This window comes from Sorex fumeus, unplaced genomic scaffold (genome assembly GCF_029834395.1).
Source record: "Sorex fumeus unplaced genomic scaffold, SorFum_2.1 ptg000236l, whole genome shotgun sequence".
NCBI classification, from domain to species: domain Eukaryota; kingdom Metazoa; phylum Chordata; class Mammalia; order Eulipotyphla; family Soricidae; genus Sorex; species Sorex fumeus.
Genome location: NW_026606293.1, coordinates 272841 through 344929, shown reverse-complemented (window position 1 = coordinate 344929; position 72089 = coordinate 272841). Strand labels below are relative to the sequence as shown.

General features: G+C 43.0%; 3 pseudogenes; 2 read left to right on the top strand and 1 right to left on the bottom strand.

Moving 5' to 3' along the window:
- LOC130018089 (RNA-binding motif protein, X-linked 2-like) overlaps positions 1-21651 on the bottom strand; it is a 24000-nt pseudogene extending 2349 nt beyond the window's left edge.
- A 10120-nt stretch (positions 21652-31771) lies between these two features.
- On the top strand, positions 31772-32760 carry LOC130018087 (glucose-dependent insulinotropic receptor-like; annotated as a pseudogene).
- Positions 32761-33623: 863 nt separating this feature from the next.
- Positions 33624-68559, top strand: LOC130018088 (RNA-binding motif protein, X-linked 2-like; annotated as a pseudogene).
- Positions 68560-72089: the final 3530 nt, after the last annotated feature.

The window sequence follows — 72089 nt, the reverse complement described above, 5'->3', positions numbered from 1 at the left end:
TGTAAATGTAGGGAAAAATTCTCATTGAAATCAAACCTCACTAACCATGAGAGGATTTACACAAGAGACCCTATGCATGTAGGAAAACTTTCCTTTTAAATCATACCTCACATTGGGCTGGAGCGATAGCACAGTGGGTAGGGTGTTTGCCTTGCACGTGCCGACCCGGGTTCAATTCACAGCATTCCATATGGTCTCCTGAGCAGCGTCAGGTGTAATTCCTGAGTGCAGAGCCAGGAGTATCCCCTGTGTATCGCCAGGTTTGACTCAAGTAGCAAAAAAAAAATCATACCTCACTGAATAGGAATGAAATTCATGGAGAGAAAACCTGTGAATGGAAAGTAAACAGGAAAACTTTCTCTATAATCGTATCTCATTAAACAATATAGAATTCATACATGTGAGAAACCCTGTGAATTGCAAAGAATGTAAGAAAACCTTTTCGATAAAATTGTACCTCACTCAACATAATTCATGCAGGAGAGAAACCCTATGAATGCAAAATGTGGATGAAAACATTTTACAACAATAAGGTCACCTGATACACACCATATCTTACAAAGGAGAAAAACCCTTAGAGCATGAAATGTAGGCAAAGATTATCCATGAAATGAAACCTCATTGAACTTGAGAAGATTCACAAAGGAGAGAAATCCTGTGAATGCAAGAATACTTTCTACACAGGGGGAAAGCCAGCCCACACTGCCTTCTCACTGAGTGGACCCCGTTGTTTCAGGATTGAGCCGTACTGAGAAATTAACTTGCTGAAAATCCAAGTATGCAAGTATTTGTTACTGATATCTTGACTTGGGACGGGCTCCCTCACCTTACCTCCCCGTACTTCTGCAAGCTCTGGCAGTCATACCCAGGAATCACCCACAGTACCGTGTAGACTCATCTATCATTCTTGCTCCAGAGATTCAAAATCGTGACAGAGATCAACCAGCTGCCAAAACTCCTATCACTCATGCATGACTGAGACCTCAGGGGCCAGCCATGGCCCGTTCAAACTGAGCACTAGCAGCCGCTCACTCCCCAACAGCAAAATCGCAGTCATGAATCTCGAGAGACTCCACTCTCTCAGAACAGAGACTTACCCAGAAATTATCTGACTGAAATTTGAGGTGTGCAGGTCTTTGTGACAAAAATCTATAGGCTTTCTCAGTGTGGAGAAAAGCTACTTTGTAAATCAGTGTTTAAATAAACTTCCAAACTTAAAGGAATGATGGAACTTTCAGACCCATGGAATCCTGAATTCAGAGCCCAGATATCAACCCTCAGAGTCAGAGTCTGTGAGTCTATGACAAAATGGTTAATTCTCAAGGATTGACAGAGTATTCAAGTAAGGTGTGTGCATTGCATGCAGGCAACCATGATTTGGTCCCCAGCAAAGCATATTTTCTCCCAAACCTGTCAGGAGTGATTCCTGAGTACAAAGCCAGAAGTAAGCCCTGAGCAGAGCAAGATATGGCCTAAAACACAAAACAATAAAAGGAAATTCTGTGACACAACAAAACTACTCCTGAAAAAAAACCCTTCTGGGCATTTTTATGACATGAAAAATACTCATCTAGAGACATTTACACGCCTATTTGATCATAGCAGATTCATCATAGGTGAAACATAGGAATTCACCTAAACGCCCATCCACATATGACTGATTAAAGAAGAAAGAGCTTACTGACTCTAGAATACTATTCTGCCATTTTAAAAGATGAAATGTCATTCTGGACAAACTGGAATAGACAATGAGTCTGGAAGTGAAAGAAAATCATCACTATTTACTCATTTGGAGTATGAATTACAAAAGAAAGTACACCCCAAGAAATAACAAAATAGGCTTGCTCTTTAAAACCGTGTACTCACATAACATGCACATCACTTGGATCTATGTTCTTTATTTGCCTTTTTCTACTCTGGGAAATCCAGTGTTCTCTACCGAACACACATTTCTTCCTTTCTCTACTGTTACATCTTTTCAAGTTTTAATTCAAACCAATTTGCTTCAGGGCTGGGACAATAGTACAATGAGTAGAGCATTTGCCTTGCACAGGGCCAATCCACATTCTATCCCCAGCATCCCAGGTGGTCCCCCGAGTACAGCTACGTGTAATTACTGAGGGTAGAACTAACAGCACGGTTTGGGACTGGACCTGTCAGTAGCTAGACAGTTACACCCTCCAACTGCCGTGTAACCTCAACAACGGCCAGGATCCAGAGATTATCACAACAAGCTCCAGGGAGAGCACAAGGTAGAGTCTCCTACCCTGTGTCTGACTATCCTCGCCAGGGCCCAACAGCTGAAGACCTCCAGGCCCCAGCCAAGGCCTTACTGGGGCCACTCTCCACACCCTTGGATAAGCCTCAGACATAACAGAACTGGCAGAGAAACCCAGGTGTGTGGGACCCGGGGCTGAGATCTCCAAGCCTGCACGGTTTGGGACTGGACCTGTCAGTAGCTAGACAGTTACACCCTCCAACTGCCGTGTAACCCCAACAACGGCCAGGATCCAGAGATTATCACAACAAGCTCCTGGGAGAGCACAAGGCAGAGTCTCCTACCCTGTGTCTGACTATCCTCGCCAGGGCCCAACAGCTGAAGACCTCCAGGCCCCAGCCAAGGCCTTACTGGGGCCACTCTCCACACTTGGATAAGCCTCAGACATAACAGAACTGGCAGAGAAACCCAGGTGTGTGGGACCCGGGGCTGAGATCTCCAAGCCTGCACGGTTTGGGACTGGACCTGTCAGTAACTAGACAGTTACACCCTCCAACTGCCGTGTAACCCCAACAATGGCCAGGATCCAGAGATTATCACAACAAGCTCCTGGGAGAGCACAAGGCAGAGTCTCCTACCCTGTGTCTGACTATCCTCGCCAGGGCCCAACAGCTGAAGACCTCCAGGCCCCAGCCAAGGCCTTACTGGGGCCACTCTCCACACACTTGGATAAGCCTCAGACATAACAGAACTGGCAGAGAAACCCAGGTGTGTGGGACCCGGGGCTGAGATCTCCAAGCCTGCACGGTTTGGGACTGCACCTGTCAGTAGCTAGACAGTTACACCCTCCAACTGCCGTGTAACCCCAACAACGGCCAGGATCCAGAGATTATCACAACAAGCTCCTGGGAGAGCACAAGGCAGAGTCTCCTACCCTGTGTCTGACTATCCTCGCCAGGGCCCAACAGCTGAAGACCTCCAGGCCCCAGCCAAGGCCTTACTGGGGCCACTCTCCACACACTTGGATAAGCCTCAGACATAACAGAACTGGCAGAGAAACCCAGGTGTGTGGGACCCGGGGCTGAGATCTCCAAGCCTGCACGGTTTGGGACTGGACCTGTCAGTAGCTAGACAGTTACACCCTCCAACTGCTGTGTAACCCCAACAACGGCCAGGATCCAGAGATTATCACAACAAGCTACCGGGAGAGCACAAGGCAGAGTCTCCTACCCTGTGTCTGACTATCCTCACCAGGGCCCAACAGCTGAAGACCTCCAGGCCCCAGCCAAGGCCTTACTGGGGCCGCTCTCCACACACTTGGATAAGCCTCAGACATAACAGAACTGGCAGAGAAACCCAGGTGTGTGGGACCCAGGGCTGAGATCTCCAAGCCTGCACGGTTTGAGACTGGACCTGTCAGTAGCTAGACAGTTACACCCTCCAACTGCCGTGTAATCCCAACAACGGCCAGGATCCAGAGATTATCACAACAAGCTCCCGGGAGCACGCGGCCGCATTTGCGGCTGCGCGACTATTTATTTACTTTTCTCTAAAGTTTTCAGGGTACCTTAAATATCCAACCCGCATGGCAGAGCCTGGCAAGCTATCCGTGGTGTATGCCAAATAGACCAAATTGATATGCCAAACCCAGTAATAAATGGATCTCATTTCCCTAACCCTGAATATGCAGAGTCGAGAAGGATATGGAAGGAGAGGCTGATAAAACACCAAGGCAGACATAGGCTGCCAAAACGCAGAAAAACAAAAATGATTGTCTGTACTTTTAATGCTCGTACGCTGGCATCTGCTGCATCCATTGAAGACCTTATGGTACAAGCGCGAAAGATTAAGTACGACATCATTGGTCTGACCGAAACGAGAAGACATCAATCCCATCATGCTGTTTTCGACACTGGAGAAGAACTGTTCCTTGGAACATGTGATAAAAGAGGCGTCGGTGGTGTCGGTATCCTTGTCAACACAAACTTAGTCACGAGCATTGATTCATTCGAATGCCTAAAAACCCGAATCGGACGATTACACTTGAATAAATGTGGCTCACTACCGGCAGTTTCTATCTTTGTTGTCTATGCACCAACATCCAGTTATGGTGAAAGAGAAACTGAGAAATTCTACATGGAGCTGGAGAAGTTCTATAAAGAAGATCACACCTTCTACAAGATCATTGTCGGTGATTTTAATGCCAAGATAGGACCAAGAAAATCAGTCGATGAACTCCACATCGGAACCCATGGCCTGGAATGGAACGAACAGGGTGACAGACTGTCTGAGTTCATCATGTCAACCAAAACCTTCCATGGTAACTCACAATTCCAAAAGGCTGAATCTAAACGTTGGACATGGGAGTCTCCCGATGGACGGTTCCACAATGAAATAGACCACATCATATTCAATCGGCAGTTTTGCCTAACCGATGTTACTGTTGTTCCAAAATTCCAAACGGGATCAGACCACCGTCTTCTTCGTGCAAAATTCTACCTCACAGAACGAGGAGAAAAGAATGCAAGGTTTAAGAAGAGGACTCCCAGAACAACCACCAACTGGGAGCTCTTTGGCTCTATTGCGGCAACATGGGAAGATGCCGTCATTGACAACATTGATGAGGAATACGATCGAATGATTCAGCACCTCCATGATTGTGCAAGGACTGCCAAGAGAGAGATAACCACAAAAAACCGTCTTTCTTCGAACACTCTTGAACTTATTCGCCAACGTGGCTTGGCACATGCCTCAGGCAACCACAAGCGAACATCCGAACTGGCAAAACAGTGCAGAGAAGCCATCAAGGATGACCTCAAAAACAGGAGAGCAGCAGTACTGGTAGATGCGGCAGAAGCTGGGAAAAACATTCGTAATGCCCGCCTGTCCTTCACCAACTACAAAACCAAGATGACTGCCCTCCGACATCATGATGGATCTATCATATCTTCCAGAAGGGCAATGGAGAAGATTATTCATGACTTCTACTCAGATCTCTTTAATAGCCACATCCACCTGCCCAAATACCACATACCACATGATGGATATGTCGTTCCCAATGTTCTCCCTTCCGAAATCCAACATGCCATCTCGTCGGTAAAGAAACAAAGAGCACCTGGCCCAGACAAGATCAGACCTGAACACCTGAAGAACTTACCATCAGTACTCATCAATACATTGGCTCGACTCTTCACACGCTACCTGTCTGAATGCAAGGTTCCATCCCAATGGAAAACCAGCAGGACTGTACTACTATACAAGAAAGGAGACATCCACGACATTGGCAACTATCGCCCAATCTGCCTATTGTCTGTCATCTACAAACTATTCACTCGAGTCATCCTGAATAGGATTAGCAGAACACTAGATGAAGGACAACCATGTGAACAAGCTGGATTCCGAAAAGGATTCAGTACCATCGACCATATCCACACAATAACCAAGCTCATTGAGGTATCTCGGGAGTTCAAGATGCCGCTCTGTCTAATGTTCATTGATTTAAAGAAGGCCTTTGATTCTGTTGAGACGGAAGCAGTCATGGAAGCCCTAGCCAATCAGGGCGTACAAACTCAATACATCAGGATCCTTCGTGAGCTCTATTGCGGATTCACTACCAAGATCTCACCATTCTACAAAGAAGTAATCATCCATATCAAGAGAGGGGTTCAGCAGGGTGATACCATTTCACCAAAACTCTTCAGTGCCACCCTCGAGAACATCATGCGACGACTGGAATGGGAAAACATGGGAGTGAAGATCGATGGTCGGCAACTACACCACCTCCGCTTTGCTGATGACATCGTTCTAATAACACCAAACATCAGCCAAGCGGCACAAATGCTGAACGACTTTGACCGTGAATGTGGAAAGGTCGGACTACAGCTGAATCTTACGAAGACAATGTTTATGAGAAACAGCCTTTTTCCTGACGCTTCATTCGCTCTCAACGGAACCACCATCTCCGAATGCAACAGTTATATATACCTAGGTCGATATATCAACATGATGAATGACCTGGCACCTGAGTTGCGCAGGAGGAAGAGAGTGGCTTGGAATGCCTTCAAGAGCATTGAAGAAATAACTAAAAGGACAAAGAACCTCCAGCTACGAGCACATCTCTTTGATTCCACTATTCTTCCTGCATTAACATATGCCTCAGAGACCTGGACCCTACGAAAACAGGATGAGAACGCTATTCGGGTCTCTCAAAGAGGAATTGAAAGAACTATGCTTGGAATATCACGATTCACTCAAATGAGAGATAGAATCTGGAGTTCTGATCTTCATCAACGCTCAAGAATCAGGGACGCTGTCTCATTTGTCAAGACATCAAAAAGCAGATGGGCTGGACACGTAATGAGGTTTACAGACAACCGCTGGACTAGAGCCATTACTGATTGGATTCCACGGGACATCAAAAGATCACGTGGACGCCCACCTATAAGATGGTCAGACTTCTTCGTCAAGACCCTAAATGATCGGTTTGAGGCTCTGCATGTTCCTAGAATGAACAGATACCATTGGGCTACGCTAGCACGCAACCGGGATGAATGGAGACGTTACTTGCACCCGCTCGAATAAATCGATGAATAACGGGGATTAAGTGATAAGTGATAAGTGATAAGAACTAACAGCAACCCCTGAGGTTCACCAGGTCTGACCCCCGAAAAACACAATTATTTTAACTCTCCTGCTTCACCAAAAAAAAGTAAAAAGGAAAGAAAATAACAAATTTGCTAGACTGAATGAATACAATGGTGACTCTCAGAGAGAAGGAGTTGGCAGAGGAAGGCACCAGCATGGTCTTTTTGGTGGTGGGATAGCACCCAAAGCTTGGTGGTGGATGTTGTCACAATTATACACGTATAAAGGTATGAAGCTAACAGCAGAATATTCACAATACTTCAAAAAATTTAAGGCAATTTTGAAGAAGTACATTTCTGTACGAGGTGAATTTTGTTGTGTCAATTTCTCGATAAAAATAAATGGCAAGGAACATATGTGGAAATGTATCAACCAACAAAATGGTTCAGGAAAAGACACATCTCAAAATAAACAGAACAGACTAACAGCTTCATTACTGTATCTATATCACGCTACTTAAGCCGAATTAAGCCATACATCTCTATTGGTTTTATCTGCCAAATGGAAAGTCATCCATCACAGACGAAAATACAAAAACTTAATATTTTCCTATTTCTTACATATTTCTCATCCTTCTTAGGGGGGTTATAGGTTCCTGGATCTATATATGAACCAATTTACCACATGTAATCTGATTAGTACCAAATATATTCCCAAGGACAACAAATTGCGCTCAAAAATTAAGAACATGAGGCAACGGAGAGATAAAAAAGCAGGTTAGGCGTGTGAATTGCACATAGCTTACCTGTGTTCAATCCCTGTGGCATCCAATATGGTCTTCCAAGCACTGCCAATAGTAATATCTGAGTGCAGAACCAGGAGAAATCCAGAAGCATCGCCAGGTGTTACCTGCCCACCCCCTCGAAAAGAAGGACATCAGACTTTAGAGAGTATATCTCTCTCGAGGATTGATGTAAAAGGGAATAAAATAGTTGAGCTTCAAAAGATTTTATATATCAAAAGTGAAAAATAATTGGTTTTGTTTTGTAAGTACTGCTTCCTATAATAGTTCAAATCTGGGACCAGAGAGACAGATCAGTAGACTGGGTGTTTCTCTTCCAGTCAGCTGTCCTTTGTTCTGTACCCAGAACCTCATATATCCTGAGCCCTGCCAGGATTGACCCCTGAGCACAGAGTTAGGAGTAAGTCATGAGTACCTCTTGGTGGGACCCAACATACACACACACACACACACACACATACACAAACAAGAACACACCATTTCATGTCCAATTCTACCAAGCAACTTAATAGGCTGCAGTCTCAGTGATGCCTGTAGACTCTGGAAGTGGCGGGTCCTCAATACCGGGAGTGCCAGGATTTGATACCTATGAAATTTATTGCTGCTTCTACTCCTACTCTTATGACCACGCCATTCAGAACGCTCCTTGTGCCTGCCAACGTGGGTATCTGACCTTGATCTCTGTCCCTATCCCTGTTCTTTTCTTCCCTTTCCTCCCTGCTACTTAAGGACCTGTGTTTCTTTTTCGGCTTCTCCTTCTTTGGCTCCCTGTCTCGGGCTTTTGTTCCATAGTGGTAGGCTGTCCTGACCTCAGGAGAGCTGTGGTACTGTTTCAGCCCCTACCTGGACTCTGACTTCTGAACCTTTTCAGAGTTCTTGCTGTTGAACGTTTTACAGTTGGGGGAACTGTTTTCTTTTATAACTTGCTTCTTGGTGATGAAGAAGAGACTGGTGCATCTGGCTGTACTTCCCGCTTTTCTTCATTTTCTGTTTTTCCTTTTTGTCTGGAGATTTAAAAAAAATGGATGGGAGCAACAAATAGGAAATGAAAAAATATACAACTCTCCCCAAAAGTTCCTATTTTCTAAATACACCGGATCAAATGCAGAACCAAGAGTAAGCCAAAGAACCATCAGGTATGACTCCCACCCCCCAAAAAATAACTCGAAGTTGGGGTGGTGGTGCTTGAAGGACCAAATAGTATGCAAGAGTTCAAACCCAGATTGGCTGTGTATAAATTAAACACACTACCTACTCACTGTCCTATTATCATCCAGTTTAATAATTTGAATTTTAATAGTATACTAATATTCATGGCAAGACAGCAAAAAGAGCAAAGTTTATAAGATGAAGAATCAAAGTATCGCAGTTGTCATCCTCCAGTTTAAAAATCATGGGCTTTGAAAATGTCTTAGAAGATTTTCTAGAAAGTGTGTATGCCCATCAGGATATTCCTTAAATTTATTTTTCTCTAGAGACGTCGGATGAAATAAAAAGAGTATCAGGGTGGAGCAATAATGAAGAAGGTAGGGTGCTTGCCTTGCATACTGTGGAACTGGGTTCGATTTCCAGCATCCCATATGGTCCCCGGAGCTCCACCAGGTGAAATTCCAGAGTGTACAGCTAGGAGTAACCCCTGTGTATCGTCGGGTAGGGGACAAAAAGAAAAAAAATGAGCATCTGTATTTGTATCTTGATATAAACTTAAGTTTACTAAGTTACTATTTAAGAGTTTTGGTATATGAACATTTTCTTTCAATTAGAAAATAAACTTACCTTTATATGGTTAAATAAACAGCTTTATTCATAAAAAGTTCTTGAGCCACTGGCCGCACGTGGGCACGTCGCAGTCGATCTCGTTGCCCAGGTCCAGGCAGTAAATGTTGCCGTCGCACTTGAGGGCCTCGTGGAGGCAGGTGTAGACCTTGGTGAAGTGCGACAGGCACTAGAACTGGTTGTAGGCACAGGGCTAGAAGGCGGCGGTGGTGGGCAGCTCGGCAGTGGCCCGGGCGCATACCTCCTCATCTGAGCTGTCCCCCTATTCATCCATGTTGTTGCACAGAGTCTCCTGCCCTCGCGCCTGTCCTCGCCGGGGCCCCTTGGAGGAGAGTGGGTTGAGTTTCCCTCCCCGCCCCGACCAGGGCTTTGGCAGCCGAAGACCTCCAGAACCAGCCACCACCATGCTGAGACCACTCTCCACACACATGGAGGTACTGGCAGAGGAACAAAGGCATGTGGGTCCTGGGGCTGAGATCTCCAAGCCTGCTTGGATCGGGGCTGAGCATCCTCCACCCAGATCCTCTACCTTCCAGTAGGCAGGGGTCACACCCACCAACTGGCCCCCTGACGCCGTGTAATCCCATCAAAGGCCAAGACTCAGAGACTATAAAACCCAGCTCCCGGAAGCGTGGCAACAAGATATCTTATTATCTCATTCCTACTTTGGACAAACTGGCAGGCTACTGAATGTAACCTGCCCACACGGCAGAGTCTGGCAAACTCCCCGTGGTATACCCAATATGCCAAATACCAGTAACAATAATGGGTCTCATTCTCCTAACCCTGAAAGAGCCTTAATATGGCACTTTAAAAAAAATCTCAGGGCTAGGACGAAGGAGACATTACTGGGGCCTGCCCGAGGCAATCGACGAACAACAGGATGGTCGTGATCGTGATTCATAAAAAAAAAGACCACCTGGAATCATTTTTGGTCATAACACTTTACCTTTTTTGTGTGTTTTTGTGGGTTTGTCATCTTCAAAGTCCTCAACTGAACAGTTTAAAGGTGTGTGATCCCCACAGCCCTTCTCCTGAAGCAATCTGGTCACATCATCCAATTCATCTGAGTCCGTAGGAACCCTATACTTAGACACATGATCCACTTGAATAGTTCGTCCTTTGATCTAATACAGAAAGCCAACACATCATCAAAGACAGCCCTCCTTCTTAACTAATTGATCCACACCAGCTTCCTGATAATTCTATCTCTGGGGAAATCTCCAACACTGTTTGCCCAACTGGTGTGTCCGAGCACTTTTTCCCAGACAGCAATTTTCTCTGCTCTCAGGGAAACCGCATGGGGCCTGAGGGGTACTGAGCCCCTGAGGCAAGTGCACTAGCATCATCGGTCAGTATACCCCTGAATGACATACAAATAGTTTGGTGTTCTATTTATTTCATGACATAAAAAAACTCTGGGAAATTTTGTGACTAGTTCACACTGATACTTTGCTGTGAAACACAAACTGTGGGAAAACAACAAAATAGTAATTACTCATTCAAACAAAACATTTCATTTTTCAAACATAGACTTAAAATTCTTTTTTGATGGTGGGGGGAGTTGAGCCACTAATAAATGTGCTCAGAAGGTTATATAGGGTGTTCAGATCATAATCCTGGTCATCCAGTGGTAAGGTATGAGCCCTACCCACTGTAGGATAACTTCACTCTCCAATACATGCTTAATTCTATAGGCATTAGGCACTCAGCATTCCCAAAATCTAGTTTTTATTGTTCCAATATAAGGTCTTACCTTTAAGTCTAATCAACCTCTTATCATCTATGCTATTTCCCATTTAAAAATTTTTTTGAAGGGCTGGAGAAATAGGACAGTGGATAGGGCATTTTCCTTGCATGTGGCCGACATGGGTTCGATTCCCTGTATCCCATATGGTCCCCCCAGCAAGGCCAGGAGTAATTCCTAAGTGGAGAAGCAGGAGTCACTATGCATTCCCAGGTGTGACCCAAAATACAAATTAAATAAATAAATAAATAAAGGCATTTTTGAGGATCCAGAGTGATAGCACAGAGGGTAAGGAATTTACTTTGCATGTAGCCGACACAGGTTCGAGCCCCAGCATCCCATATGGTTCCCCCAGCAAGGCCAGAAGTAATTACTGAGTGCAGAGCCAGGAGTAACCCTGAGCATCGCTGCGTATGCACCAAAGATGGAAAAAATGTTTTGAAAACCATTCCTTCCTTCACTGACTTTGAATATAGGATCCATAAAATGAAAACCTATAACCCCATTCCATGCTGTCCTCGTAACTACTTATTACTGGTGCAATCAGTGACAAATTCTCTAAGAGTCACTCTCCTGGGCTGGAGAAATACAGTGGTGAGGAGGGAAAGGTAAGAAACAAACGAATCACTTGGGTGGGTGGGGGAATAGCTAATACTGAGGAAGAAAAAAGTGCTGACTGGGGCAGAGGCCCATGTAATTGTTTCCTAGAACAATTTCCCCACACCCCTGAAACGTTTATTCTCTCATCCTGGTGGCCCCTGGGCCTGTCTGAATCAGGAATAATCAAACCAAACCATTACATCAGAAACATTCAGCCTGCTTCATACTTCATACTTCATACTTCATGCTTCATACTTTTACTCACCTTGATGCCATTAAAATTGTCAACAGCCAGAATTGTGCTCCACTGATCTTCACAGCAAAGGAAGCAGAATCCCTTGGATTTCCCAGTCTTCTTATCGCATGCCAGATTTATGTTAACAATCTCACCATATCTATTTAGCAAAAAAAGACCCTATTTGAAGTAAAATATTCAGAATGGATGACAAATAACACTTAAATATTGACTATAAAGACAAAGGTAGAACCAGATGACAAATGAAGGTTAACTATAACAAGTTATAGGGAGGGAGCTAAAGCAGGACAGTGGATAGAGCTGTTTCCTTGCATGTAGTCAACCGGGTTCAATCCCTAGGACCCCATATGGTTCCTTGAGCCCCACCAGGAGTGATCGCTGAGCAACACTGGTGTAGCACCCCTAAATAAGACAAAAATGTTAATAGAATAGGAAATGTCCCATTTAAAAAATGAGTAAAGAGAAGAAAAGTGCCTGCCACAGAGGCAGGCTGGGGATTGAGGCATGGAGGGTGATGGGAGGGGAAACTGGGGGAAACTGGTGCTGGGAAATGTACACTGATGGAGAGATGGGTGTTGATACACTGAGCGAAACTTAATCTTGAACAGCTTTGTAAGGGTCTATCTCACAGTTGTTCAATTAAAAAGGTAAAAGGTTTACACATAGTGATAATAATTAAGATTCAAAATTCATGCCTCCCACCTAAAGTAACATACCAAATCACTCCCAGGAAGGATTCCAGAGCACAGAACCAGGAGTAATTCCTGACTAAAGCTCCGTGTCACGGAGACAACAGTGTAGCTGGTAAGGTGCTAGCCTTGCACAAGGCCAACCCAGAGTCAATCCCCGGCATCTCATACATTCTCGCAAGCAACACCAAGAATGATTCCTGAGCCCAAAGCCATGAGTATTGGAGGTGAGGCATAAAAACAAAAAAATTAATAATTTTAATAGAGTCAGAAAAAGAAAATAGCAAGCAGAAAACTCAGTGGTGAGTTCAGTATATGCTTTGCAGTTCGGACACCTAGGCTCAATTCCTGGTATCAAATGCTCCCTCAGGTACTTCCAGAAGTAATCCCCAGCACCAAGCTGGGAAAAGTTCACAGGCATAACTGGATAGGGCCAAATAATAAAAAGAACAAATAAAAATTGATGAATACATTATAAACATATTCATAAACACAGATTTCTGCCCAAATCTAGCATCTTTAACAGAAAGTACTAAAAACAACTCAAGTGTTGCCAAGAAAATTTACTTCCTTAATTGATAAAACAATTGCACAGCAGGTAGGGTGTCTGCTTTGCATAAAGCTGACCCGGTTTCGATTCCTCCATCCCTCTTGGAGAGCCCCGCAAGCTACCAAGAATATCCTACCCGCATGGCAGAGCGTGGCAAGCTCCTCGTGGTGTATTTGATATGGCAAAATTAGTCACAGCAAGTCCCACAATGGAAACCTTACTGGTGTCCACTGGGGTAAATCCATGAACAATGGGAGGACAGTGTTACAGTGTAGTGTTATCTGCCAATGCAATTAGGAGAAAACATATAAATCAAAAATAAGAGGTGAAACCGTATTTGTTAGAAGATTATAGAGTATCGTTTCTGATTGTAGTATAGAAAACCCAAAATACTCTTAATTAAGAGTCCAAAATGTACTTAAAATCACAATGCCTAGTCAAATTTTTTCTTACAAATAGGATATAGCTACAAATAAACCACTTTCTTAAATTCAAACAGTGATCGATTAGAAATATATAATGGAGGAGGAACCACATTTACAATTAGAAAGAAAAATAAAATTAAGAAAAACTTCAGGGGCCAGATGAATAGTACAGTAGGGAAAGTACTTGCCTTGCAAGCGTCAGACACGAATTCGGTCTACAGTACCCCGAATGATCCCTTAAGCACCGCCAGAAAAAATTTCTGAGCACCACAGGCTGTGGCCAAAAACAAACAAACAAACAAACAAACAAACAAAAGCAAAATCAGAGAACAAAAACCGCATGTGTTCCTCCAAGGCTACCAGGAGTAATCACGGAGTACAGAGTCAGGAGTAAACTCTGAGCACAGCTGGGAGTTCCCAGCCTCAAAAAAAATAGAGAAATAAAATCAAAGGGAAGACTACAAAAGGTACAACATGAAGGAAGTTTGAGGGTAATGGAACTGATCTTCAATCTAATTGAGGCGATGAATACAAAATTCTATGCACTAAAACTTATAGGGACTAGGAAAGTGGCTCAGCATTACAGCACATGTGAGACCCCGTTATCAATACTTAAAACAAACTTTTAAAAAATGAACACCCTAAAAATGTGTTTTACCCAGTGGTGCTCAGGGTTACTCCTAGCTCTGTGCTCAGGGATCATTCTAGGCACTCTATGGGACCATATGTGGTGCTGGGGATTAAAACAGGACCACCCACATGCAAGACAAGTCCCTTAACCGTGAAAGTTCTGGCAAAATGAAAAATAAAAAAGAGTAAGAGATTTTTATAATTTACATGACAGATCAAGGACCACAAGGCAATTTTTCTCCTAAAATAAAGAGATTATCAGCAAGCTGGGGAAACGGCTAAAAGGGCTGGTAAAACTGCATTGCATGCTGGAGACCCAGGGTTGATCACCAGCACCACATGGTCCTCTGAGCACCAGTGAGAACGACCCCGAGCAATGGACTGGGAGTAGGCCCTAAGCACCACTGGGTATGGCCCAGAAACAAAAAAGGGCTTTTTGAGACAGGAGGTGAAACTGAATAAAACAGAAAGGTTCAATAATAGTTCTATATCACAGTTGATTTCCTGATGGCATTATTCCTTTGGAAAAACAAACTGAAGAATTTTGGTACTGGGCTGGAGGGCAGGACAAAGGCACTTGCCTTGTGACTGGGGTTCAATCCCCAGCATCCTATGTGCTGCCCCAAGCACCGCCATGAGTAATTCCTGAGTGCACAGCCAGGAGTAATCCCTGAGCATCGCCAGGTATGGTCTAAACACACAAATCATGTCTTGCAAAGGACTCTCTGATAATTTAGTAAAATCAGAAAACGTGAAACGGGTAAAATAGTAATAACAATTAGGTACTATGCTAATATACAGGAACTTGGCTAAGGGGATACAGTGGCATTCCTTACATTTTATAATTTTTCTGTATTGGTTTTGAAATAAAAGTATAAAATACAAGAACATGAAATATAAGCAGTATTTCAAGATAAAGATTAAAGAAACAGAGAAACTGGTTAAATATATATATACATATATATGCATATATATATATATATATATATATATATATATATAAAGGCCTCTCTCGACCTCAAATTGAAAACCTTTCAACATGAAAGAATAATGGCACAGTCCTAGCACACATCAAATTGGAGAAGGACATGCAGGAGAGTTCAGTTGCAAATTCTGGCTGTGTTCAAGAAACCATATAAAGGGCCCAAATTGGAACCACTATTGTAGCTAAAAATGGTATGCAAGGCAGGGACCATAATCTATGTATTCTGTCCAGCCTAATATATCACATTTTAAAAATCAATAAATACATGATAAAACCGGCAAAGCCGGGCAAGCTACCTGTGACATATTCGATATGCCAAACACAGTAACAAATGTCACAATAGAGACGTTCCTGAGCGGACTCGAGCAAATCGATGGACAATGGTAGGACAGTGATAGTGACAGTGACAAGATAAAATGATATAACAAAACTAATATCCATAATCTATCAAGGAGGCTTGTAAAATCACTAAGGAAATAAGGAACACACCACTAGAAAAAATAGGCAAAATACATAACATACTAAAAGGAATGGAATAATGACCTGTTGATCTATGAAAAAGATGTTTAATGTTTAATGTCACTGATGGTGACCTTAAAAGCAAAGTAAAAGAATAAGCAAGTATGTAGCAAAACTGAAAACATGAGATCTAGGGGCCTGAACAATACCACAGCAGGTGGGGCGTTTGCCTTGCACGCAGATGACCCGGGTTCAATCCCGGCATCCCTGATGATCCCCGGGAAACCACCAGGAGAAATTCCTGAGTGCAAAGCCAGGAGTAACCCCTGAGCATTGCTGGGTGTGACCCCCCCCCAAAAAAAACCCCATGATATCTAAGCTGTAACCACTGAAACTTTGAAATGTTCTTGCCAAGTTGACAGGTGGAAATGCGGTTGGGGTTTGGGAGTTGTTGTGGGGAGGGAATATGAGAACACTGTTAGTATGATTATTGTGGAAATACATGTCTAAAACTCAATTGCAAATGAATTTGGAAAACACAAGTCTTTAATAAAATAAATTTAAGAAAGTCAATGGCAAATACATTTTTAAATAACAAATCTGCTGATTAGAATAAAGAAAAAAGGGACATTGTATTGAGGCAAAATCTGGAAGACCTTTATGGCGAGCAATCTGACAATAATATAAATACATCTTAAAGTAACATTTAAAAGTTAGCAAAGAGGGACTGGAGAGAGAGGACAGCAGGCAGGGTGCTTGCCTTGCACAAAACCATCCATCTTTGATCACCCCATATGGTCCCTTGAGTTCTTCAGAAATGATACTTAAACAGAGGCTAGAGCAGCCTCAAAACTAAAAAAAAAAAAACATTTGAATCAGTAAAGAGAAAACTTGCAACATAAATCCAATAATTGCACAAAGAAGAGCTGCATACTAAAATGTATATTATGGTTTACATTACAATAGCAAACTACTAGAAACATTGCCAACAATTAAAAGACAATTAAGAAATCTACCAATGGTTTTCCTGCTTCCCTACCCACTGTACTCTCTGGTTCTCCTTCCTACATTCTTTTCTATACCATTTCTTCACAAGTTGTAAGTACTAATGTAATTCTCTGCTAATAAAAAACAAAACTCTGTAGTGAATTTGCCAATGGTTGTTTGTTGTCCTTAGCTTTCAGTCTCCAGATAAAACACTTTTCCAAAATTTCAAAGACAGTTCCATAACCCTCCAAAGTCCCTCACTCTAACCCCACAGTCAACCACTCTGTTTGAACCCAATCCTAGACAACTGATCTAAATCAAAAATAGCTTTCAAAGTCATTATTAACAATGGCAAAAGTTCTTCATGAAGAACACTGTGGAATGAGAATTAGAATACACATACTAGCTGACCATCACTCAATAATAACAAGACAAACACATCTAGATCAGGTCTTGAACCACCCGTCCATGGACCAGTCTGCAGGCCAGTGATATTCAAGGATGCAGCCCTAGATGCGAGACTACACCAGGAACAGATACCATGATTATATGGACATAATAATGGGATGTACCTACTGTGAATTTCCCCAACACCAAGAAACTAGGAGGAAGACACCTCTACCCCTGCCAGAGCTCTCAGCCTGAGTGGGGTGCCCGAAACCTATACCCATGGCTCACTTCTCACAAACATTACTAAGTTTCTTTCCCATGGCCCTCCAACCTCTATAGTACGCATCCCCTGACCAGAACCTACTGTCCACTAAGTTGTCCAGCCACAGGAGATCTGGTCGGCTCAGTAACCTCACACTTCTCTGGAAACAAAGAAAGAAAACTACTACTTAAATGTTTTGCTTTTTCTCCTAAATTGTGTACACTTTGCCCTAAGTGAATAGTGTCACACAGTAGTGTCACACAGGTGCAGGCAGCGAGGAGCTGTTATCCCGAGTTTGTAAGGGGTCAAAACAGTAACTCTGTAGGGGAACTGCAGCTCTCTGGGAGTCTTTTAATCTGCTCTACTGCAGGTGCAGGTTTAAAAAGTCTCAATGAAAGATCAATGAAACAGCCATAGAGAAAATACAGGGGGTACAGCCCTTCCCTTACATGCAACTGAATGATTTCAATCACCAGCACCACACACCATGGGGGGTCCTCCAACCTCTAAGGAGAATGATTTCTGGGGCTGAGTGATAGCACGGTAGGTAGGGCATTTGCCTTGCATGTGGCCAACCCGTTTCAATTCCCAGCATCCCAGATGGTCCCCCGAGCACTGCCAGGAGTAATTCCTGAGTGTATGAGCCACTCTGCATCGCCAGGTGTGACACACACACACACACAAAAGAAGAGTGATTCATAAATGAGTCAGGAGTAAATCCTGACAGAGTCCCCGCAACGCAAAAAGGAGAACAAAAGCAATAGAAACAGAGCAGAAGCCCCAAAACAAGTTGCTGGAATTTCCACACTGGGAGAGCTCTAGATCTATATCCTAAATAGAGCTAAAGCAAAAACTTGAAATGAGCTCTTCCTATGCAGACATGCCAGGCAGCCTACAATTTGTAAGGAAACAAATTTTATCATTGTGGAAGAAAATGACACCAATAATCCAGAAAGGAGAATATGAAAGCGGACTTACTGGGAGAAAACACAGATAACATTCCCTTCAGTCAGTTCATAAGTCTGCCTAGAAGAGAAAAATCACACTTCACTTCAAACATTGACTGAGCATGCACTATGCACCAGATCTAGGCCTAGCCTTTATGTTACCAAAAAAGAAGATCTGAACTCACAATCTGATAGAATACAGTATACCAGTATTATAGAAAAAGTTTTTAAGTTTAAACATGGAAAGGTCAAGAAAACCAGTAATGTGGGGAATATTGTCTGTCATGGAGGCAGGGGGAGGGTGGAAAAGGGGCAGTATACCAGGGATATTGGTGGTTGGTCATGTGCAGTGGTGAAGGGATGGGTTTTTGATCATTGTGTGATTGTAACCCATACATGAAAGCTTGTAACTATCTCACAGTGATTCAATAAAATCAAAATACAACAACAGCAACAACAACAACAACAACAACAACAACAAGAAAACCAGTAATGGACTTAACTAAATTTTCCTCAAACCCCCGAATTTTTTTTGTTTTTAAAATGTTTTGTTTCAAATATCTTGCCTCATCCAGCTATGCTAAAGGATCACCCTAGAGGTATTCAGGGAACCATAACTGGCAAGTGGTAAAGTGGTATGCAACTAAGTTTAGTCAAGTTCAAGGCCTTACCCAAATAGTCTTGTTGGCCTTCAGAACCAAAACTTTGTAGACAAAGGAGTTAGTTTCCAACACGACAAATATATCTTAAAATATATTGTCAGCAGTTAAATAGAGAGTATAGCAAATGCTCGCCTTACATGTAGCCACCCCAACCTTGATCCCCAGCACCCAATATGGTTCCCCCAAGCCCAGAGTGATCTCTGAATGTAGAGCCAGTAGTAACTCCTGAGCAAAGCAGGTGTGGCCCCCAAACCAAAATATGTGTATAGATATGATTGTATATGCATATATATGTGTGTATACATATATGTGTACGCATACATATATATGTGTGTGTTTATATACAAATAAATAAAGTTGACCAGAGTCATACTAGAGCAGGTAGAGTTTGTCTTGGATGCAGCTCTCCCAGGTTCAATTCCCTACACGACATATGGTCCCCAAGCCAGAAGGAAGCCCTGAGCTCAGAACCAGCAGTAAGCCTGAGCACCACTGTGGCCCAAAAATACAAAAAAAAATTGTTGAAGTCATGTGCTCTTTATCCAGCATAGCTACATTTAAAAATCAAATGTTTTCAAGGGGGCCTTACAAACAGAGCCCAGGGACCATTCCGTGGATATTGGGTGAGAAAACTCACTGGAGGGGCCCAAGGATGTGGTGCTGCACTGACACTGCAAATTGGAGAACCTCCAGTGCCACCTGGCATTGCTCTGGGCCACCAAGACCACCTATTGATATTGTGAGCAGGGCTTTTAGTGCTGGGTGTCATCAGACCTAGTTAAATAACTATGCCCCTAACCCACTATCTCCTTGACCCCCCGAAAATCACTTTAAATATGCAAATATTAACCATTCCTCATGCATACTAAGGAGTATAAAGAAAACTTTTAGGATTTCATGAATGTAAATACTCATTCAAACATGTCCTACCTCTATAAATGTGTTTCGTAGTATGACTCATGAGATTGTTCAAAGCAGCCAGGAATGTATCCCAGGCAAAGCAAGGAGAGGAGGGGGAAAGTGAAGAGGGGCAGGGGGGAAGGAGAAGAATAGAGTTAGGGGTAGGGGAGGAAAAAGGAAAGAGGGGGAAGAGGTAGAAGAGAGATGGGCAAAGGGGGGAAGGTAAAAAGGGAAGAGGAAGGTAAGGAAAAAGAAAAGAGGGAGGGCATGGGAAAGAGGTGGGAGGGGTGGAGGAAGGGAAAAGAGGAGGAAGGGGGAGGGATACGGGGAGAGGGAAGAAGTGGGGGGAAGAGAAGCATGGGAAAGGCAAGGGGAATAATGAAAATCAGGGAAGGGGAGGGGAAAAGGAGGAGGGGAGAGAAGGGGAAGAGGTGAGGGAAAGGGGATGAAGGGGAGAAGGGGAAGGGAAGAAGGAACAAGTGAGAGGATTATAAGAGGATTAGAAGGGTAAGAGGAGGACAGGGACTGGAGCGATAGCACAGCTGGTAGGGCTTTTGCCTTGCACGTGATGAACCTGGGTTCGATTCCCAGCATCCTATATGGTCCTAGGAGTAATTCCCAAGTGCATAAGCCAGGAGTAACTGGTGTGCAATGGCGGGTGTGACCCAAAAAGTAAAAATATTAAAAATAAATAAAACTGTAAAACATTAAAATATAGAGGAGGTCAGGGGATGAGGAGAACAGGGAGAGTTGGAAGAAGAGGGGGAGAACACGGGGAAGGGGAAGGAGAGGGTAAGGGGAGGGGGAGAGGAGAACAAGGAGAGGTGAAAAGGACAGGGGAAAGGGAAGTGGACACGAAGAGGAGGCGGAGAAGAGGGGAGAGAGGATGACAAAACAAATGGGAAGGGGAAAGAGAAAGAGGGAATGGGGGGGGAACCGAGGGAAAAAATGAAAACCTGGAAAAAGAACAGAAATAAGGGGTGCCTGAGAAATAGTACCGTGGGTATGGCGCTTGCCCTGCCCGTGGCCAATGTTGGGGGTCCCATCTCTAGCATACCATATATTCCCTGGACACCGCCAGTTGTGATCCTGGTGCACTGAGCCAGGAGAAACCCAGGAGCACCACCTGGAGTGGCCCCCAAAATAAGAAGCATAAATACATGCCGGCAGGGCTGGAGCGCTTATGTAGTGGGTAGGGCATTTGTCTTGTATGAGGCTGACCCAGGTTCGATCCCTGACACCATCCCTGGACCATCCCATAGGTTCTGTGAGGACCACCAGAAGGAACTGCTGAATGCAGAGCCTGGAGTGACGCCTGACCATCGCTGGGTGTCACCTAAACGGGGGGGGGGGGGGGGGGGGGAGAGAGCCAGGGAGAGGAGACAATAACGGGAGAAGAGAGGCGGAAGGCTGAAACCCTCCCTGGAAAGCCAGGCGGCGGGGAACCCCAGGCGCACCGCGGCAGAACTCACCCGAGAAGATCCAGGCGCTGTCCTTGTACTCGGGGTGCCAGGACACCTTCTCCGCCACCCCCAGCTGGACCTCTCGCTCGTTGAGCTCGTTGATTAACTTCACTTTCGTCAACGGGCTGAGGAAGTTGCCGCAGAGTAAAGAAATGGCCCGGCGACCGAGAGCACCGAACTAGGCCTCCCCTGGAAGAGTCTCGGCGCTGTCGGGGCTTCGCGCCCCCCGCCCCTTCCCTCAGCTCCTCCCGCCCCACATCCCAATCCCCCAGCCCCGACTTCCCACACTCCACGGAGGACACCCGGAGACTTACTTCATCTTCCACCGGTTCCCGTTCCAAGATGCCGATGTAACGACTTCTGGGAAAAGCCGTTTAACGGTCGTCCGGCTTCAGCGCACAATCCCATTGGACTAGAGCTGCCCCGGAAGAGATAATTCAAACCGGAAGAGATTACGCACGTCAGGACCTAACGCGAGCACCGCATGCGCAGTAAAACCGGGACGTGTCTCATGCCCACTTTGACCGTGCCACACTTTTTTTTCCCTAGTCCCTCCCTTCCGGCTGTGAACCGGAAGTGCGAACTGCGTCTGTTGCCTTGGACTGTATTCTGTAAGCCTGGGACGCTGATTACGTGGTCCGTTAGTATTTGCCGTTTGAAACCACGGAAAAGATGCCTGATTCGGCGCTTTTGATCCCGTCCTTTACTCCCGGTACAAAAAACCCTGTTTAGGTGACACTCAGATACATATTGAGATGGGCTCGTATCTGAAACATCCCTTGTCAGGGCTGGAGCGATAGCACAGGGGCTACAGAGTTTGCTTTGCAGGCGGCCGCCCTGTGTTCGATACCTAGCATCACATATGGTCCACCTGAGTGCTGCCTGGAGTAATTTCTGAGTATAAGAATCTGGAGTGACTCCTGTGTATCACGGGGTGTGACCCAAAAAGCAAAAATCAAATAAAAAAAACAAAAAATAAATAAAACATCCCTTGGCACTTGGACTTTTTATTGATGGATGCCTTTGATTCTATAGTCTTAAAAAGGTGTTAAACTATACTCCCTGAAATTCTGTAATCTTGTAAACTAATTAATAGATTTTTTTTAAGAAATGAAAGTCATCAAACAAAAAATACGGTACCGAACATTCAGAAATGTAAAAAAAAAAAAAAAAAGGTTGTATAGCTGTATAGCAGCTTTTGAAAAAATCAATACTGGGCATTATAGTACAACCAAATTATGAAATCCTACAACTCATGAAAAATAACTATGCAAGCTTGAATGTATGTTTTGCATGCCTCTTCCTGGAACCACTTATAGTCCTATTGCATCAAACCCAGAATAGACCCAGAGTACTGACAGATGTGATCCCCAAATACGGTCATTTTCTAGGCTGAGGGTGCTAACTCAGTAGTAGAGTGTTTGCCTGATAGGTGTAAGGTCCCACACCTCCCACAGGAGGAAAAAAATTGCAAATACATTGCTTATAATGTGATCCTTAAAAAAAAGAAACTGAACAGAGAAAACTAAAAGAAACTCACAGACAAAAGCAGCACATTTGAGATTGGGAGTTGCCACGAATCGCCCCTCCACCCCACCCTCCAGGGCTGATTAAAATTAAAAAAGAACAGGAGTTACAGCAAAAAATGAAAATTTGAAAAGGAAAATTCTTTGTTGTTCCTCAAATCCATTTCATAGGCAACTGACTAGTGTGACCCTCTATGCAGAATTAAATGCTCAGATTTATAGGAAAATTAACTACTCATCTCTTACTCAAGTGAGGAGCATAAATAAAAATTAGCATTGTATGTATTAATAGTAATTTCTATTAAGCTGATAATATGACAAGTAATAAGAGACTGTGGACTAAGAAATTTACACATATAGGCCCTCCAGCAACTGAGGTTCGAAGAAGTTAGTTTGCAAGGTATTCTGCCTCAGCCTGTGAGGTCAGGTTGATTTCATCAGAATCTGCAGACAGGCATTTGAGCTTTAGTTCTCTGTGAATTACATACATTTCACTCTAGAAATAACAAGGAACGAGTAGAAGAGATGGAAGCATATGTGATCTAAATCATATTGAAGATTTGAATTCAATTGTAATATATTTATGGCAATATCTCAAATCATAATGTCCTAAAAATGAGGGTCCAGACTTGTGAAGGTCTAGCTCAGAGATGCAGAAATGAAGTCCTTCCGGAAGGTACCATGAGGGGCTGGAGAGATACAGTGGGTAGGATGCTTGCACAAGGCCGACTGGGTTCGATGCCTGGCATCTCATATGGTACCCGAAGCACTGCCAGGAGTAATTCCTGAGTGCAGAGCCAGTAGTAACCCCTGAGCATCACCAGGTGCGCTCAAAAAGCAAGCAAGCAAGCAATTAAATAAATAAAGGCACTTTGATAATGATGGTCATAAGGAAAACCATACCCTGAAGATGCTCAGTGCCCTTCCAAGGAGCAAAGCATAGGTTGCCCACCAACAACAGTTTCTCTTCATTCATTCGATCTTTGCCTCTCACCCACCCCATCCCAGCTATTCATTAACTTTATAAAATTATCTTGGCCATGCAAACTAAACAGTGACATATTGCATATGGGTTTTATCTGCTCCTAGGAATCTTACGTTGCTTAGTTGTAGGGTTAAAGTCACCACTGAAAAATTGTTAACTAGCATCCAGCACTATCTTACTGGTTTCTTTGAGTGACTAAGAAATGAGAGTTGGGTTTACAACCAGGGCCCTGGTCTTAACGTTCAGAGGAAAAACGAAGCAAAAGTTAAGCATAAATTAGGTTGAAGATAACAAAACTGCTATGAACCTGTTGGTGGGTTTAGCAGAAATACATTCTGAAGGCAGGAAAACTGAAAGGCACCTGGATTTGCCTGGGCGATTTCAATGGATGTATGCAATTGATAGGAAAAGATAGATTTCAGAAAGTCCAAGTAGAAAAAGCATGGAAATTCAGAAGATAGCCTTATCTTAAAAGTCTGAAATGATAATTTGTATTTGTCATCCCCCGTAACCATCTTTGATCTCCCCCAATAATATGGATTTAGTACCCATTCTATACAAAGTTCTCTCCTGTGGGAAATAAGGAAGCTGAATCCAATCCCGACATCTAAGGAAAGGCCAAACTACTTGTTCAGCCAAGTCATCTCTCCACTTCTCACCACCATACCACATCCCCAGACAGCTTTCCCTCTTGCCATCAGTATTTTGACCCTTCTGATAGGCCAGACTCACAAACATATATTACCTATTCGACACTCAAAAATATTTAACCAATTATCAGCTCCTATTAATTATGCCATTGCATTATCTGTAAAAATAATTGCATCCGGTTACAGTCCTATTCCAAGTCATTATTGTATGACTCCTAGTTTTTCTGGCACACGTATCTGCAGCAGGCCCTATTCTTCAGCCTTGTCTCTCACTGCCCTTAACATGAAACCTCAATTCTGGCTAAGCTCCACTCCTATCCATTCCCTCTAGGGTCCCTTTCAGTATCCACCAAGACTCCTATGTTAAGAGACTCCCATAAATCTATACCATTCTTCTCTCAGGTACTTTAGCCTTCCAAATTTCCAGCACGGTAGAATACCCTTTCAGTAATACTTTCCGTAAAAATGAACAAGTTTTGGAACACACCAGGCTGTGTTTAGAGGATAATTCCAAGAGCACTCAGGAATTATTCCTGGAGGGTTGTGGGAGACCATATATGTTGCCAAGGGTTCAAATCCAGGTCAGACAAGGACTCTTTTTCCAGCCCTGAATATATATTTTCTTTCCTCAACCAACCTTTGTCCAAAGCTGTGCAGTTTAATCTCTGTTTACCTCTGCAGAGGTGGAAACAACACAGTGTACTGTACCAATAATTATCAGCAAGATCTTTAGCCTTAAGTATCAAGTGAAAATATCATACTTCTCAGCATAAACCTCTACCAGTAAGAAGTGCAGCTAAACTGCAACCCAACCAAAGAAGCCAGCTTTGCCGAGAAAGCTTTGATTTTATAGCCCTTCCCTGTATACAGGACTACAGAGAAGCAAATTTTCAGGATTTATTTTCCCCCCTTATGCTACCGAGAGTATCTCGCCTGCCCGGCAGAGCCTGGCAAGCTCCCCGTGACGTATTCGATATGCCAGACACAGTAACAACAAAGTCTCCAATGGAGACGTTACTGGGCCCGCTCGAGCAAATCAATGAACAACAGGAGGGCCTTACCTTACCTTACCTTACCTTACCTTATGCTCTGGAAAGTTCTTGATCTCTACTGGGCTTTCTACTCATTTTGATGACAAATAATTTTGGCATCTAAGTTTGGCAATATCTTCTTTCCTGGTTTAGTAGGAACTCTCGTAGATTTTCAAGCGAATATCTCTAGAGAAGTAAACCCTAACAAGCAGCATTATGAGGAAACATTTTTATGTTTTTCCTCTTATTAACCCCTTAGCACAGTATTATTTTCCTATTGCTACTAAAACAAGTTATCATAAATTTATTGACTTAGAACAGTGCAAATTTATTATTGTACAGGATCCAATCTCAGAATTATGAAATCAGTTTCCCTGGGATAGAGTAAAACTGTGAAAAGACCAATGCCCAATGCAAAGAGCAACACTTCTTAGCAGCGTTAGCAAGACTGGAAAAGACTTTACTGAAGTCCTGAGAATTGTGGAAGCAGTGCTTAAATCTACCTCTTGTCCTTTTGTTTCAAGTAATCTTTATACTAATAGAAAAAAAGGCTTCACCGTTTGTTTCTATTCCTTACAATTTTCTGGACAAACAACAGTGGGGGGATTGAGGTCATCTACCTTCCTGAATAACAGTGTAAAATGTGTTTTGGTCTATTCTCTCCAAATCATAATACTTTGTAGCAGCTCTTAAAATCCTCTGGCTGGTTCAAAGATAAAATGCAGAAAAACAAAGGATTGTCTGAGTGATTTTCTGCATATTCGTAAGAAATCTGGAAAAGAGCTGCTTCAAGCCAGGAATGTAAAAGTTATTTTTGTCTAACCCAATTTATCAAGGTTGTGTAGCCATGTCACTTTAGAACCATGTCAGATCAGTCTCTTTCGGTTTACAGTTTCAGTGTCTGTTGGTCTGGTTCCTCCTAAAGGCTTTAGGGGAGAAATTGTCATCTTGCCTTTACTGGCTTCCAGAAACACTGTGCAGTGCTTGGCTGATAATTTCTTCCTTACATCTCTTCAACCCCTTGCTTCCACTGACACATCCCTTCAAACAACCAAGCAACTCACTATAATCTCCTGTTTCTCTTATAATGATCTCTGTAATAACAACATTGAGCCCACCCGGAAAGTCCAGGAAACTCTTCCCATCATAATAATCTTAATCACATCTGCAAAGTTCCTTTTGCCAACATAATGACAGCTTCCAGGGATTAGGGCATGTTTACATTTGTTTTATTTTGGTTTTTGTTTGAGATCACACCTGACGTACACAGGACTAACTTATGTCTCTGTGCAAAGGGATCACCTGCAGGAGACATGGAGATGGATGCCAGTGATAAAACCCAGTTAGCCAGAAGCAAGGTAAGTGTGCTTCCCACTGTATTATCTCTCCAGATCCTGGACACGCATATATTTAGCATACTGCCATTCACATTATTATTGCCAAGCTTCTCCTATGTTGATAGCAAAAAATTCATTGTACAAAGAGTGAAAACTAGATTATTTTCAGGAGGGGTGAGGTTGGGCCATACCCGGTGGTACTCAGCGCTGTCTACTGGCTCTGCACTCATGGTTCATTCCTGGCGGTGCTCAGGGGACCATCAGAAGTGCCATGGGTTAACTTGAGTTAGCCACTTGCAAAACAAGCACACTACACACTGCAGTATTACCCCAGCCCCCCAAATTGAATTCTATACCAAACTTTGCCATTCCTTTCTAGTTGGTTAACCTTAGATAAGTCCTTTCATCTATTCAAGGATCAGTTTCTTCACGTGTAATCTGTGATAACAATAACACCTAGCTTAGATTGTGTGACTGGAACATAGAAAGTTGCTTGTAAGCACAGTAATCATCACAGTTCAGGTGTAAGGCTTTGATAAGTGCATAGGCTTTTTTCCCACTACACACACTAAGCACAGTTAGCCCTTTGGTCGAAAAGAGGGTATGTGCCTGATGGTATGTTTGGGAGCCTAAGATGGGAATCCTTTGTTTTCGGCAAAACAGTGGGACCTTAAACACCCGAAACCATGACTGTTTGAATGCTTGTAGGGTAAGAAGCTTTGGAACAGAGCCAACTTTATCCTATTTCTCTACAAGAGAATTCCCCAATATCTGAGGGGGTAAACGCGACCAGAATTCCAGTCAGTCACCTGGTTAAAATTCTTCTTCAGGCAACATAACCCCAAGCACTAAGCAGGATTACAATGATCCTATGATCAGTGCAAGGCCCCCACACACTTGCCTTACACAAAATGAGACATGATGATATGATTAAGTTAAATGATCTTAAGACAGGGGCAATTTCATGGATTATACAGGAAGTTCCATTGTAATCACAGGGGTTCTTGAAAGAGGGAGATAAGAAACAGATTAAGATAAAGGCATGAAATATGGAAGCAATAGTTACAGCAATGAGCTAAGGAATGCACACATTCTCTAAAATTAAACAAAATTCATGGAAGAAGTCAGGTCAATAATACAGTGGGTAGGGCATTTGCCCAGCATGTTGCCAACCAGGTTTGATTTCCAGCACCCGGAATGGTCCCCCAAGCACCACTAGAAGTGATTCCTGAGTGCAAATCCAGGTGTAAACCCTGGGATTTCCATATATGGCCCCATAAAGAACAAACAAAAATCAAAGAAATTATTTTTCCCTTTAGACTCTGGAGGAAACTCTGTCCTACCAACATTTTTATTTTGCCCTATAAAACTCACTTCAGACATCTGATTTTAAGAAATATAAGACAATGCATTTTACATTGTTTTAAGCCAATAAATTTGGGTTAGTATATCACAACAGCAAAATAAATACAGCTAGACATCTGAGAGTGTGAGAGAGTAAAGGACAACTTTAATGTACATACATATTACCTTGATATCTTGTTCAAATGAAGACTCTGCTTCAATAGTTGTTGGAAAGAGCATGATCATTTGAATTTCTATCAAGATATCAGATAAAACCAATGCTTCATATATGATCCATATTATGTTTAGCAAGAAGCTAAAACACACTGAATTATACCCCGGTAATATTTCACAATTAATTCATGAAAACTGTTTCAAACCCATCATGCACCATATTATCATATTATCATACCCACAACCGTGTGAAGTTGGTGTCATTGTCCCCATGTCATACCTGAAGAAAATCAATGAGGTGACCCATTTGTACAAAATCAAAAATCATCTTGAGCCAGCCCCCAAATGTTTTAAATACAGAGCACATGGTTTTGCCACTGGAAACAATGGCAAACTTTTGTTCTCACCTCTGGCAGAATTATTATACTGATTTGCGGAGCTTGCTTTAAGGATTGGGGTATGGACCACACCTGGAATTACTACTCTTTGATTATTGCTTAGGGTTGTTTACTGGTGGTGATTGGGTGACCATACCAGGCTGGAGACTGAATCAGGGCTCTCAGATGCAAAGCAAGTATTCCAGACCTTTATATACCTAGCCTAAGGAGTGCTTTTTAAACTTAAAGTTTTATTAAGGAGTTTTTTTTTATTTCTTTGTTTGGGGCCACACTCAGTGTTGCTCAGGGCCAACTCCTGTCTCTGTGATCAGGGATCACTGCTGGCGGGCTTGGGGGACCAAGTGGGGTGCCAGGAGTGAACTGCGGTCAGCTGTGTGCAAGGCAAATGTCCTTCCCAATCTACTATTGCCCCGGCCCCAGGAGAACTTCCTTAAGGAAAAAAATTAGGGCGAATTCTTCTGTACACTTTTTTTGTCCAGAAATGCAAACATTCCTCACTGCAGTCATTATTCAAGTTATAAATACTTGTGTCCCTGTGTCTATCCTTCTATACCAAGACACAGCCACACACAACTCTGGTGCAGAGCATATACTCAATCTTGTTAAATGGAACAGAAATTACTGTGTGCCCTTTTATTTGTTGGTTTTTGTTCGGGGGCCACATCTGGCAGTGGTCAAGTTGACTACTGTATCTTCCCTCAGAAATTATTCCTGGCAATGCGCAGGTGACTATTGGGGATGCCAACGATCTAACCCAGGTCAGCTGTGTGCAAGGCAAATGCCCTACCCACTGAAATATCATTCTGGACCTTCGTGTGCCCTTTTTACAGAAGGCTATCTGAGGTTTTAGCTCATCTAAGGAGTCAATTCAGCCTTCCTGCTAGATTAACAGTGAAGTACTGTTTCAGGTTTGGTATCTGCCTATTTTGCCTCACTCCAATAAGGCAGCGTCTGAGCTCTGATTATCTAGAATATGCTAGATATGCCACTAACTATCCCAGATGTCAAAGTGTCACTCTCAACACCTCCCTGTAAAGCATTTAAAACTAGCTACAGAGGTCACACGTAACACTAACAATTCCAGAATCTCTTGTTGTATGACTGAAATATCAATAGTTTGGGGAAATCCCGGAGTAGTTCCAATGCACACAAAAGGGTAAAGAACCACTGCAACAAAAGTATTGATTTTCTTTTATTTTGGAGGGGATGGTTTGGGCCACATTCAGTGATGATCAGGACCTACTCTTGGCTCTGCACTTAGTTACTACTCCTAACAGGTCTCTGGGGGAGGCATTTTGTTGCTGGATCAGCTGCATGCAAGGCCCTATTCACTGTACTCTCTCTCCAACCCCAAAAGCATTAATTTTCACATTCCAGTTATACAGCCAGAAGTATTCTACCACCTCATAATTGTCAGAGATGCAGATTCTTGGGCCCATACCAGGTTGAATGGATCAGAAGCTCTGGGAGTGGGACTCAAGAATCTGGGTTCTAACAAAGCCTCCATGTGATTCTGATACTTTTGATTCTGAGGATGGGCTTGTAAAAAGCCATCTAAGTGTACATCTAGGTACAAAATTGAACCCAGTGTCATACACCTAAAATGGGCCTTCTGCTGCATGTATCAAATAATAACTGCTGTCAAGTTGATGACTAGAAGACCAAGTTTCCACTTTATAGCCCCTTTGAGTCTTTGTAAGAGGCACATCTGCCAATGGCCCCCTCAGACTGTCAAAACATCATGGAATAGAATATTTAGCTTGCCTTGGTCTCCACTCCCTCACTTAAAACACTAATGTTGCACATTTGTGCTCTAGGCGAACTGAGTAAATAAGCTTCTAACAGCTCTTTTCCCCCACACCTCTCTTGATGGTATCCAAGATGAGAGTAGCTGGCAAAAGGTTAGTTCTACTGTGCACAATCTAAAATAGGAGTGACCTTATGCTGCTGCCCTCTAAAGCAGAATACAGCTCACCTACCCCAGTACCACCACCCTCTGGCAGAACTCTAACAAGTATTTTCCCTGTGAAATGAAAATTCTCCCAAGTCAACAATAGATCATGCCTCACCTCCCCATCTCCTGCTCCAGAGATACTCAAGATCAAAAGAAGCAAGGCTGGGTGCCACTACTCATGAGCAGAGACATCCAACATGTTGTAGAAGACTATTTCCATGGAATCAGAAATTCACAACAGACAGCCGCTTCACATAGGGAAGGGCTTTATTCTAAACCAAATGACAGATATTAAGAGTCCTAAACGTCTAAATCCTTAACACACTGTTTTGATCAATGAGAAAAAAGAACCAGATACCCTTGAAATGCGGGCTTAGGAACCCAAAATGAGAAACAGCTTAAGACCTACATCCACTTTCCTTAAAGTATCCTGGACCCTGAAATAACTTGCTTGCCCTAACTTCTCACATCAACTGATTATGATCACCTTGCTTGACTGAATGCAACCATAATAGTAACTGGCAATAAGTTTCTAAGTAATTGCTTAATTAAGCTGAAATTTGTTTCTCAGCTAGTACTTGAGCAGGGTTTGGGTGTGGAGTGGAAAATTATTATCAATCTCTGAAGACAAAATATGATTCATGTCAATTATGTCTTCTGCCAGACAGGAGACCTGACTCATGTCCCAGTCTCTCCAAACAGAGCCCTCAAAGCATCAATGAAGCCTGGCGAGACGGTGTGCATCAGGTACTTAGGAGTTGTCTGGCAACTTGGTTGTTGAAAGAGGAGGGACAAAGCAGGCTCAGGGCATAGGATATGTGCCCTTTGATTGCTACCTTCAGAGAGATGGAGAAGGAAGAGGTTGAGGAGTTAAAAGGAGATGGTGAATAATTCTTAATGACCAGCGGGATTCTAAAGATGGCAAGCTGCCAGCATAAATGGCCAGGGAAAAACAGAACTGTGCCACAGCCATGAGCCCACAGCTCCTTTAGCCCTTGGGAATTTGAGCTGAGTAAGTGGGAATCATGCCTCTTCAGGACATGCAGTCATCATTCCCATTTGGAGTGACCCTCGCTGTCCTGTCCTTGCTCATCATTGCAGCTAATTCACTAGTGGCTGTGGCTGTGCTGTTTTTGATCCACAAGAATGATGGCGTGAGTCTCTGTTTCACCTCAAACCTGGTTGTGGCTGACGCTGTGCTTGGTGTAGCCATCTCTGGCTTGGTGACAGATCAGCTCACCAGCCCACCTGGCCCACACAGAAGACCCTCTGCAGACTCAGATGGCATTTATCACTTCCTCAGCAACTGCCTCTGTCCTTACAGTCATACTGATTGCTTTTGACGGGCACCTTGACATCCAGCAGTCCCTCTGCTACTTTCAGATCACAAATGGGTTTGTGGCTGGGGCCTGCATTGCCGGGCTGTGGTTGTTCTCTTATCTGATTGGTTTCCTCCCATTTGTAGTCCCTGTATTCCAGCAGACCACCTACCAAGGACCCTGCAGCTTCTTCCCTGTGTTTCACCTGGTCTATGTACTAGCCCTCTTCTGTGCTGGCTTCTTCCCAGCCCTGCTCATCTTTGTCTTCCTCTACAGTGACATGCTCACGGTTGCCTCTGTGCACAGTCAACAGGTCCGAAAGATGGAGCACGCAGGAGTCATGGCTGGGGCTTAGAGGCCCTCACGAACTCCCAACGACTTCAAGACCATCTGCACTGTGACTGTTCTCATTGGAACCTTCATTCTGTCTTGTACTCCATTCCTTATCACGGACATTGTACAAGAGGCACTGCCAGGAACGCCACCTCGACATAGTATTGGAAGGGTACCTGTGGCTGCTCAGTGTGGGCAACCCTCTACTCAACCCACTGTTCTTTGCCTAATGGCAGAAGGAGGTGTGGCAGCAGCTCTACCAGATGGCTGTAGGAATCAAGAAGGGGCTTGCCTCACTGCTTCTCTTCCTCTCAGCCAGAGATTGTGGCCCAGATGGATCCAGAGGAATCTCCTGTCATATTACCACTATCTCCTAGCTTCATGGCTGAGAAACACGGTAAGGGGAGAGAGTTTCATAGGAACTCTCCTTCCCTTACATGCCCTCCTAGCCCCACTCTGAACAAGGAGATCATATGGAGCTTGTGGAATAAGAACACTTATTTCAGGCTATTAAATCCAACCAACCCCATTGTTTGTTTCACCGGGAAATGAGGTAAGATGCTGACTTTCTCCTTGAATCATTTCCCCCCGATTCTCCTATACTGGTATACTCACTGAAAGTACTATTTCTCAACTAGGGGGCATATATCCTCCTGATGAACCCCTTTCTTTAGGTCAATGATCACTTACTTGTAGAATGGTGAGATCCTGGTGGTGTATCTGTAATACAGATCTTGGAGGATCCTGTTGTACTGGGTTTGAACACCCTGCTTGCCTAGGGCTTTGATGACTGTTTCAGTCTCAACAGAATCAAATGCCTTCTTAAAATCGATGAACATTAGACAGTGCGGCCTCTTGAACTCCCGAGAAACCTCAATGAGCTTGGTCACCGTGTGGATATGGTCGATCGTGATGAATCCTTTTCAGAACCCGACTTGCTCACATGGTTGTTCTTCGTCTGGTGTTCTGTCTATTCTTCTCAGGATGACTCGAGTGAACAACTTGTAGAAAACAGACAACAGGCAGGCAGATCGGGCGATAGTTGCCGATGTCGTGGATGTCTCCCTTCTTGTACAACAGAATGGTCCTCCTGGTTTCCCATTGGGACGGAACCTTGCATTCAGACAGGTAGCATGTGAAGAGCCGAGCCACTGTATTGACGAGTACTCGCGGCAAGTTCTTCAGGTGTTTGGGTCTGATCTTGTCTGGACTGGGTGCTGTACGCTTCTTTACCGAAGAAATGGTGTGTCGGATTTCGGAAGAGGAACAGTGGGAACGACAGATCCATCCTGCGGAATTTGGTATGTGGGCAGGTGGATGTGACTATCGAAGAGGTATGAGTAGAAGTCATGGATAATCACCCTTTTAAATCATTTTCTGATGTGGTTAAATATTTTCTTCTTGTGGAGTTCAACCAGTGACTTGTATATCCTTGATATCAACCCTTTATCAGATGGGTATTGGGTGAATATCCTTTCCCATCTGGGCTGGAGCGATAGCACAGCGGGTAGGGCATTCGCCTTACAAGCGGCCAACATGGCCGACCCGAGTTCGATTCCTCTGCCCCTCTCGGAGAGCCCGGCAAGCTACCGAGAGTATTTGATATGCCAGACACAGTAACAACCAAGTCTCCAATGGAGACGTTACTGGGCCCGCTCGAGCAAATCGACGATCAACGGGAGGGCCTTAACCTTTACCTTTACCTATCGTGTAGATTATCTTTGTATCCTAGTCACTGTTTCTTATTTTAAGATAGTCCCATTTGTTTATGGGGGGGAGCAATATGCTGGAGCGATATGCTGGAGCGATAGCACAGCGGGTAGGGCGTTCGCCTTACAAGCGGCCAACATGGCCGACCCGAGTTCGATTCCTCCGCCCCTCTCGGAGAGCCTGGCAAGCTACCGAGAGTATTCAATATGCCAGACACAGTAACAACCAAGTCTCCAATGGAGACGTTACTGGGCCCGCTCGAGCAAAATCGACGATCAACGGGAGGGCCTTTACCTTACCTTACCTTACCTTACCTAAGATAGTCCCATTTGTTTATATATTGTTAACTTCTGGGGGGCCACACCCATTCGTGCTAGGGCTTCCTCCTAGCTTTGTGCTCAGGAACCATTCCTGGAGGTGCAAGGCAAGCACTTACTTGATGTACTATGTTTCTAACCCTGAAAATGATCACACTTTTTAAAAAATTATTAATTTATATTTTGTGGTTTACTTCACATCACTTGATCACTTGGTCTACAATACTATTAATAGTGTTTTCTAATGCACATATTGTCAACACAACACCCACCACCATTGTAGCTCCTCAAGGATCCTAACATGCCTCCCTTTCAACCCCTAACCCCAACAATTCAATTGTGTATATCAATTATTTTTATAGAAGTAATTATTTAAAAATAAAGTAATACACCAAAGGACTGAAAGTGAAAACACATGGCCAACTTGCAATTAAAAATGCAAATTAGAGTATCCTGAATATAACAAAGTATAACTTGCAGAGGAAAAAATACAGCCCAGTGTTGTCAGAATGTAAAAAATAATTAGACATAGCTTCATAGTGTTGATGGTTCCACATACTTGGTCTTTCAGAAAGGCAATTTAATAAGACAAATTAGTGGTTCTATCAACCTGTTATTTTTGCATCTTCCGCTTCCATTTTGGGGATTGTAGTCTAAGGAAGTCATTAAAAAGGCAAAATTTAAAAGGACAGTAAAATATTCACATGATTATTAAACATGATTTTAAAAAGTAAGGCAAGGGATGACTGGAGAGATAGCACAGTTCATAGGGCATTTTGCTTGCATGCAGCTGTCCCGACTTCAATCCTTGGCATTTTATATGCTCCTCCAAGTACAGCGCTAGGAATAATCTCTGAGCACTGGTGGGTGTGGCCTTAAAACCAAAGTAAGCCAAGTGAGCCTTTTTACAAATTAAAATATTGCAACTATATACTCATAATATAAATTAACTGCATGTTTAACAAAAGATACAAATAGGGGGCCACAACCATCTGTACTCAGGGCTTACTCCTAGCTTTATGCTCATGAATCACTCCTGGAGGTGCAAGGCAAGTACCTTACTCAAGGTACTATCTCTCTAATCCTGAAACTGATGACATTTTAAAACAAATAATTGACTTATAGCCCATCGTATACTTATAACAATCCAAATAAACTGAAAAATCAAACTAATAATCGTGAAGATTTTTTTTTGTTGTTGTTCTTAACTAGTTAACACCTTTCTCATTGAAAAGCATCAGCAGGAGGTTGGAGCGATAGTACCGGAAGTAAGGGATTTGCTTGCATGGGGTCAATCCACGTTTGATCCCTAGCATCCCATATGAGCCCTTGAGCACCTCCAGGAGTAATCCTGACGGCAGAGCCATGAGTAACCTCTGTGCATCCCAGCTGTGACTCAAAAAGCAAACTTCAGGGTATATGGTGCCGCCAGCAGGTCAGTCTGTACCTGTGAGGTGAGTGCATCAAGCAGCCTGATGGCACCGTCAGACTCTCAGATACCCCAAAATTGCTGCTGTGCCTTTGGCCAGACCCCAAAAACTTCGGGCAAAGTTTACCAAGAAAGTAAACGGCAAAAATTAAGGTATGTGGGAGACACACCCACAAACCATCTCTGGCTCAGCTATATAATTGGAGGAAAGGACTCTATGGTTCCTGATCGAACTGCTTAATGGCCATAATACCAGAGACTCTGAAATGAATCTCGGAACCTAAAGGCTTTAGGCAGAAATGCGTCCTGTTCCTGCAGTAGGTTACTGGTGCTGGGTCAATCCAGGTAGGAATAGGTTTCAGGCCTTAGCCTGTTCCCCCTGGCGGCCTGGTGACCGCCATCCTCCAGAGGCCACAGGACAGTCAGGTTTAGGCCTGCAGTGACGAGACACGCAGAGCCTCACCAGATGGGGCTGGAACTGGCCCTTTCCTCCTCATCCCAATGAGACCCCGAGTCACCGCCTACAATGTCCTCTGGCTCCTGATCAAGAAGATTAATGGCCATGATCCCAGAGACTCAGAAACAAATCTTGAAACCCAGCGGCTTTTGGCAGAAATGCATCTGGACCGCATACAAGGTGGCCGCCACCTCAGAGCTCATTGGAAAGCCAAGTATGAGCCGGTGGTGGTGGGGCAACTGCAGTCTCATGGGAAGGGGGATGGTATCGGCTCGTCCTTCACACCCTACCGAGGTCACGAGTTGCTCCCCAAGAGCGGCTCGGCATCATGACCATGGCTCCAGAGGCAAAAGAAAGTGCATAGCTTGTGGCAGAAAAGTGAGTGGACCATGCATTAAACTATGGCGCCATGCCTTCTTGGGAGGGAAAGGTTGTTGCCCCCTTCCGCCCTCTCCCCCCCCCAAATGGCAGCAAGGTGGCTGCTGCCTTCGAACTTATTGGAAAGCTAGGTATGAGCTGGCAGTGATGTGGCAATTGCAGTCTCAAGGGAAGGGTGGCAGTACCGGCTTGTCCTTCACACCCTACTGAGTCAAGAGTTGCCCCCCACGAGCAGCTCTCCAGCATGGCCATGGCTCCAGAGGCAAAAGGACTTAGTCCAGAGCCCATCAGCTTGCAGCAGAAAAGTGAATGGACCATGCATTCATCTATGACGCCATGCCTTCTTGGGACGGAAAGGGTGTTGCCCCCTTCCGCCTTCTTCCCCCCCTCAAATGGCAGCAAGGTGGCTGCCACCTCAGAGCTTGTTGGAAAGCTAGGTATGAGCCAGTGGTAATGGGGCAACTGCAGTCTCATGGGAAGGGGGGCAGTACCGGCTTGTCCTTCACACCCTACTGAGTCAAGAGTTGCCCCCCACAAGCATCTCTCCAGCATGGCCATGGCTCCAGAGGCAAAAGGACTTAGTCTAGAGCCCAACAGCTTGTGGCAGAAAAATGAATTGACCAAGCATTAAAGTACGGTGCCATGCCTTTCCCGGGAGGTAAAGGGCGTTGCTCCATTCCAACTCACCCCCCGCCCCCGGCAGCAAGGTGACCACCATGTCAGAGCTTATTGGAAAGCCAGGTATGAGCCAGCTGTGACGGGGTAACTGCAGTCTCATGGGAAGGGGGATGATACCGGCTCGTCCTTCACATCTGAGGTCATGAGTTGCCCCCCACGAGTGGCTTTCCGGCACGGCCATGGCTCCAGAGGGAAATGGACTTAGTCCAGAGCCTGACAGCTTGCGGCAGAAAAGTGAGTGGACCATGTGTTCATTTATGGTGCCATGCCTCCCCAGGAGGGAAAGAGTGTTGTTCCCTTCCGCCTACCCCCTGCCCCAGGCAGAAAGGTGGTCACTGCCTCAGAGCTTTTAGGAAAGCCAGGTATGAGCCAGCGGTGATGGGACAACTGCAAACTCATGGGAAGGGGGATGGTACCCGCTCATCCTTCACACCCTACCAAGGTCACGAGTTGCCCCCCACGAGTGGCTCTCCAGCACAGCTATAACACCAGACACACAGAAACTAATCTCGTAATGATCTGGTTCTTTGCAGAAATCCAAAATCATTATATGACATTATATGATTCTCATACCACCTATAGAATACAAAGTACTTCACAATGCCATTTCAGCAATTCTGATTGTTGGGGGGGATTCTAAACAATAATGGTGCATCTTTTGTCAAAATAATGAATGTAATGAATGTAGAGAAGAGTTAAGTAGAAATCATCTGCCTCACAGGCATTGGGAGGGGTAGGAGGGGGTATAATGGGGTTCTTGGTGGTGAAAAATGAGTACTGGTGAAGAGAAAGGTGTTTGGTCATTGTGTGACCGAGACTTAAACTTGAAAGTTTTGTAAATTTTACCACAGTGATTCAATAAATAAACATAAGAAGAAATAAATAAATAAAATCATAAAAAAGTCAGGTGGAGTTCATGCCCAATTCAATCAGCTAATCACTGGCTGAATAAATATAAATAGCAGTATTCCTACATAAAGAAAAAAAAGCAAAATTCATTCATTCATTAAATAAATAAATAAAACCATCATCAGAGTCATTACTAACATCTCTTCAAAAGCCAATTCTAACCATAAACTAAGGGGAATGGGAAGGGATGGTATTATCTGTTTCTCACAAGCATAAGAGCAAAGCCTTAGTTGAGACTGAATGGTTTCTTTAAAGAACCTATATGTCTTCAATCATTCCCAAAGTTCTGTTCTCCATTCTAAACGGAAAACACAACATTTTAAAAATTTTTTCTTATTAGTGAAACACCATGAGGTACAGTTATAGACTTACAGATTTTTGTGTTTGGGTTTCAGTTATACAACGATCAAGTACCCATCCCTAAAAAACACAACATTTTGACTCATGTTCATTATAGAGTGAAAAGTAATGCAATATTGTGGGGGGTTGGGTTTTGTTACTGTTTGTTTACAGGCCATACCTGGTTGTCCTCAGGACTTACTAAAACAAAAGGCTACCTTGCCTTACAGGAAATGCTCTGTATCACATGTTCCTTTAAAGGTAAATACCAGGGGCACAGCGTATAGGGCATTTGCCTTGCACACGGTCAACCCAGGTTTGATTCCCAGCATCCCATGTGGTCCCCCGAGCACTGCCAGGAGAGATTCCTGAGAGCAGAGACAGAAATAACCCCTGAGCATCCATGGTGTGACCCAAAAAGCAATAAATAAATAAATGAATAAGGATCCATACCAAGAACGTGCAATGGGATGCTCGGGGGCCATGGTGGATTGCCTGTCCCAGACACATTTGCTTTGCCAGTGCTTAGCACCTCACTGCAGTCTGGCTTTTCCTCCCTTCAACCCCATCAGCTCTCCACTCATTTCGCCACTAGGGTGAAACCTGTGTCCGGTCTGACAGCTCTCCCTTATAGCTCTAGTTCGATATCCCCATTGTCCACTTCCAGAGGTTTTCCTAAATCCAGCATGCCTAATCCAATTTTGTTATCCCCTTATCACAGAACCCCAGACTAGCATAAATGGTGGCAAGAGAGACCAAGAAAACAGCTGGTGATAAGATGAGGTTCTGGCATGGTTGAGTCAATGTCCGTTGGACAAAAAGGGCACTATGTTCAAGGGCCAGAGAGATAACAAAGGGGTTAAATTGCCTTCCTGGAGCATGCAGCCACATAAGCTGCCACACGACCTCATATACTATACCTCACTTATGAAAAGTATCACACATTTGTTTTGTTTCTAATAAACATACTTGTATTCTCATATATTTGGGCTTAAGTGTCTCCAAAATTAAAAACAACAATCCTCACACACTTTTACCCTTTATTGAAGTGGAAGGTTCTCATTGGTGGGATTGGTATATGAATATTATCTGTAATGAACGATTTCTGTAAAGAACTATTGTGAACTACGTTTATGAAAATAATATATTTATATAATGAAAAAAATAATTGAGTTCCTTGTACATAGCCAACCCCACATTCAATCCTGGCACTGTATATGGTCTTCTCGGCACTGTGAATACCCTAACCATAGAGCCAAAATTAAGCACTGAGAAGAGCAGAGCTGAGTTGTGACCCCCAAACCAACCCACACTCCAAACCAAATAAAATATTTTTTAAGACACAATACTGTCGGTTGGGGATCAAGGAGCCTAAGATAGCTTGTTCTGTATTTCTTTGGAGATGACTTGGGAAAAGAGAGGTTGACCCTGCAGTTGAGGTGATTCCACTTTGAAAAAAGATGGGAGGTATAAGGCCTACACTACAAAGATGGTCATGTTTGCACTAATGCTCTCTATCAGAGTGATGGCAAATGGATGACAGTTCAGGAGTAGAAAAAAGAATAAGAGAGCGTTTCTGCAGAGCATACAAATTGGCTCTCATTTCCAACAGTGGAGAAATGGAAGCAGAACTACCAGAGAAGTGCAAATAGAGCCACAGATCTCCGAGAAGAAATGCTACATATTTAATACATCGTGGGTCGGCTATGTCAAAGCCAAGACCAACTGGTTGGTAAACCCTGGAACACGGCATGGTGAGGGGGGCCTCCTGAGGCCAGGCCTGAGGATGTCTGCTCTGCATGCACCCTTCCAGCCTCAATTTGTTGTGCCCTAGTAAGAACCAGTACTTCTCTCATTGCAGAAGTCCCTGGGGTTGCTTTTCTCTTCACAATCAAAATCACTCTGAAGATAAACATTTCAAATGTAAAGCAGGTAGCAAAGCTTTCACACAAAAGTCATGGAGAATTTAGCAATATCAAATTCATAGTATGAAATTATAGGGGTGTAAAGGATGTAGAAATTCTTCCCCACTAGAATATCTAATTCAACAATATGGAAGTCACTCTGACGAAAAACATTACAAATTTAAAGCATGTAGAAAAACTTTCTCATGAAAGTCATGTAGAATTCAACAATATCAAATTCATCACTGTCACTGTCACTGTCTTCCCGTTGTTCAATGATTTGCTCGAGCGGGCCCAGTAACATTGTGAGATTTTTTCCTGTGTTTTGCATATCGAGTACATCATGGGTTGCTTGCCAGGATTTGATGTGTGGGCGAGATACTCTCGGTAGCTTGCCGGACTCTCGAGATAGGCAGAGGAATCAAACTCGAGTTGGCCATGTTGGCTTCGTGCAAGGCAAATGCCCTACCCTCTGTGCTATCGAAATCAGAGGAGTATAAAGCATGTAGGAAATCTTTCCCACTAAAATCATACCGACTGCAACAATATTGAAGTCACTCACAAGATAAAATTTTTAAAAATAAAGTATGTAGCAAAACTTTCATGCATAATTCAGCAATATCAAATTCGTAAAGTAGGAAATCCTAGGGGGGTAAAGCATGTCGGAAATCTTTCCCACTAGAATCATATCTAATTCAACAATATGGAAGTCACTCTGATGAAAAACCTAATAAATGTAATGCAGGTAGTAGAACTTTCTAAGAACATTCATGTAGAATTCAACAATACCACATTCATACAGTAAGAAATCCGAGGGGTGTGAAGCATGTAGGAAATACTTTTCACTGAAATAATACATAATTCACCAATATCAAAGTCCGACAGGTGAGAAAGCATTCTCACTAAAGTTACATCAACGTCAACGATATAAAATTGTTACAGGTAACAAACCCCATGAATGTTCAAGGAGGAGGTAGAAAAATGCTCTCACGATCAGGGACGAGACAGGGATGCCCACTCTCTCCACTGCTTTTCAATATAGTACTGGAAGTACTTGCAATAGCGATTAGGCAGGAAAAAGATATTAAGGGCATTCAGGTAGGAAAGGAAGAAATAAAGCTCGCACTATTCGCAGATGATATGATACTCTACTTAGAGAACCCAATAACTTCCACCAAAAAACTCCTAGAAACAATAGACTCGTATAGTAAAGTTGCAGGTTATAAAATCAATACCCAAAAGTCCATGGCTTTCCTATACACAAACAGTGAGAGAGAAGAAAGCAACATGAAAAAAACAATCCCGTTCACAATTGTGCCCCAGAAAATCAAGTACCTAGGAAACAGCTTAACTAAGGAAGTAAAGGACCTGTACAAAGAAAACTACAAAACGCTACTTCAGGAAATAAAAGAGGACATGAGGAAATGGAAAGATATCCCCTGCTCATGGGTCGGGAGACTTAACATTGTGAAAATGGCAATACTACCGAAAGCATTGTATAAATTCAATGCAATCCCTATAAGGATACCCATGACATTCTTCAAAGAAATGGAGCAAACACTCCTGAAATTTATATGGAACAATAAGCCCCCACGAATAGCTAAAGCAATTCTTGGGAAAAAGAAAATGGGAGGAATCAACCTCCCGAATTTCAAACTGTACTACAAAGCAGTAATAATTAAAACAGCATGGTACTGGAACAAAGGCAGAAATGCAGACCAATGGAACAGGGTTGAATACACTGACATCTCCCCTCAATCATATGCTCATCTAATCTTTGATAAAGGTGCAAGTAATGTGAAGTGGAGTAAGGAAAGCCTCTTTAATAAATTGTGTTGGCATCACTGGACGGCTACAAGCAAAAAAATAGGCTCAGAACTCTGCCTAACACCATGTACAAAAGTAAGATCAAAATGGATTAAAGACCTCAACATCAGACCAGAAACCATAACGTACATTGAAGATAAAGTTGGCAAAACCCTCCATGACATTAAAGCTAATGGTATCTTCAAAGATGCCATGCCACTGGCCGAGCAAGTGAAAACAGAGATAGATAAATGGGACTATCTTAAACTAAGAAGCTTCTGCACCTCCAAAGAAACAGTGACCAAAATACAAAGACAGTCTACAGAATGGGAAAGGATATTCACCGAATACACATCTGACAAGGGGTTGATATCCAGGATATACAAAATACTGGTTAAACTCCACAAGAAGAAAACATCCAACCCCATCCAAAAATGGGGCAATGAAATGAACAGAAACTTTCTCAAAGAAGAAATCCGAATGGCAAAAAAGCACATGAGAAAATGCTCTACATCATTAATCATCAGGGAGATGCAGATCAAAACCACAATGAGATACCATCTCACACCTCAGAGACTGGCCCACATTCAGAAGAACAAAAGCAACCGATGCTGGCGTGGATGTGGCGAGAAAGGGACACTCCTTCACTGTTGGTGGGAATGTCCACTGGTTCAGCCCTTATGGAAAACAGTATGGACGATTCTCAAAAAATTAGAAATTGAGCTCCCATTTGACCCAGCAATACCACTCCTGGGAATATATCCCAGAGAGGCAAAAATGTATAGTCGAAGTGACATCTGCACTTGTTTGTTCATTGCAGCACTCTTTACAATAGCCAGAATCTGGAAGAAACCTGAATGCCCAAGAACAGATGACTGGTTAAAGAAACTTTGGTACATCTACACAATGGAGTACTATGTAGCTGTTAGAAAAGATGAAGTCATAAAATTTACATACAAGTGGTACAATAAGGAAAGTATCATGCTAAGCGAAATGAGTCAGAAAGAGAGGGATAGACATAGAAAGATTGCATTCATCTGGGGGATATAAAGTAACAAAGTATGAGATTAATACCCAAGAATAGCTGAGATCAGCACCAGGAGTATTTCTCCATAACTTAGAGGCCAGCCAGGTATCCTAAAGGAAAGGGCAGTTCAGATAGAGAAGGGAGCACCAAATAAAGGATGTTTGGAGGATCCTCCCAGGAGGGGAGATGCATGTCGAAAGTAGACTATGGACTGAACATGTTTGCCACTCAATGCCTCTTTTGCAGACCACAACACCCAAAAGGAGAGAGAGAACACAGGGGATTGCCCTGCCACAGAGACAGGGGGGATAGGGGGATGGGGGTGGGAGGGATATTATCCATGGTGGTGGAAAATGGGCACTGGTGGAGGGATGGGTATCTGATCATTGTATAATTGAAACCAAATCACAAAAAATTGTAAATCTACAACTTTAAAATAAAATAAAATAAAATAAAGAGGAAAAAAAGAAAAAAAAAGAAAAATGCTCTCACAAAAATCATATCTAATTCAATTAAAAATCAAAAACCAAAGAGAAGACCTTGGAATCACCCAGGCCTTACGGCAGGTTTCCAACCATGGAATAATCCTCCTGGTCTTCTTTCTACTGTTTTGGGTGGTACTTTGTTGCCTCACACCTCACATTTGTGCGATTGCCTGATGAACCCTTTGTTCTTTCTGACGTTCTTCACTTACCAGAACTCCATCCAATCATATCCAAGTTACAGCATTTTCTCTTGTGGACTTGGACCAATCCTACCCTTGCCCCGAATCCCACAGTGTTCTGGGCTTATTCTTGGCTCTGCACTCAGGCAACTATACGGATGCCAGGTATCAAACCCAGTTGACCACATACAAGGTAAGCATCTTACCTGCTGACAATCATTCCAGTGCTAGAAATATTAAGTATAATTGTCTAACCTCAAAAATCTTTCCCTCTTACCACATGCTCTCATTCTATATATACCAATTTCCTTCTGCCCCTATATAATCACTGCTTACCATGAATAAAGTTGTATACTGACTACCAGACATTAGCCTGTGTCTTTTGGACATCTGTCAATAGTCTACTTTGCCTACAAGCTCCATGCACCAGGGAACCGTAGAGCTTGACAGCTCACCAAGGGTTCACCCCAGGGCAGCCATGTGCAAGGCTCACACCCTATCCACTGAACTTTTGCTCCAAAGAAGCCTTGTTTTAATACTTATCATCGTGATTTCCTAAGATATCTCCTGAAATATGCTGCAGTTCTTCCCAGTGCCAGAGATTAGTAAACACCACAGGGACACCACCAGAGCGTGGTGTGAAGTCAAACTCCTATTTATCCTCAGTATATTTTACCAGTTTCTGGAGAACAATCTCTTAGGAATCTTCAGACTACTCTTCTGGTCTTTAATTTTTCAAACCTTAACAAATTTAACATGGACCAAAAACACACGGCCCCTCACCAGAGAAGATGGAGTGGAGGGTGAACAAAATAGGGTAAGGGGCTTAAGGGATACACTTCCCCTGGAAAGGACACTAGGATAGAGAATCCCTATTAACTCTGCAGCTCAATTATCCCCTGTGTGCACAATGATCCTCTCCGAAGCATTCTACAGATGTTCTGTAATGTTCATTAAACTCTATGACATTCCTCAGAGACCCAGAACAAAGTTTAAGGACATCGGTTTAGGGACAGGCAGTGTGGATGGCAGTTTGGATGCAACAAAAGTGAATTGAAAGACACACTCAAAACTCAAAATGGGAGTTTTGTAAAACTCAAAATGGGAAAACAGAGCTGACTTCCGCCACACTATGGAAAGAGATTAAACCCTATAGATTCAACCAGTAATCATCAGCTATATAAACACGGACAAGGACTTGAGAAAAAATTCTGAGGATGTGCTTGTAAAGTGGCACTCAAAAAACCCATGCTTTTTGGGTAAATAACTAATGAACTGAGTGTCTGCCCTACCCGCTTCACTCCTCACGTGGCGCCCATCTCATCCCAAACCCAGGTCAGCTCAGCTCCTGGTTACTGACCCCGGGACTTCCACCTCTCCCTTCAAGACCCCAGGTGTCCCACCAGACGCCTGGAGAAAAGCAGTTCTGAGCATCTGCCCTCCCCTCTTTACTCCTCACCCAGTGCCCATCTCATCCCAAACCCAGGTTTCCATAGAGGCGTGGCCTCTTCACAAGTGGGCGTGGCTTCAGAAGTGGGAGTGGCCTATTTTCCGGCGGGACAATTTTCTGCGGCCGCAGGTTGTTTACCCATTCTAAGGAACCTAGTCCCCAAGGAATCTAGTCCCCAACCTACTCAGCAATATGAAGAAACAAAGAAAATGCCCACCACAAGGGGAGGACAACAAAAACAATCTAGAAGATTCTGTCAATACTGCTCACCTAAGGGACCACTCTGACATAGAATTCAGATGGAAAATCATGAAGATGTTCAATGAACTCAATGAAACAGTCAGACAGACAGCCAGTAACACCACAGAAAAAAATCGACAAATTACGCGAAGAAATGAGAGCAGAAATGTCACGATTAAAAGATTTCATAGATGAAATGAGAAACTCAGTCTCTTCTCTTAACAATAGAATGACTGCAGCTGAAGAGAGAATCAGTGAGCTGGAAGATCAGCTGCACCAAGCCAACACGCAACAACAAACAGTGGCAAAGGACCTCAAAATAGCTCTACAGAGAATCAGAGTCCTACCAGATGATTCCAAGAGGAACAACATTAGAATCATGGGACTACCTGAAGCTCAGGGAAACAATCCCAACGAAGAAAACACCGTCAAACAAATCATTGCTGAAAAATTCCCAGAGTTCCACAATGCAGCCATTCAGGTTCAAGGAGCCTGAATGGTGCCAGCTAAAAGATACCCGAACAAAAACACTCCAAGACATATCATAGTTAGAATGATCGATGCTGCCGATAGAGACTCAATACTGCAAGCAGCAAGGGCAAAGAAGGAAATCACATACAAAGGAGCACCCCTTAGATTCACAGCAGACCTATCAGAGGAAATCCTCCAAGCCCGAAGGCAGTGGTGAGATATAGTAAAAAAAACTCACTGTAATGAATGCTTCACCAAGAATACTCTATCTGGCTAAACTCTCCCTCAAAATCGAAGGAACTGTACACTATTTTCTAGATAAACAGCAGCTCAGGAACTTCGTAGACTCAAAACCAAACCTAAAACAAGGCCTAAAGGGGCTACTTTAAGACAAGACAAACCCTACAACCACAACACACCCGCACAGAAAGGTGACACAAAACCCCATAACCATACTCTCTCAATGTCAACGGTTTAAATTCACCATTTAAGAGATTCAGAGTGGCAAAATGGATACAGAGACAGAACCCAACATTCTGCTGCCTACAAGAAACTCAACAGTCAGAACAAACACAGACTCAAAGTGAAAGAATAGAAAACAATCCTGCAAGCACACAGCTCCTTCAAAAAAGCTGGGGTGGCCATACTAGGATCCTGCAACATTAATTTCACGTTGAAAAAGATTAAAAGGGACAGTGAAGGCTATTTTCTCTTTATCAAGGGATACGTAAAACAGGAAGAAATCACACTCTTAAATGTATACGCACCTAATGAAGGAACAGCTAAATATTTAAAACAAGTGATAACAGATTTTAAGGAGAACATCGCTACCAACACAATAGTACTTGGAGATTTCAACATCGCCTTATCAACTCTGGATAGATCAACAAGAACAAAACCCAGCAAGGAATCATTGGCTTTGAAAGAAGAAATAGAAGAGAAAGGGCTTATAGACCTATACAGGGCTTTACACCCCCAAAAGAAAGGATACACATTCTTCTCCAGTGCGCAAGGAACATTTTCCAAAACAGACCATGTGCTAGGACACAAAACATACCTCAACAGAATCAGGAAGATAGAAATAGTATTAGCCATCTTTTCAAACCATAATGCACTGAGGATAGAAGTGAATCACACACAGACACGGAGAACCAAATTAAACACCTGGAAATTAAACAACTCGATGCTGAACAACGAGTGGGTCAGTAACAAAGTCATAGACGAAATCAAAAGATACCTGGAAACAAATGAGAATGAAGACACAAACTACCAGAACTTATGGGATGCAGCGAAAGCTGTATTAAGGGGAAAATTTATAGCTCTGCAAGCATATCTTAGGACAGTAGAAAGGATGCACATAAACAACTTGACCTCACAGCTCAAGACCTTAGAAAAGTATCAACAGAAAGAGCCTAAATCAGACAGAAGGAAAGAGATCATAAAACTTAGAGCAGAAATCAACGACATGGAAAACAAAGAAACAAAGAAACCAAGAGCTGGTTCTTCAAGAAAATAAATAAGATAGATAAACCACTAGCAACTCACAAAGAAACAGAGAGAGAGAGCCATAATAAATCAAATCAGAAATAAGAAGGGTGATATAACAACAGAAACTAAAGAAATTCAAGAGATCATCATAGACTACTTTGAAAGTCTGTATGCCACAAAACAAGAGAACCTAGAAGAAATGGATAAATTCCTGGATTCTTATCATCTCCAAAAGCTGAATCAAGAAGATATAGAGAACCTGAATAGACATATTCACATCAAGGAAATTGAAACTGTAATCAAAAGTCTTCCCAAAAACTAAAGCCCAGGTCCAGCTGGATTTACTAGTGAATTTTTCCAATCATTTAAAGAGGACCTGCTGCCAGTCCTTCTCAAGCTTTTCCAGGAAATTTTAAAAACGTAAACTCTCCCAAACAGTTTCTATGAAGCCCATATCTCTCTAATACCAAAAGGAAACAAAGACACCATAAGAAAAGAAAACTACAGGTCGATATCACTGATGAACACGGATGCGAAGATTCTCAACAAAATACTAGCCAATAGAATTCAACATCTCATCAAAAAGATCATACATCATGACCAAGTGGGATTCATCCCAGGGATGCAAGGATGGTTCAACGTTTGGAAATCAACCAACATAATCCATCATATCAACAAAAGAAAAGATAAAAATCATATGATCATATCAATAGATGCAGAGAAAGCATTTGACAATATCCAGCACCCATTCATGATGAAAACCCTTGCCAAAATGGGGATAAAGGGGACTTTCCTCAATATAGATAAAGCCATCTACCACAAACCTACAGCAAACATCATCCTCAATGGGGAAAAACTGAGAGCCTTCCCCCTAAGGTCAGGGACGAGACAAGGATGCCCACTCTCTCCACTACTGTTCAATATAGTACTGGAAGTACTTGCAATAGTGATTAGGCAAGAAAAAGATATTAAGGGCATCCAGATAGGGAAAGAAGAAATTAAGCTCTCACTATTCGCAGATGATATGATACTATACTTAGAGAACCCAAAAACCTCTACCAAGAAACTCCTAGAAACAATAGGCTTGTATAGTAAAGTGGCAGGCTATAAAATCAATACCCAAATATCCATGGCTTTCCTACACGCAAATAGTGAAAGAGAAGAAAGTGACATGAAAAAAAAAATCCCATTCAAAATTCTTCCCCAGAAAATCAAGTACCTAGTAATCAGCTAAACTAAGGAAGTAAAGGACCTGTACAAAGAAAACTACTAAACACTACTTCAAGAAATAAAAGAGGACACGAGAAAATGGAAAAATATCCCTTGTTTATGGATGGGGAGGATCAACATTGTCAAAATGGCAATACTTCCCAAAGCACTGTACAAATTCAATGTAATCCCTATCAGGATACCCGTGACATTCTTCAAAGAAATGGAGCAAACACTCCTGAAATTTATATGGAACAATAAGCCCCCACGAATAGCTAAAGCAATTCTTGGGAAAAAGAAACTGAGAGGAATCAACCTACCTAACTTCAAGCTCTACTACAAAGCAGTAATAATTAAAACAGCATGGTACTGGAACAAAGGCAGAGCTGCTGACCAATGAAAGAGTTTTAATATACTGACATCTCCTCCCAAACTTATAATCATCTAATCTTCAATAAGGGAGCAAGAAAAGTGAAATGGTGCAGGGAAAGCCTCTTTAATAAATTGTGCTGGCAAAACTGGATGGCTACACGCAAAAAAGTGGGCTCAGATTTTGCCTTATGCCATGCACAAAAGTAAGATCGAATTGGATTTATGACCTCAACATCAGACCAGAATTCATAATGTTTATTGAAGACAAAGTTGGCAAAATTCTCCATGATATTGAAGCTAATGGTATCTTCAAAGATGTCACGCCACTGGCTGAGCAAGTGAAAACAGAGATAGACAAATGGGACTATCTTAAACTAAGAAGCTTCTGGACCTCAAAAGAAACAGTGACCAAAATACAAAGACAGCCTACAGAATGGGAAAGGATATTCACCAAATACACATCCGACAAGGGGTTGATATCAAGGATATACAAGTTACTGGGTTGAACTCCACAAGAAGAAATCACCCAACCCCATCAAAAAACTGGGCGAGGAAATGAACAGAAACTTTCGCAAAGAAGAAATCCGAATGGCAAAAAGGCACATGAGAAAATGCTCTACATCACTAATCATCAGAGAGATGCAGATCAAAACAACAATGAGATATCATTTCACACCACAGAGACTGGCCCACATCCACAAGAACAAAAGCAACCGGTGCTGCACGGATGTGGCGAGAAAGGGACCCTCCTTCACTGCTAGTGGGAATGCTGACTGGTTCAGCCCTTTTGGAAAACAGTATGGACGATTCTCAAAAAATTAGAAATTGAGCTCCCATTTGACCCAGCAATACCACTCCTGGGAATATATCCCAGAGAGGCAAAAAGGTATAGTCGAAGTGACATCTGCAATTGTTTGCTCATTGCAGCACTCTTTACAATAGCCAGAATCTCGAAAAAACCTGAGTGCCCGAGAACAGATGACTGGTTAAAAAAACTTTGGTACATTTACAGAATAGAGTACTATGTAGCTGTTAGAAAAGATGAAGTTATGAAATTTACATACAAGTGGTACTACATGGAAAGTATCATGTTAAGCGAAATGAGTCAGAAAGAGCGGTATAGACACAGAAAATTGCATTCATCTGTGGAACATAAAGCAACAAAACGGGAGACTAACACCCAGGAATTGCTGCTATTAGTACCAGGAATTTTGCTCCATGACTTGAAGGCCAGCCACATGTGCTAGGTGAAAAGGAAGCTCAGATAGAGAAGAGAGCACCAAATAAAGGGTGTTGTGATGACCCTCCCAGGGTGGCAGAAGCATGCTAGAAGTAGTCTATAGACCAAACATGATTGCCACTCAATGCCTCTCTTGCAAAACACAGTACCCAAGAGAAGAGAGGAGAACAAGGGGGAATGCCCTGCCACAGAGGCAGGGTGGGACAGGGGGGATGGGGGGTGGGAGGTGTGCTGGGACCTGTGGTGGTAGAGGATGGGCACTGGTGGAGGGATGGGTACTTGACCATTGTATAACTGAAACCCAAGCACAAAAAATTATAAGTCTATAACTGTACCTCATGGTGTTTCACTAATAAAAATAAAATCAAAATTAAAAAAAGGCAAAAATATTTGCTCAAAATAAAAATAAATAAATAATGAAATAAAAGAGGGAGAAATTAAAAAAAATCCAAGTACCTAGTAGCTTAACAATAGATGTGAAAACCCAATACAAAGTAAGCTACAAAACATTACTTAAGTGAATGGTGCGAGGGTTAAGAAACACATCCCTTGCTAATAGATCAATTAATAAATCAATTTGACGAATACTGTCAAAATGGCAATACTCCCCAAAGCGTTATACAGTTTAATGTAATCCCCAAACATACAAAAGTTAAACATTCTGAAATTCATTTGGAAAACTTCCCCCCCCAAAAAAAAGTAGTAAAAAAGTAGTCAAAGCAACCCTATGGGAAAAAACATGGGAAGCATCGCAATTTAACTTCAAACTCTACTACAAATCTGTAGTAATTAAAATCACCTGGAACTGGAATAAGGAACAAACTCACAGACCAACTGAAAAGAACTGAAAATTCAGAGAGCTAAAAGAAAGAAAAGGAAGAGAGACCACAAATGTCCCAAAAACATTAGAAATTAGATCTGCCTATATGGACCCCAGGAGTAAGTCCTAAATGCATAAGCCAGGAGGAACCTCTGTGCAAGGCCGTGTGTGACCCAAAAAGTAAAGAAAACTAAAAATTAAAAATAAATAAAACTGTACAACATTAAAAAAAACAGGAGGACAGGGGATGGGGAGAGCACGGAGAGGGGGAAGAGGAAGGAGAGTGGGAGAGAAAGGCAAGAGGAGGGCGAGAGCAGAGCAAGGAGAGGCAGAGAGAAGGACCCAGAAAGCCAAGTGGACATGAAGGGGAAGGGAGAAGAGGGGAGAGGGGAATGAGAAAGGAAATGGGGAGGGGGAAACGGAGGGGTGAAAAAGCTAAACTGTCCACGTGAGACACGTGCCGCTTCTAGTGCGCATGCGTTCCTCGCATTACGTCCCGACGTGCCTAATCTCTTCCGGTTTGAATTATCTCTTCCGGGGCAGCTCTAGTCCAATGGGATTGCTCGCTGAAGCCGGGCGACCGTTAAACGGCTTTTTCCAGAGGTCGTTACATCCGCATCTTGGAGCGGAAACCTGTGGAAGATGAAGTAAGGCTCCGGTTGTCCTCCGTGGAGTGTGGGAGGTCGGGGCTGGGGGATTGGGATGCGGGGCGGGAGGAGCTGAGGGAAGAGGCGGGGCGGGGGGCGAAGCGTCCGAGGGGGCGGGGGTCATGAAGCCCGGACGGCGCCGAGACTCACTCTTCCAGGGGACCCCTAGTTGGGCGCTCTCGGTCGCCGGGCCGTTTCTTTACTCTGCGGCAACTTCTGCAGCCTGTTGACGAAATTGAAGTTAATCAACGAGCTCAAGGAGCGAGGGGACCAGCTGGGGGTGGCGGAGAAGGTGTCCTGGCACGCCGAGTACAAGGACAGCAGCGCCTGGATCTTCTTGGGTGAGTTCTGCCGCCGTGCGCCTCGGGTTCCCCGCCGCCTGGCTTTCAAGGGAGGGTTTCAGCCTTCCGCCTCTCTTCTGCCGTTATTCCACTCCTCTCCCTGGCTCTCGCGCCGCCCCCGCCCCCGCCCCCCCCACACAGTTCAGGTGACACCCAGCGATGGTCAGACGTCACTCGGGGCTCTGCATTCAGCAGTTACTTCAGGCGATGCTCACAGAACCTATGGGATGGTCCAGGGATGGTGCCAGGGATCGAACCTGGGTCAGCCTCATGCAAGACGACTGCCCTACGTACTACACGAGCGCTCCAGCCCTGCCGGCATGTATTTCTGCTTCTTTTCTTGGGGGCCACACCCGGCAGTTCTCCTGGGTTTCTCCTGGCTCAATGCACCAGGATCACAACTGGCGGTGTCTGGGGAATATATGGTATGCCAGAGATGGGACCCCCGACATTGGCCACGGGCAGGGCAAGCGCCGTACCCACGGTACTATTTCTCCAGCACCCTTATTTCTGTTCTTTTTCCAGGTTTTTATTTTTTCCTTCCATTTCCCCCCCCCATTCCATATTTCTCTTCCCCCTCCCCATTTCCTTTCTCAATCCCCTCTCCCCTCTTCTCCGCCTCCCCTTCGTGCCCATTTCCCTCTCCCCTGTCCTCCTCTCTGCGTTTTCTTGCTCTCTTCTCCCCCTCCCCTTGCCCGATCGTTCCCCAGCCCTGTGCTCTCCGCCCCTTCTTCCCACTTCCCAACCTCTCCTTATCCCCTGTCCTCCTGTATTTTTTAATGTTGTACAGTTTTCTTTATTTTTATTTTTTTACTTTTTGGATCACACCCGGCCTTGCACAGGGGTTACTCCTGGCGTATGCACTCGGGAATTACTCCTGGGCCCATATTGGATGCTGGGAATCGAACTCCGTTTGGCCACGTGCAAGGCAAACGCCCTACCCACTGTTCTATCACTCCAGTCCCTGTCCTCCCCTGTAAAATCTTATCATGCCGAAGATTGTGTGTTCACGGGCTCACTGGATGACACTGTCTCACTGCCTGCGTTCGGTGCTCTTGAGCCGCTGTGTGTGGCCTGGATCGGAACGGCTGTTGGCCAAGGGCAGACGGAAGAAGAAACGAGGGACAGGCCAGTCTATCTCAATAGTAGTTTATTCCAATCCTCTTCACTCCTGTCTTTCTCTGCCTCCTTCTCTCCTAGGCCCCAATCTTGGAACCTCTCTCCTTCTGGCTCTGACTTTGGATCTCTGGAGCCTGAGCTCTCTCGCTTCTGACTCCCTTTCTGAGCTTACATCTTAGTTTATATAGCAGTCACATAAGGCGGTGACATAAAGGTGGGTTGAATACTGACAAATCAACAAAGAGAGGTAAGACCACTCCTCCAGGAGATTAACTCAAGGATAAAATCTCATCTACAGAGATTACTCCAGATTACTAGGAGATCTGCCCAAGGGTGGGATCCCAACAAGGGTGTGTTCTTCCTTCAGTTAGTAATCTACTTAATTAGTTGTAATAAATCTACTTCTAATATTTCTAGCAGTGTCATTCTGTATGAGCACAGTAAAGGTAAAGGTAAAAGGCCCTCCCGTTGATCGTCGATTTGCTCGAGCGGGCCCAGTAACATTTCCATTGGAGACTTTGTTGTTACTGTGTCTGGCATATCGAATACTCTCGGTAGCTTGCCGGGCTCTCCGAGAGGGGCGGAGGAATCGAACTCGGGTCGGCCATGTTGGCCGCTTGTAAGGCGAACGCCCTACCTGCTGTGCTAAGAGATATAAATTTAGTTTGGTTCTTCCTGAGAACATCTCACTATACATTTCACAGTCCTCAGGCCAGGTTAATCTTCCTAGCTCCAGCAGGGTCCTAGTCTCATCGTTACTTACTTTTGGATCATGACAGCATTTGTCCATGATCATGCCCTCAACTTATAGTTGAGTATCGTGGCTCTTTGGCCTGGCCCATTTTGATGCCAGGGTAGCTCACTGTTTGCCCTGGGTCCATTCAGTCCCTCGTCAGGACCCTGCTTTTGGGGTGCTAGGAACTAAGGGAAATTGAGTCAAGAAATCAGATGCCCAGGAGTAAATATTATTCGGAGTCAATCAACTCCCACGTTACAAAGCATAATATTAACTGTCTCCCTGTGTCCACACAGAAAGGACATTGCTTACAAGTTCAGTGTCCTTAGATGGGTGTGAGCTGACAAACCTAAGCTACCTGAGGAAGGACAAAAGAGTGTTATCCTATACTCCCCTTACCCTTCTCATCCACATATAATCCTCTCACTTGTTCCTTCTTCCCTTCCCTTCTCCCCAGTATTCTTATTCCCTCTCCTCTTCCCCTTCTCTCTCCTCTTCTTCTTCCCCTTCCCTTCCCTGATTTCCTCTCCCTAGCCTTCCCCATACCTCTCTTTACTTCTCATTTCTTCCCTCTCCCCTTACCCTTCCCTCTTTCTCCTTTTTGCCTTCTTCCACCCCTCCTACCTCTCCCACTTTCCTGTGCCCCATGCCCTTTTTCTTTTTCCTTACCGTCCTCTTTCCTTTCCAATTGCCCACTTTCCCTTTCTCTCTTCCACCCCTTCCCTCTCTTTCTTTTCTCCTCCCCTACCCCTCACTCCTCTCTTCTCCTTCCTCCTGTCCCTTTTCACTTTCCCAGTCCTCTCCTTGCATGCCTGGAATACATTTCTAGCTGCTTTAAACAATATCGTGAGTCATACTAATAAACACATTTATACAGGTAGGACATGTTTGAATGAGGGTTTACTTTTTTGATATGCCTAAAAGTTTTCTTATAATGCTTAGTTTTTGTGAGGTAGGGTTAATATTTGCATATTTAAACTGATTTTGGGGGTAAGGAGATAGCGGGTTAGGAGCGTAGATTATTAAACTAGGTCTGATGTCCCACAGCACTAAAAGCCCTGCTCACAGCTTCAACAGCTGTAGCCTTGGTGGCCCTAGAGCACTTCCAGGTGGCACTGGAGGTTCCCCAATCTGCAGTTTCAGTGCAACACCACATCCTATGGCCCTTTCAGTGAGTTGTCTGACTGAATATCCACGGAATGGTCCCTGGGCACTCTTTGTAAAGTTCCCTTGAAATCATTTGATTTTGAAGGTAGCTATGGTGGATAAAGAGAAGATAACTTCAACATATTTTTTGTATTTTTGGGCCACATTGGTGTTCAGGTTTACTCCTGGTTCTAAGCTCAGGGCTTCCTTCTGGTGGGGCTTGGGGACCATCTGTGGTGCAGGGAATTGAACCTGTGAGAGCTTCATACAAGACAGACTCTCTACCTGCTCTAGTATGACTCTGGTCTACTTTATTTATATGTATATAAACACACACACATATATATATGTATGCATATGCACATATATATACACATATGTATGCATATACAATCATATCTATACACACATATATTTTGGTTTTGGGGCCACTCGTGCTATGGTCAAGAGTTACTCCTGGGTCTACATTCAGAGATCACTCTGGGCTTGGGGGAATCATATTGGGTACTGTGGATCGAGGTTTGGGTGGCTACATGTAAGGCAGCGTCTGATCTACTCTCTCTTTAACTGCTGATAATATATTTTAAGATATATTTATCGTGTTGGAAACTAACTCCTTTGTATACAAAGTTTTGATTCTTAGGGCCAGCAAGAGTATTCGGGTAAGGCCTTGAACTTGGCTAACCTTAGTTGCATACCACTTTACCACTTACCACTTATGGTCCCCTGAATACCTCTAGGAATGATCCTTTCACGTAGTTGGATGTCGCAAGATAATTGAAACTAAGCAATTCAAAAATTAAAAAAATTGGGGGTTTGAGGCAAAATTAGTTTGTTCCATTACTGGTTTTCTGTTGTTGTATTTTGATTTTATTGAATCACCGTTAGATAGTTACAAGCTTTCATATTTGGCTTACAACCACACAATGATCAAACACCCATCCCTTCACCACTTCACATGACCAACCACCAATATCCCTAGTATACCCCTCTTTCCCACCTTCCCCCTGTCTCCATGTCAGACAATATTCCCTACATTATTGGTTTTCTTGACCTTCCCAAGAAAATTTAAAGACTTTTTCTATACAGCTGGTGTACTGTATTCTATCAGATTGTGAGTTCAGATCCTCTTTTTTGGTAACCTCAAGGCAAGGCCTAGATCTGGTGCATAGTGCATGCTTGGTTAATGTTTGAACTGAAATGTGATTTTTCTCTTCTAGGCGGACTTCCTTATGAACTGACTGAAGGGGATGTCCCAGTAAGTCCGCATTCATTTTCTACTTTCTGGATTGGTCACGGTCACGGTCCGCCTGTTCATCGATTTGCTCGAGCTGGCCCAGTAATGCCTCCATTGTGACACTTGTTACTGTGTTTGGCATATAGAATATATCACGGGTAGCTTGCCAGGCTCTGCTGTGCGGGCGAGATACTCTCGGTAGCTTGCTGGGCTCTCCGAGAGGGGCGGAGGAATTGAACTCAGGACGGCCATGTTGGCTACGTGCAAGGCAAACGCCCTACCACTATGCTATTACTCCAGCCCACTTTCTGGATAATCGGTGTCATTTTCTTCCACGATGATAAATTTTTTTTTCCTTACAAATTGTAGGCTGCCTGGCATTTCTGCATAGGGATTTCTCAATTCAAGTTTTTGCTTTAGCTCTATCAAGGACATAGATCTAGAGCTCTCCCAGTGTGGAGAATCCAGCAACTTGTCTTGAGGCTTCTACTCTGCTTCTATTGCTTTTGTTCTCCTTTTTGCGTTACGGGGACTCCTTTAGGGTTTACTCCTGACTCTGCTTAGGAGTTACTCTTCTTTTTTCTTTTTGAGTCACACCCGGCAATGCACAAGGGTTACTCGTGTCTCCTACACTCAGGAATTACTCCTGCCGGTGCTCGGGGGACCATATGGGATGCTGGGAATTGAAACGGGTTGGCCACGTGCAAGGCAAATGCCCTACGTGCTGTGCTATCACTCTAGCCCCAGAAATCATTCTCGGTAGTGGTTGGAGGTCCGCCCATGGTGTGTGGTGCTGGGCATTGAACTCCCGACAGCTGCATGTAAGAGAAGGGTTGTACCCCCCTGTATTTTCTCTATGGCTGTTTCATTGATCTTTCATTGAGACTTTTTAAACCTGGACCTGCAGTAGAGCAGATTAAAAGACTCCCAGAGATCTAGAGTCCCCCTACATAGTTACTTTTTGACCCCCTACAAACTCGGGATAAGAGCCCTTCTCTGCCCGCACCTGTGTGACACTATTCACTTAGGGCAAAGTGTACACAATTTAGGAGAAAAAGAAAATGATTTAGGTAGTAGTTTGCTTTCTTTGTTTCCAGATAAGTTTGAGGTTACTGAACCGACCAGATCTCCTATGGCTGGACAGCTTAGTGGACAGTAGGTTCTGGTCAGGGGATGCGTACCATAGAGGTTAGAGGGCCATGAGAAAGCAATTTGGCAATGTTTGTGAGAAGTGAGCCATGGGTATAGGTTTTGGGCACCCCACTCAGGCTGAGAGCTCTGGCAGGGGTAGAGGTGTCTTTCTCCTAGCTTCTGGGTATTTGGGAAATTGACAGTAGGTACAGCCCATGATTATGTCCATTTCTTCATGGTATCTGTTCCTGGTGTAGTCTCACATCTAGGGCTGCATCCTTGAATATCACTGGCCTGCAGACTGGTCCATGGACGGGTGGTTCAAGACCTGATCTAGATGTGTTTGTCTTGTTATTTTTGAGTGATGGTCAGCTAGTATGTGTATTCTAATTCTCATTCTACCGTGTTCTTCATGAAGAACTTTTGCCATTGTTAATAATGACTTTGAAAACTATTTTTGATTTAGATCAGTTGTCTAGGATTGGGTTCAAACGGAGTAGTTGACTTTGTGGGGTTAGTGTGAGGGACTTATGGAACTCTCTTTGAAATTTTGGAAAAGTGTTTTATCTGGAGACTGAAAGCTAAGGACAACAAACAACCATTGGCAAATTCACTACAGAGTTTTGTTTTTTATTAGCAGAGAATTACATTAGTACTTACAACTTGTGAAGAAATGGTATAGAAAAGAATATAGGAAGGAGGACCAGAGTACAGTGGGTAGGTAAGCAGGAAAAACATTGGTAGGTTTCTTAATTGTCTTTTAATTGTTGGCAATGTTTCCAGTAGTTTGCTATTGTAAAGTAAACCATAATATACATTTTAGTATGCAGCTCTTTTTTGTGCAGTTATTGGATTTACATTGCAAGTTTTCTCTTTACTGATTCAATTTTTTTAGTTTTGAAGCCTCACTAGTCTCTGTTTAAGTATCATTCCTGAAGAACTCAAGGGACCATATGGGGTGATCAAAGATGGGTGGTTTTGTGCAAGGCAATCACCCTGCCTGCTGTCCTCTCTCTCCAGTCCCTCTTTGCTAACTTTTAAATGTTACTTTAAGAAGAAGTTATATTATTGTCAGATAGCTTTCTAGAAAGGTCTTCCAGATTTCCCCTCAAAAGAATGTCTCTTTTTTTATGAATTCTAATCAGCAGAGTTTTGTCATTGTAAAAAATATTTGCCATTGACTTTCTTAAATTTATTTTATTGAAGACTTGTGGTTTCCAAAGTAATTTACAGTTGAGTTTTAGACATGTATTTCAACACTAATCCTACTAAAAGTGTTCTCATATTCCCTACCCACCACAACCCCCAAACCCCCAACCCATCCCCCACCTGTAAACTTGGCAAGAACATTTCAAAGTTTCAGTGGTTACAGCTTAGATATCACGTTTTGTTAGGGGGTCACACCAAGCAATGCTCAGGGGTTACTTCTGGCTTTGCACTCAGGAATTCCTCCTGGCAGTGTCCCGGGGACCATCAGGGATGCCAGGGATTGAACCCGGGTCGTCCGCGTGTAAGGCAAACGCCCCACCCACTGTGGTATTGCTCAGCCCCCTAGATCACATGTTTTCAGTTTTGCTACATACTTGCTAATTCTTTTACTTTGCTTTTAAGGTCACCATCAGTGACATTAAACATTAAACATTAAACATCTTTTTCCTTGATCAGCAGGTCATTTATTCCTTTTAGTATGTTATGTATATTGCCTATTTTTTCTACAGATGTGTTCCTCATATTCTTAGTGATTTTACAAGCCTCTTTGATAGATTATGGATATTAGTTTTGTTATATCATTTTATCACATCACTGTCACTGTCACTGTCCTCCCATTGTCCATCGATTTGCTCGAGTCCGCTCATGAACGTCTCCATTATGACATTTGTTACTGTGTTTGGCATACCAAATATGTCATGGGTAGCTTGCCCGGCTTTGCCGGTTTTATCATGTATTTATTGATTTTTAAAATGTGATATATTAGGCTGGACAGAATACATAGATTATGGTCCCTTCCTTGCATACCATTTTTAGCTTCAATAGTGGTTCCAATTTGGGCCCTTTATATGGTTTCTTGAACACAGCCAGAATTTGCCACTGAACTCTCCTGTGTGTCCTTCTCCAATTTGATGTGTGGTAGGACTGTGCCAGTATTCTTTGATGTTGAGAAGTTTTCAATTTAAGATCTAGAGAGGCATTTTTAACCGGTTCCTCTACTGTTTCTTTGATTTTTATCTCGAAATACTGCTTATATTTCATGTTCATGTATTTTATACTTTTATTTCAAAACCAATACAGAAAAATTATAAAATGTAAGGAATGCCACTGTATCCCCTTAGCCAAGTTCCTGTATATTAGCATAGTACCAATTGTTATTACTATTTTTACCTGTTTCACGTTTTCTGATTTTACTAATTATCAGAGAGTCCTTTGCAAGACATGATTTGTGTGTTTGGACCATACTTGGCGATGCTCAGGGATTACTCCTGGCTGTGCACTCAGGAATTACTCGTGGCGGTGCTTGGGGCAGCACATGGGATGCTGGGGATTGAACCCCAGTCACAAGGCCTTTGTGCTTCCCTCCAGCCCAGTATCAAAATTCTTCAGTTTGTTTTTCCAAAGGAATAATGCCATCAGGAAATCAACTGTGATACAGAACTATTATCAAACCTTTCTGTTTTATTCAGTTTCACCTCCTATCTCAAAAAGCCCTTTTTTGTTTCTGGACCATACCCAGTGGTGCTTAGGGGCTACTCCCAATCCATTGCTCGGGGTCGTTCTCACTGGTGCTCAGGGGACCATGTGGTGCTGGTGACCAACCCTGGGTCTCCAGCATGCAATGCAGTTGTACCAGCCCTTTTAGCCGTCTACCCAGCTTGCTGATAATCCCTTTATTGTAGGAGAAAATTACTTTCTGGTCCTTGATCTGTCATGTAAATTATAAAAATCTCTTAGTCTTTTTTATTTTGCCAGAAATTTCAGGGTTAAGGTGCTTGTCTTGCATGTGGCTGGTCGTGTTTTAATCCCCAGCACCACATATGGTCCCATAGAGTGCCTAGAATGACCCCTGAGCATAGAGGTAGGAGTAACCCCCGAGCACCACTGGGTATTTATTATAGGATAAAACACATTTTTAGGGTGTTCATTTTTAAAAGTTTGTTTTAAGTATTGATAACAGGGTCTCACATGTGCTGTAATGCTGAGCTACCTTCCTGGGCCCTATAAGTTTTTAGTGCATAGAATTTTATATTCATCGCCTCAATTAGATTGAAGATCAGTTCCATTACCCTCAAACTTCCATCATGTTGTACCTTTTGTAGTCTTCCCTTTGATTTTATTTCTCTATTTTTCATTGAGGCTGGGAACTCCCAACTGCGCTCAGGGTTTACTCCTGACTCTGTACTCCGTGATTACTCCTGGTAGGTTTGGGGTACACATGCGGTTTTTGTTTTCTGGTTTTGCTTTTTTTTTTTTTTTGGCCACAGCCAGTGGTGCTCAAGAGTTGATAATCCTGACTCAGTAGTCTGAAATCATTTCTGGTGGACTCGGAACCAACTCTCCCTCTTCCCCACCCCCGCCTCCGCCGTTTGATTATTTAAGTGGGAATGTGTATCATTCTTTCATGTTTCTGGATTTCGAATCAATTATATAAGTGTTTCTACTCACCCACCGATCTGCTTTTTTTCTCATGTGTATTATTTTAGTGCCATAAATTGAAATCCCTGATAGATTTAGAGTTATTTTTATGGTTATTTGTATGATACAGATTCAGTTTGTCTTTTCAAATGGCTAATTTTTGTAGCACTGTTTTTTATTTTACCCACACAATTTGAAACTTTAACCTTACCATATTTGTATACTAATTCATATATACTTTCTTGGTTTTTTCCTTTCATTTTATTGTTTTGTCTCTTCATGAGCACATACCAACTAGTTAATCTTATAAGCTCTTCCAAGTTTTCCTAGTTCTTTTTTCTTCCTCTTTGGGTCACACCCGGCAATGCACAGGGGTGTACTCCTGGTTTTGTACTCAGAAATTACACCTGGCAGTGCTCAGGGTACCATTGTGGAATGCTGGGAATTGAACCCGGGTTTGCCACATGCAAAGCTAATGCCATATCTGCCGTGCTATCACTCCAGCCCCATTCCTAGTTATTCTTATGTTCATTTTCCCCCAAGAATGTTGGAAACAATTTACTCTGCTCCAGGGAAAAAAAGGTGTGCATAAATTAAAACTGGAATTGAATGAAGTTTATATATTAATTTTGAGAAGGATTTTTAGTGTTTTGATTATGTTGTCTTATCCTAACCAACAACAAAGGATATTTTCCCCCAATTTTATTTTTATAAAATTTTTCACAAAAATATATTACGTTCAGTATTCCAGCACCAATTCCACCACCATTACACATTATCACCCCCTTTATTTCAGATTGTCTGACCGCCACTTAAGCCTGCCCTCGAACCACAAATCACACAAATCACAGATCATCCTGTTAATCTTCGATTGCCTCGAGCAGGCCCCAGTAACGTCTCCTTCATCCTAGCCCTGAGATTATATTCAAGGCTCTTTAGGAGAATAAGACCCATCATTGTTACTGGTATTTGGCATATTGGGTATGCCACAGGGAGTTTGCCAGACTCTGCCGTGTGTGCAGGCTACATTCGGTAGCCTGCCAGTTTGTCCAAAGTAGGAATGAGATAATAAGATGTCATAATAGGATGTCCGGGAGCTGGTTTTTATAGTCTCTGAGTCTTGGCCGCTGATGGGATTAAACGGCGCCAGGGGGCCAGTTGGTGGGTGTGACCCCCGCCTACTGGAATTTGGAGGATCTGGGTGGAGGATGCTCGGCCCAAATCCTAGTAGGCTTGGAGATCTCGGCCCCGGAACCCGCGTGACTTTGTCCCTCTGCCAGTACCTTCATGTGTGCGGAGAGTGGTTTCAGCATGGTGGTGGCTGGTCCTGGAGGTCTTTGGCTGCCGGAGCCCTGGTCGGGGCGGGGAGGAAAGCTCAACCCGCTCCCCTCCAAGGGCCCCCAGCGGCGGTGAGGACAGTCAGGCACGGGGGCAGGAGACTGCACTGTTCTTCTTCCGGGAGCTGGTTTTTATCAAACCAAGTACTAGATAATTTATTTTGCATTTCTTGTTATGAATAATGCTTAAAAAATGATCCAAAAATGTTTTCTTAGAGGTAATTGTCTGAAGATTTTTGTATCTCACCCTAGAGCCATTAAGCCCAACAAGGGATATATATATATTTTTTTTAAACAAGTGCAAATGAACATGTTTATTACCTCATGAATGTTATTTATTGGGTGGATTGTTCCAGTGACTTTAGTGGTAATTCATCTTTGAGGGGTTTTCTTTTCTTTTTTTTTATTAGTGAGACACCATGAGGTACAGTTGTAGACTTACAAATTTTTGTGCTTGGGTTTCAATTATACAATGATCAAATACCCATCCCTCCATCAGTGCCCATTTCCCACCACCACGGATCCCAGTATCCCTCACACCCCCCATCCCCCCCAGCCCACCCTGCCTCTGTGGCAGGGCATTCAACAAGGGATATATTTATATTTATTTAAATTTATGTTTCTTTGAGGATTTATAAAAAGTATTACTAAAAATACAATTTATACTTTATTTTTCTTTTGGGCTCATACCTGATGGTGCTTATGGCTTATTCCTGGCTTTGTTATCAGTGATCCCTTGTGTCAGGGCTCAGGGCCCATATGTCATACCAAGGATTAGGCCAAGTCTGTCACATTTTAGGCAAGCGCTTGAACCCCTGTACTGTCTCTCCAGACCTGTTCAAGTCCATTTTCATTGTTTTTTATGTATTTACTTACTTTTTTTTTGTTTTGGCCATACTGTGCGTGCTCCAGGTTTATTCCTGACTCTGCATTCAGGAATTAGACCTGGCAGTGCTTGGGGGAACTTATACTGGGAATAGAACCCAGGTGGGATATGTGTAAGGCATGTGCCCTACCCACTGTACTCTTTTCTCTCGTCCCTCAAGTTTATGTATTTATTTATTTATTTTTGGACCATACACAGCAATGCTCAGGGGTTACTCCTGGCTCTGTACTCAGAATTTTTTCCTGACGTTGCTTAGGGGACCATTCGGGATACTGTGGACCGAATTCGTGTCTGACGCTTGCATGGTAAGTACCTTCCCTACCGTACTATTGCTCTGGCCCCTGAAATTTTATTTAATTTTATTTTTATTGCTAATTATAAATGTGGTTCCTCCTACATTATATTAATCAATCACTGTTTGAATTCAAGAAAGTGGTTTATTTGTAACTATTAATTAGGCATTGTGATTTTAAGTAAATTTTGGACTCTTAATTAAGAGTATTTTGGGTTTCCTATACTACAATCACATCTAATCTTCAAACAAATATGGGTTCACCTTTTAGTTTTGATTTATATGTTTTCTCCTAATTGCATTGGCAGATAACATTACACTGTAACACTGTCCTCCAGTTGTTCATCGATTTGCTCCAGCGAGCACCAGTAATATCTCCATTGTGGGACTTGTTGTGACTATTTTTGCCATATCAAATACACCAAAAGGAGCTTGCCAGGCTCTGCCTTGCGGATGGGATACTCTTGGTAGCTTGCTGAACTCTCCAAGAGGGATAGAGGAATTGAACTCGGGTCCACTGTATGCAAGGCAGACACCCTACCCGCTGTGTTATTGCTTCAGCAATTAAGTAGGTAAATAGTTCTTGACATCACTTGAGCTGTTTTTAGTCCTTTATGTTAAAGATGCTAGATTTTTGCAGAAATCTGTGTCTATGATTATGTTTATAATATATTCATCAATTTTTATTTTATTTTATTTTTTTCTTATTTGGCCCTATCCAGTGATGCTTGGGAACTTTTCCCAGCTTGATGCTAGGGGATTACTTCTGGAGGTACCTGGGGGAGCATTTGGTACCAGGAATTGAGCCTAGGTGTCCTACATGCAAGGCATATAATAACTAACCACTGAATTTTCTGCTTCCTATTTTCTTTTTCTGACTCTATTAAAAATATTAGTTTATTTTGTTTTTGTGCCTCACCTGACAATACACATGGCTTTATGCTCAGGAATCATTCTTGGTGGTGCTCAGGAGAATGTATGGGATGCCAGGGATTGAACCTGGGTCAGCCATGTGCAAGGCAAGCTCTACTCAGGTATTACTCCTGGTTCTGTGCTCTGGGATCTCTCCTGGGAATGATTGGGTACGTTAATTTAGGTGGGAGGCAAGAATTTTGAATCTTAATTATTATCACTATGTTTAAACCTTTTATCTTTCTTTTTAATTGAATCACTGTGAGATAGACCCTTACAAAGATTTTCAAGATTGTTTCAGTCAGTGTTCCAACACCCATCTCTCCACCAGTGTACATTTCCCAGCACCAGTGTCCCCAGTTTCCCCTCCATATTACCTTCCACCCCCCACTCCACAGCCTGCCTCTATGGCAGGCACTTTTCTTCTCTTCAATCAACTTTTTAAATGGAACATTTCCTATTATATTAACTTTTTTGTCTTATTTAGGGGTACTACACCACTGGTGCTCAGGGATCACTCCTGGTGGGGCTCAAGGAACCATATGGGGTGCTAGGGATTGAACCCGGTTGACTGCATGCAAGGCAAGAGCTCTACCCACTGTTGTGCTTTAGCTCCCCCCTATAACTTTTTTAGTTAACCTTCATTTGTCATCTGGTTCTACCTTTGTCTTTTATAGTCAATATTTAAATTTTGTTTATCATCTATTCTGAACATTTTACTTCAAATAGTGTGTTTTTTTCGTAAATAGATATGGGGAGATTGTTAAGATAAATCTGGTACAGGATAAGAAGACTGGGAAATTCAAAGGATTCTGTTTCCTTTGCTATGAAGAGCAGCGGAGCACAATTCTGGCTGTTGACACTTTTAGTGGAATCAAGGTGAGTATAAGTATGGAGCAGGATTTGGCTGAATGTTTCTGATGTAATGGTTTGGTTTGATTTTTCCCCTGATTCAAACAGGCCCAGGGGCCACCAGGATGAGAGAATAAACGTTTCAGGGGTGTGGGGAAATTGTTCTAGGAAACAATTACATGGGCCTCTGCCCCAGTCAGCACTTTTTTCTTCCTCAGTATTAGCTATTTCCCCACCCGTCCAGGGAGGCCTTTGTTTCTTACCTTTCCCTCCTCACCACTGTATTTCTCCAGCCCAGGAGAGTGACTCTTAGAGAATTTGTCACTGATTGCACCAGTAATAAGTAGTTACGAGGACAGCATGGAATGGGGTTATAGGTTTTCATTTTATGTATCCTATATTCAAAGTCAGTCAAAGAAGGGATGGTTTTCAAAACAGTTTTTCCCTCTTTGGGTCATATACAGCGATGCTCAGGGTTACTCCTGGCTCTGCACTCAGGAAATACTCCTGGCCTTGCTGGGGGAACCATATGGGATGCTGGGGATCGAACCTGTGTCAGCCACGTGCAAAGTAAATGCCTTACCCACTGTGCTATCACTCTGGCACCTCAAAAATGTCTTTATTTATTTATTTAATTTGCTTTTTGGGTCACACCTGGGGCTGCACAGTGACTACTGTCTTTGCACTCAGGAATTACTCCTAGCCTTGTTGGGGGGACAATATGGGATGCTGGGAATCGAACACGGGTTGGCCGCTTGCAAGGCAAACACCCTATCATCTGTGCTATCTCTTAAGCCCCTCAAAATGTTTTTAAATGGGAAATAGGATAGATGATAAGAGGTATATTCAACTTAAATGTAACACTAAAATCAGACCTTGTATTGGAACAATAAAAGCTAGACATTACTAATGTTGAGTGCCTTATGACTATAGAATTAAGTATGCATCAGAGAGTGAAGTTATCCTACAGTGGGTAGGTCTCATCCCTTGCCTGTGGCTGACCAGGGTTATGATCTGGACACCCCATATGATCTGAGCACATTCAGTAGTGGTTCAACATCCCCCACCATCAAAAAAGAATTTTTAAATCTATTCTTGAAAAATGAAATGTTTTTGTTTGATATGAGAGATTAATATTTTGTTGTTTGCCCAGAGTTTTTGTTTCACAGAAAAAGTATCAGTGTGAGCTAGTCACAAAAATTCCCAGATTTTTTTATATCATGACATCAATAGAGCACAAAAATATTTGTATAGCACACAGGGTTAAACGGACCGATGATGCTAGTGCACTTGCCTCAGGGGCTTAGTAGTCCTCAGGCCTGTGATTGCCCTGAGAGCAGAGAAAATTGCTAGCTGAAAAAAAGTGCTCAAACACACCAGTTGGGCAAACAGTGTTGGAGATTTCCCCAGAGATAGAATTAGCAGGAAGTTTGTGTGGGCCATTTCGTTTTGTAGTAGAGCTCACTTTGCTGATGCGTTGGCTTTCTGTCTTAGATCAAAGGATGAACTATTCGAATGGATCATGTGTCTAAGTATAGGGCTTCTAAGGACTCAGATGAATTGGATGATGTGACCAGATTGCTTCAGGAGAAGGGTTGTGGGGCTTACACGCCTACAAACAGTTCAGCTGAGGACTTTGAAGATGACAAACCCATAAAAACACAAAAAAAGGTAAAGTGTTATGACCAAAAATGATTCCAGGTGGTCTTAGTTTTTTTGATGAATAAGCTGTTTATTTAACGGTAGAAAGGTAAGTTTATTTTCTAGAAAGAAAATGTTCATATCTAAGACTCTAAAGAAATAGTGACTTAGTAAACTTAAGTTCATGTCAAGATACAAATATACATACTATTTTTTTTCTTTTTGTCTCCTACCCGGTGATACACAAGGGTTCCTCCTAGCTCTGCACTCAGGAATTACACCTGGTGGTGCTCAGGGGACCATATGGGATGCTGGGAATTGAACCCAGTTCGGCAGTGTGCAAGGCAAACGCCCTACCTGCTGCCTTTTGCTCACCCCCTATACTCTTTTTATTTCATCTGACTTCCCTAGAGAAAAGTAAATTTAAGGAATATCCTGATGGGCATACACACTTTCTAGAAAATCTTCTAAGACATTTTCAAAGCTCATCATTTTTAAATTAGAGGGTGACAATTGCGATCCTTTGACTCTTCATCTTACAAACTTTGCTCTTTTTGCTGTCTTGCCATGAATATTAATATACTATTAAAATTCAAATTATTAAACTGGATGATAATAGGACAGCGAGTGGGTAGCGTGTTTGATTTATACACAGCCAATCCGGGTTTGAACTCTTGCATACTATATGGGTCTCCAAGCACCACCACCCCAACTTCAAGTTATTTTTGGGGGGTGGGAGTCACACCTGATGGTGCTTTGACTTACTCCTGGTTCTGCATTTGATCTAGTGTATTTAGAAAATAGGAACTTTGGGGGAGAGTTGTATATTTTTTCTTTTCCTATTTGTTGCTCCCATCCATTTTTTTTTATCTCCAGAAAAAAAGGAAAAACAGAAAATGAAGAAAAGCGGGAGGTACAGCCAGATGCACCAGTCTCCTCTTTATCACCAAGAAGCAAGATGTAAAAGAAAACAATTCCCCCAACCGTATAAAGTTCAACAGCAAGAACTCTGAAAAGGTTCAGAAGTCAGAGTCCAAGGAGGGGCTGAAGCAGTACCACAGCTCTCCTGAGGTCAGGACAGCATACCACTCTGGAACAAAAGCCAGAGACAGGGAGCCAAAAAAGGAAAAGCCCAAACAGGAATACAGGTTCTTAAGTAGGAGGGAGGAAAGGGAAGAAAAGAACAGGGATAGGGACAGAGATCAAAGGTCAGATACCCACATTGGCTGGCAGGCACAAGGAGTGTTCTGAATGGCATGGTCATAAGAGTAGGAGTAGGAGAAATGATATATCCCACAGGTATCAAATCCTGGCACTCCAGGGATTTGGGATCCCCCAATTCCAGAGACTACAGGCATCACTGAGACTGCAGCCGATTGAATTGCTTGGTAGAATTGGACATGAAATGGTGTGTTCTTGTGTGTGTGTGTGTGTGTGTGTATGTGTGTATGTTGGGTCCCCCCCAGGAGGTACTCATAACTTACTCCTAGCTCTACTAATGACTTACTGCTAGCTCTGTGCTCAGGGGACAATCCTTGCAGGGCTCAGGACTATATGAGGTTCTGGGGACAGAATTTAGGACAGCTACCTGGAAGAGAAACACCCTGTCCACCAAACTGTCTCTCTGGCCCCAGATTTGAACTATTATAAGAAGCAGTTTTTAAAAATCAAAACCAATTATTTCTCACTTTTGATATGTAAAATCTTTTGAAGCTCAATTATTTTATTCCCATGTACATTAATCCTTGAGAGACATATACTCTCTAAAGTCTGATGCCCTTACTTCTTTTGGGCGCTGGGGGTCAGATAACACCTGGCAATGCTTCTGGATTTCTCCTGGCTCTGCATTCAGTTATTACTATTGGCAGTGCTTGGAAGACCATGTTGGATGCCAAGGAGATTGAACGCAGGTTAGCTATGTGCAGTTCACACGCCTGACCTGCCTTTTCATCTCTCCATTGCCTCATGTTCTTAAATTTTAAGTGCAGTTTGTTGTCCTTGGGAATATATTTGGTACTATATTTGGTACTATATTTGGGAATATATTTGGTACTAATCCACCCCTCTCGGAGAGCCCGGCAAGCTACCGAGAGTCTCTCGCTCGCACGGCAGAGCCTGGCAAGCTACCCATGATGTATTCAATATGCCAAACACAGTAACAACAAGTCTCATGACGGAGACATTACTGAGCCCACTCGAGCAAATCGATGAAAAATGGGAGGACCGTGAATCAGATTACATGTGGAAAATTGGCTCATATATAGATCCAAGAACCTAAACACCCCCCCAAGAAAAATGAGAAATATTTAAGAAATAGAAAACATTAGTTCTTGAATTTTCGTCTGTGTTGTATGACTTTCCATTTGGCAGATAAAACCGATAGAGATGTATGACTTAATTCGGTTTAAGCAGCGTGATATAGATACAATGATGAAGCTGTTACTCTGTTCTGTTTATATTGTGATGTGTCTTTTCCTGAACCATTTTTTTGGTTGATACATTTTCACATATGTTTCTTGCCATTTATTTTTATCGAGAAATTGACACAACAAAATTCACCTCGTACACAAATGTACTTTTTCAAAATTGCCTTAAAAATTTTTTGAAGTATTGTGAACGTTCTGCTGTTAGCTTCATAACTTTATATGTGTATAATTGTCACAACATCCACCACCAAGCTTTGGGTGATATCCCACCACCAAAAAGACCATGCTGCTTTCTTGCTCTACCAACTCCATCTCTCTGAGAGTCACCATTGTATTCCTTCAGTCTAGCAAGTTTGTTGTTTTCTTCCATTTTTACTTTTTTTTTGGTAAAGCAGGAGAGTAAAAACAATTTTTTGGGGGGGGACAGACCCGGTGAAGTTCAGGGGTTGCTGCTAGCTCTACCCACAGTAATTACTCATAGCTGTACTCAGGGGACCACATGGAATGCTGGGGTTAGAATGTGGGTTGGCCCTCTGTAAGGCAAATGCTCTACTCACTGTACTATTGTCCCAGCCCTGAAGCAAATTAGTTTGAATTAAAACTTGAAAATCTGTTAGGACAGAGAAAGGAAGGAATGTGTGTTCGGGAGAGAGCACTGGATACACCAGAGTAGAAAAAGGCAAATAAAGAACATAGAAGCAAGTGATATGCATGTATAAGTGAGTACACGGGCTTTAAGAGCAAGCCAATTTTGTTATTTCTTTGGGGTTTACTTTCTTTAGTAATGCATACTGCACATGAGTAAATAGTGATGGATTTCTTTTACTTCCAGACTTATGGTCTATTCTATTTTTTCCATAATGACATTTCATCTTTTAAAGTGGCAGAATAGTATTCTAGAGTCAGTATGCTCTTGCTTCTTTAGTCAGTCATATATGGATGGGCGTTTAGGTGAATTCCTTTGTTTCACCTATGATAAATCTACTATGATCAAATATTTATTTGATCATAGCAGATTTATTTATTTTATTTATTTTTTATTTTTTCATGGCTCTACTCTTTCTTCAACTTGATGATTGCTTCAGATGTGATGACAGAATGTCCCAATGATTCCAGGTCCTGTAGTTTTCCAGCATCACATCACTGAACAGGGTCCTCTGCTCATCAGCCAGGAACTGCCATTCTTTCCACGTGAAGTTAACAGGCTCCTCCTCAAACAGCGTAGTCCCCAGAGTTGTTTTCATTGGTATCTCTTAGAAATTCCGTGAGCTCTTGAAGTAGAGTTGAGGAAGATTCGGAAAACTGGCATGGCTGGCTCCTGTATCTTAAGAGTCTTATATTTATGGTTTTGAGAGAATTCTCCATAATTTCATGATCATGCCAAGTTAGAATCTTTCCTTCCTGTACCTGCTGTCCGTGCTCTTCTGCTGCTTTACAACCTGAGTTTGGTACCAAGATCCTCTTTTACGTCACTATGAATTTGAGTGAAGCAGCCTATCATGTGGAGGAAATTTGACCAATGACGACACTGGAAGCTGCAAGTTCTGGTGGATAGAGTCATTGGAATTTTGATGGGCTCTGTAGGAAATCTGTTGATTGCTTTCAACTGACCAGAAGAATTGTGCCACCCCCTGAACACCATGGTGTTCTTCCGTGGTGCCCTCTGATAGGGAAAGTATGTCACTTGAGCTCTGCTGCTCATTTTGCTTATCCCAAATTGATCCTCTCTGGGGAGAAATAATCTTGAAGTTTTGTAACCAAAGCCTTTCTTACTGGTACTCAGCAAAAAAAAATCTGTGTCTTTGAAAGTCTGCACTTCCCTGCACGACTATTGGATTTTTTTCCCCTTCCCTATCCCATTGCAATCCCTCTGTCAGGTTTCCTCCTGAAGGCAGATCTCATTCTGTTGTTTTGGGGACATTTGTGGACTCTCTTATTTTTCCTTTTTTCTTTTAACTCTCTGAATTTTCAATTCTTTTTAATTGATTTGCGAGTTTGTTCCTTATTCCAGGCCCACGTGATGATTTTAATTACTGCGAATTTGTAGTACTCTTTGAAGATGGAAATAACAGGTTCATGGGGTGCTCTAAAGTTACTTTTGTACCATCCTTCATTGCACATCAGATTTCCTTTCTGCCACGTTTGGAGAAGTACATGGGGGCTTAGGTATCTTTAAAAGACCAGCAGCTCAGATTTTGACTCTGATTGTTTGCAGTCCTGCCCTCACTTACAGTTTTAGGAAATAGAGGTGTCAGTTTGAAGGTGATTGAGATCCTTTAATTGACTACACAGTGTGAAATGTGTCAAGGTTCTCTGTGGGCTACCTGCTGCCTAGAGAACAAGGTCATCTTACACCATGTGATCCCTCTGCTGAATAACATGAGGAATAATAGTACTTGGTACCATTAATAGTGGTGACCAAGAGAGACGGATGCCTTTAAATCTTAAGGATGTCTCTGCACAAATAT